Source organism: Salvia miltiorrhiza, chromosome 7 (assembly GCF_028751815.1).
Source record: "Salvia miltiorrhiza cultivar Shanhuang (shh) chromosome 7, IMPLAD_Smil_shh, whole genome shotgun sequence".
In the NCBI taxonomy this organism is placed as follows: domain Eukaryota; kingdom Viridiplantae; phylum Streptophyta; class Magnoliopsida; order Lamiales; family Lamiaceae; genus Salvia; species Salvia miltiorrhiza.
In genome coordinates, this window is record NC_080393.1 from 60,076,788 (window position 1) to 60,137,735 (window position 60,948).

Genomic DNA, 60,948 nt, shown 5'->3' on the forward strand with positions numbered 1-60,948 from the left:
TTAAAAAAAATAGCAGTATTATATTATATTATGTTATATGTGTAGCTCACGCAAGTCTAAAATCATAATCACCGCGCATCGCGCATCGCGCGGGAGATACACTAGTTGTATTAAATGCTTAATTTTATTTTTAAATTTGGGTTGGATCATTTAAAATGGGACAATCCAAAAAAAAAATTGGATCATTTGAAATGGGACGGAGGGAGTAAATACTAGTATAATATTATTGACTCTACCACTTCAAAAATTATGCAATGAAGATGGAATTGTTTAATCCGGAAGCATATAAATCATATGTAATTCACAATTTGGGGGGCTATATCTTATACTAATATAAAAAGAGCTTTAGTGCAACATATGAATTACCTATTTTATCTTATATTTTATTTTAAGGTTATTTTTTGTATATTATATATTGATGTTACCAATCATACGAAATCAGCCGCCAATGAATTTTTCATATATATCGAAATTAGGAGCCAATGATTTAGTTTGGCTTAGTTGTAATATATTTGATATATATCTAATTATTTTTATATTTGAGTTGAATTGGGAATCCCTTATAACTAATACAAATTTATATATAATATAAAAGATGAGTTTTTTTACCTTTAATTTTTCTCTCTCCTCATAATTTTTTCCTCCAAATTTTCTATCTTATTTTTTCTATTTTAATTCTTTTCTATAAAGTAATTAATTTCGATTCATGAAAAAAATACTGAATATGGATGTTAAATTAAAGATTATGAAAAGATATTTAATTTGATGTAAAAATTATAAAAAAAAATAATTTCAAAATGAATAAGTTATGATAATTTGAAGTGTCAAAATTAATTTTTATTCGTTCTCATTTATCTCTAATATTGAACATTATACTCTTTTTTCATTTTGTTTCTGTTTATTGGTGAAAAAATAAGTAAATGACATTTTTTTCATTTAAAAAAAATTTACACAATTGTTTAATTGTAATTATTTTAAATTTAAATATTTTTAAATAATAATAATTTTTAATGAAATTAAGGAGAAGAAAATTTGTATTAATTTTAATATAAATTTGTAAGTAAAAAATTGGTTATATATCTTAAACTTAGAATTTAATATATTATATAGATTTATTTAATTATGTGTACAATTTATTTATTTATTTATTTATTTATTTATATAAACATATTTTTGTTATATTTTATTTTTTATAGTTTTTAATTATTTTTTTTTCTTATGTTTTAGTAGTATAATATTTAGATAATTATAGTGGTTATAAAGTAGTTTATAGTGGTTATATTTAGATAATTAATTTTTTCTTACGTATATATATAGGGGGCGCTCCAATGATACCCCTTATTTTTAGTGAGACCTGAGACACGATCTCGTGCGTTTATTTCATCAATCATATGATTGATATTGTATCTAGTTCAATTTGTATCATCCCCTTTCCTAACTCACAAAAAATTAAAAATTTGTATGGTAACACTCATAAATCAGACGAGCGAAAATGCTTCCACGGGGAACCCTTAGCTTTTCTATTTTGTTGGATAAGGATAATTCTTATACAAAAATGAAGATGCGTTCAAACTATAGAAATATGTATTGTAAAATTTGCACGATAAAAGCACAAAATATGAAACCAAAAATAAAAGTTATGATCATAGAAATTTATTCAAACCAAGAAAACGAAAAGCCTAAAATGTATGAAATTGAACATTATTAAGTGTGAGGCCCTCTGCTTCCACCATTGCCATAAAGCACTCCAGTTCATCTGTGTCGACACTAATTTGGATTTGAAGGTCATCATTGCCCTGACACTCGAGTTGCTCCTCTTTTATTTTGATAGATGAAATCGCGACAGAGTTACTACAATCCATCACATGAATAAGTTTGAGTGTTGGTATGTCACCAATACCCCATGGGATCTCTTCCAACTGATATAGACGACAAAGAAGAAGCTTCTCCAGAATTGGGAAATGACAACTATCTGCATTCCAACTTGTCAGATTGCAGAGATAAATTTTCAAGAACTTGAGGCGTTGAAATTGCCCATCAACATGACTCCACGTGCTGCCATTCCAGTTACTTTCTACCTCGAGAACTTCCAGTATGGGCAGCGAACCAATCATTGTCAGATCATCCCATTCAAAATTGATGAATTCCAAAGCCAACTTGTTTAGAGATCTGGGAAACGAGAGCATCTCATTCAGCTGGCAAGACCTGACGCATCTCAGTTTGAGTGATTCAAGTTTATGCAAGCGATCAATATTACACAAACACTCAATCAAACTATCATCCCATCCTTGCAAGTCATGCCTATATTCAAGATTCAATTTCTTGATGTTGGGAATGATGTTGCACACATCCTCACTCAACCTCAAATTCACTGCTCTCCCAAGCGTCTGAAGATTATCCAAGATTAACAACTCATCATGCCCGTCGGGATGAGGAAGATAAATTCGATTACACTGGATATGCCTAAGTTGTCGCATCTTCCAAATTTCAATTGGTGCAACAACTTGAGCACCATAGAAGAAAGATATGTGAAAGATTAAAACATGCAGATTCCATACCAAGGATAATGAACTAGGAAGCTCCAACGCAGACAGGTAACTAAGTTTCCTCACAGCAAGGTAGCGCAAGTTAACATGCCCATTTAATGATTCTTCAATTGACCCGTAACTGTGTACATCCAAAACTCTCAGCAATCTATGTTTATGAAACTCTTGCTTCTGATATTTAGAGTTCATGATAGAGCGTGCAAGTTGGGGTCTGGAAATTTGCCTCCAGCAATCATTGTGATATACGAGGCGACGTTCTGTGCCTACTACATGACCTTGACCTTGAGGGATCACATGGAAAACTTGTGCTCTGATACCACTTGTAACGACCCAACTTCCCAAACAAAAGAAATAAGAAAATAATGTGATATAAGCAGATCAAATGTGAAGATTTACCCAAAACATTATGTATTTATGTTTCGAAGAGGTTAATAAAATAAAGATAAAATAAAATAAATGAATGGGCATTGAGCGACATAATCGATTAATAACATTCAACTTTCCAGGAGCGCATAAGTTTAGTTTCGTGACTCTGATCATAACCAACGATGGCTTCATTAATTGAAATACGAATTAAGGGTCTAAGCTCAACGAGACAATATTTTATCATATAATAGAAGTTCTTAGTTTAGGAGATTGAAAGACAAGATAGCAAGCTAGTCGTTTGGCGGAAGCAAAAGACATCGTGGAACCCTAACCTCAGCTCCGTCTGCACCAACCGATCAACCTGAAAATATTTGAAAATAATTTGGGCTGAGTACTAGTGTACTCAGTGAACAGGAGTTTACAAGATATTTTATGAAATAATTAAATAGAGCAGTTTATCCAATATCATAATCATAACTCAGAAGGTTTTAAAAATAGAAATCCACTTCTAAGCATGACAAAACATTTTTCTCATTAAGTGGCGCGCCATGTGACGTTCGATTGTTACTCGCTGCTTATGATCCCGGGACTTAACCACCGTCGAATCGCTTACCGCCGCTTAAGTGAACCCGGGACGTTGCCCAGACGGAACACATCATCATCTGTGCTTGGAACGTGTCCAGGAGCACCCTTATAACGCCTGCTTAGCTTCGTTAGTGCCCAAATGGCGATCAACCCATTGAGCAACTAACCTTGTGTATACAATCCTCATCTAACGTGTTAGGTCAAATGAGAATCTCGATCAATGCTTATGCGAGCATTAAACAATACAGAACGCACATAAAAACATTTATATTGGATAAACAAGTACTTTCATGAAATATCAGAGCTTATATAACTCAAAATACATTGTACCAAAATATAGCCCACCTCGAAAGTGGAAATTCATCACTCGCCTCGCTTGAAGTTCTATTGTCCTTGGTTACTCGGACCTACAAGAAATCTATTTTTAAATAGGTCTCGAGGTGTCATTCTAATTTCTAAATAAAGGGAATTGATAGCTATTGATACACTTTGCCCAGATTAATAATATCTTTGAATGAATCCATAATCTTTTAATACACAAATAATAACTTAATATAATTTAATAATAAATTTCAGACTTATAAAATAATTAATAATTATTAATAAAACATTTTCAGGCAAAATAATAGTTAAAGCCCAAGAAGATAAATGCAGCCCAAAAATATAATTCATAGTCCAAGTTATAAAAGTGCAGTCCACTAACAAATATATGCATGAAGCCCAACAATTAAAAGGCCCAAACTCTTTCTTCTTCTTTTTAAAACACATACTCACACACACACACAAAACACACAAACACACACACACGCAGCTGCTGTTGCCTCCCTCTCGCCCTCTTCTCTCCTCCGGCGGATGGCAGCAGCGCCGTCCTCCGGCCGCCGCCGCCGCCGCCACGGTACCACCCCTCTGTCTCCCTCGTATCTCCCTCTCAATTCGCGAAACCCCCAAAACCACAAATCACTCCCTCTAAATCCCTAAACCCTCTTTCTCCTACGATTTCCGGCGAGGTTACCGCCGGACTTGGCCCCCCCTCTGCTCCAGCCGACAGCAGCAGTCAGCCGGACCGCCTCCATCGCCGCCTACCTCCTCCTCTGATTCTTCAACTCATCGGCGCCCCGCCCCTCTCCTTGAGAGACAAACGGCAGCAGCCATCAGCTACCACCGATCGACCTCAAAGGCCGAGGCCGCGGTCTCTCCCTCCGCCGAACAGTCCCGCTGTCCAGCCGCCTCATCTTTCTCTCTCTATTTCTGGCAGACGGCCAGCAGGCCGCCGCCATCCATCGGCGCGGCCTTCACGCCGCTCCCGACAGCAGCACCGCCAAACCCCTATCCTTAACAGGCGAACAGCAGCAGCCATCGGCCACCACCGCCGTCGATCTTCCCCTGTTCTCTCTTGATCCCAACCTGCCCGACTCGCCACAACGACGATAATAGCTTCCACACACACAACAGCAGCACTCACACATACACACAAAAAGCTTCTTCTTTTTATTCCATCTCTTTAATGATCTCAATTATATAAAGCAAAATTTGCAGGTGTGTAAAATCAAACCTTTTCTCAAGGATTTTGCTATGGAATAGAGTTCTTCATCAAAGAGATGTGATTGAGTGGCAAAAAGAATATAACGAACTGTGGTTGGGAATAGACTTTCGATTTCTTGATGATGGTTGATTTTGTGGGTTGTTGTCTGTGGATGATAAGAATATGATGGGAATTTTCTTGTGGAATGATTGAGGAAGAGAAGAGCTCTACTGCTGATCCTCGGTGAAAAGCTCGAGTGAGAAATTTCATACTTTGATGGGGGATTTTGTAGAAGGAAATTGGCAACGTGGATGAACCCCCTTCCATTAATCCTCAAATAAAAAAAATGGCTTTTGATGGTATTCTGATAAGCTTGTGAAAATATCTGGCACAGTAAAATCTTGGAAATTAGGAACCGATTTAACTAATATGATCACACGTACATATTGTTCTCATCAATTGGGCCATCACCAAACTAAAAGGAAAATTTGGGCTTGAGGTCAAATAGAATGAAAAATCTTTGTAGTAATATATCTTTGATCAAACAAAATAATAGTAATGAACTTAAATACGTAAAATCTCTTTGAAATAATATCACCTTATTAATCCGGGCGTGTATCAATAATATACTAATTAAAGGTCTTCTACATTTCTTATGAGAAAAATGGAGATATCACAAATTGAGTTCTAAATAAAATATGCAATATGTCTATTAAATGAAAATTTATAAAAAGAGGTTTAATTTAATATATCATACAGTATGTATAAACTGAATTTAAAATGAATATGTTATAATAGTTTAAATTTTCAGCATATTGGTTGAATGAAACAACTTTTTATTTTTATTTTTTAGAATTTTCTTTTTATAGGGTTAGGATCATGTGAGAATTGATCTTTTTGTGAGAACGAAAAATCATGAACAAATATATAAAATACTTGAACAAATTATGAACATTGTTGTTCACATGATGACATGAACAACAATATTCATGTCTTACTGTTGAACAACAATTTGATCTGCCCAAATCAATGGCTGTGATGTTTTTTTCGTTCTCACAAAAATATGTGGTTCTCACAGGATGTTTTGAAAGTTGAGACTACTACAACACTTCACATTTTGTTGTTTTTCTCATTGTTATTTTTATTTATTTATGATATTCCAATTTTTCGTATTATGTAGTTTTATTTGTTTAAATTGAAAATTTGTTAATATAATACAATTTCACTATTATTAAAAAAAATAGCAGTATTATATTATATTATGTTATATGTGTAGCTCACGCAAGTCTAAAATCATAATCACCGCGCATCGCGCGGGAGATACACTAGTAGTATTAAATGCTTAATTTTATTTTTAAATTTAGATTGGATCATTTAAAATGGGGCAATCCAAAATAAAAATTGGATCATTTGAAATGTAACGGAGGGAGTGAATACTAGTATAATATTATTGACTCTACCACTTCAAAAATTATGCAATGAAGATGGAATTGTTTAATCCGGAAGCATATAAATTATATGTAATTCACAATTTGGGGGGCTATATCTTATACTAATATAAAAAGAGCTTTAGCACAACATATGAATTACCTATTTTATCTTATATGTTATTTTAAGGTTATTTTTTGTATATTATATATTGATTTTTCCAATCATACGAAATCAGCCGCCAATGAATTTTTCATATATATCGAAATTAGGAGCCAATGATTTAGTTTGGCTTAGTTGTAATATATATATCTAATTATTTTTATATTTGAGTTGAATTGGGAATCCCTTATAACTAATACAAATTTATATATAATATAAAAGAAGAGTTTTTTTACCTTTAATTTTTCTCTCTCCTCATAATTTTTTCCTCCAAATTTTCTATCTTATTTTTTCTATTTTAATTCTTTTCTATAAAGTAATTAATTTCGATTCATGAAAAAAATACTCAATATGGATGTTAAATTAAAGATTATGAAATGATATTTAATTTGATGTAAAAATTATAAAAAAATAATTTCGAAATGAATAAGTTATGATAATTTGAAGTGTCAAAATTAATTTTTATTCACTCTCATTTATCTCTAATATTGAACATCATACTCTTTTTTCATCTTGTTTCCGTTTATTGGTGAAAAAATAAGTAGATGACATTTTTTTTCTTTAAAAAAAATTTACACAATTGTTTAATTGTAATTATTTTTAATTTAAATATTTTTAAATAATAATATTTTTTAATTCAATTAAGGAGAAGAAAATTTGTATTAATTTTAATATAAATTTGTAAGTAAAAAATTAGTTATATATCTTAAACTTAGAATTTAATATATTATATAGATTTATTTAATTATGTGTACAATTTATTTATTTATTTATATAAACATATTTTGTTATATTTTATTTTTTATAGTTTTTAATTATTTTTTTTCTTATGTTTTAGTAGTATAATATTTAGATAATTATAGTGGTTATAAAGTAGGTTATAGTGGTTATATTTAGATAATTAATTTTTTCTTATATATAGATATATATATAGGGGAGCGCTCCAATGATACCCCTTATTTTTAATGAAACGTGAGACATGATCTCGTGCGTTTATTTCATCAATCATATGATTGATATTGTATCTAGTTCAATTTGTATCATCCCCTTTCCCAACTCACAAAAAATTAAAAATTTGTATGGTAACACTCATAAATCATACGAGCTAAAATGCTTCCACGGGGAAGCTTAGCTTTTCTATTTTGTTGGATAAGGATAATTCTCATACAAAAATGAAGATGCGTTCAAACGATAGAAATATGTATTGTAAAATTTGAAAGTGTATAACGATAAAAGCACAAAATATGAAACCAAAAATAAAAGTTATCATCGTGGAAATTTATTCAGACCAAGAAAACAAAATGCCTAAATTGTATGAAGTTGAACATTATTAAGTGTGAGGCCCTCTGCTTCCAGCATTGCCATGAAGCACTCCAGTTCATCTGTGTCGACACTAATTTGGATTTGAAGGTCATCATTGCCCTGACACTCGAGCTGCTCCTCTTTTATTTTGATAGCTGAAATCACGACAGAGTTACTACAATACATCACATGAATAAGTTTGAGTGTTGGTATGTCACCAATACCCCATAGGATCTCTTCCAACTTAGACAGACCAAAAAGAAGAAGCTTCTCCAGAATTGGGAAATGACAACTATCTGCATTCCAAAATCTCAGCCAACAGTTACGAATTTTCAAGAACTTGAGGCGTTGAAATTGCCCATCAACAGGACTCCACGTGCTCGGATTACACAAACACTCAATCAAACTATCATCCCATCCTTGAAAGCCATGATAATATTCAAGATTCAATTTCTTGATGTTGGGAATGATGTTGCACACATCCTCACTCAACCTCAAATTCACTGCTCTCCCAAGCGTCTGAAGATTATCCAAGATTAACAACTCGTCTTGCCCGTCAGGATGAGGAAGATAAATTCGATCACACTGGATATGCCTAAGTTGTCGCATCTTCCAAATTTCAATTGGTACAACAACTCGACAACGGTAGGATATATGAAAGATTAAAACATGCAGATTCCATACCAAGGATAATGAACTAGGAAGCTCCAACATACCAGGTTCCCTCGCAGCAAGGCAGCTCAAGTTAACGCACCCATTTAATGATTCTTCAACTGACCCGTCACTGTATACATCCAAAACTCTCAGCAATCTGTGTTTATGATACTCCTCCTTCTGAAATTTAGAGTTCATGATAGAGCGTGCAAGTTGGGGTCTGGAAGTTTGCCTCCACCAATCATTGTGATATACGAGGCGACGTTCTGTGCCTACTACATGACCTTGACCTTGAGGGATCACATGGAAAAACCCTTGTTGATCTGCTACTTTTAAGCATAGGTCTCTTAAAAGATCATGAATATCACAATGTTTCATCTTCCCATTTTTACTTCGCTTGCCGACCAATATCAGATTTCTATCAACAAGTTCCTTCAAGTAATCCTCTGCAATCTCTTCCAAAACTTGGCCTCCATTTGATTTCAAAAATCCCTCAGCAACCCAAAGTTGGATGATACTCAAGATATCGAGGTTTGCATAATTAATACTCTTAAGAACTCCAATATGAAGAAAGCAAGGCTTTAAACGAGGAGGCAAGTGGTTATGACTTGAAAACAATACATATCTAAGCTTTCTTCTTTCTCTTTTGAATTGGGACTTGATTCTATATCTTTGGCAACACTCTTCCAATATCCTACTGTCCTAGGAGACTTTAGAAGACTCCCACCAATCACAACAATGGACAATGCTAGTCCTTTGCATAATCTAACAATCTCCTTTCCAACCTCCTCAAGTTCACTTGGGCAATCTTCATTTTGGAATGCCTTCTTACAGAATAATTCCCAACTTTCATTCTCATCTAGAAGATTCTTTGAAAAACAAGAAGAGCCACAATCGTTAGCCACATCTGACAACCTAGTAGGTAGAAGAATCCGGCTTCCATTTCCGTTATCGGGAAAGAAACGCCTCACTTCATCCCAAGCTTCAACACTCCATATGTCATCTAATATGATCAAATATCTCCTACCAAATAAAGTTTTATGCAGCTGTTCTCCTAATTCATCTACACTTTTATCGGAGGATTTTCCTAGGCCAGAAAGAAGTTGCTCAAGAATTTGTTTAGCATTATATTGTTGTGATACGGTAGCCCAAGCACGAATATCAAAGCGTTCGATGATGAGTTGATGAGCATAAATATTTTTGGCAAGAGTAGTCTTACCCATGCCGCCCATACCCACGATTGAGATGGTATGCAGATTGGATCGTTGACCGGTGAGCTCGTGAAGAAGCTGAATCAACTCATCACGAAACCCCACCATAGCAGTTTCTTCTCCGGTCTGAGTATACTGAGGTGTTGAATGCGTGGGAGGTTGGTCCTCTCTCACTCTCAACTCATTGGCCTTTCCGATGATAGCATCCATGTCTTCAATTATCTGTCGCAGATACTCCAAGCATCCATCTCCAGCCACATGATCAATTGCTTGGTTGGATCCACCGTGAACTTGATCCACATCTACAACTGCAGCTGCATTTTTCTCTTCAATTGCCCTTTTTTTTCTGTAGATACAAGGAGAAACTCAAAGCTGCTTCGCGATCATCAGCTGAAAGAGGAAGGAGTTGATTGACGATGTGAGATTCAATCATATCTTCGGCTGTATGAGCAGCAGATGTGATTAGGCTTTCGAGATTTTGTGCTTCTTCGCTAACTCCACCATAATTAAAGGTCTCTATGAAATCGAGCAACAAATCAGCCTTCTCCTGAAGGGATTGGATCTGATTAATGTTGTGGAAAGAAGTGGAAAGGGTAGGATGGGTCATCATCTGCTGAATGGTATTCAAGAGAGAAGCAAGAGCTGCATAAGCTGCCATCTCAGATTAAACTGCAGATTGCAAAATGAAAATTGGTCAACGGAAGTGTTGTTGGAGACGAAAGAGTGTTTGGTTGGTAGCAATATTATTAGGAAGATAGATTTCTTTTAGATATGAACAACCATTTCTCGACCCATGATCTAAAGTGGTGGTGGGACACCTAAAAAATCTATACATACATAAAAAGAGAAGTAAATGTAAATAAATTCAATTGCAATTGGAAATTTTTAAAAACAAATCCTAATCACATGTCGGCATCTCCTACAAAACCGCCGACATTTTGTTTCCTACGAAATTAGAATTGTTGTTTGATCTTAATCTCTAAATCAAATTAACTCATTATTAATAATTAACCGTTTAAGAAAATATTGACTAATAACAATATTAATGATGGTTAAAAAAAACAATTAATGATTGCCATTTTTTCCAAACAATATTAAAAGCCGTTTCTTTTAAAATTATTATAGGGCAAATGGTTTTTAATACCCACTTTTATAATACATCTATCAAATCTACCCACCTATATAAAACATCTATGAAAAATACCCACTTCATGGTAAAATACCATTTCTACCCTTATACTTAATCCCTCTTTTGCCTAATTAAGCTTGAATGGTATATCGGTTGGAAACTTTCCTCGTGCCCGATAGGTTACTCTGTAATCTGGGTCTGGACTGTGAGACAACGCCACGTACTTTCGAGCAAAAAACCGGTTTAATTAATCCTTGTTCAAAATTGATCCCGCGCTTCTCAAAATGGTATCAGAACGGGTTTTTATAGAGGAATTATATTATTTTTAATTTATTTTATGAATAACCTATGTGGGAGGAGACTCCACTGAAATTTATGGATCCGGACGAGTGTCCGAGATGTGTACCATACAGGAATTCTCTACAACATGTAGAGAGTGAAACCACCCGTCTACTAGACGGCCTCAACTGGAACAATCGAGCCCTCGTTACCAACTTACGACGAGGAGAAGATGTCGAGATTATTCGTGATATTATCACGAGTATACAATTCTACCATGAGAACCTCATGGGACTCGCCGCAACCAGAACGACGATTGAACGAACCAGAGACGAGGCCCATCAGTCGCACGATTGATGGAACCAAAAAACAAGGCGGGAGTAGCTTATCCAAGCTACCACAAGATCGAGCCAGACTCTTCCGAGAATGCCAACCTTCGGGAGATTCAAAAGACGGTGGAGTATTACGGCAACAAGCTGTATGAGCTACCGATGGAGATGAGCAAAATATCACTCAAACAAGAGGAAATACTAACCCTCTTGCGTGATATCCAGAAAAGAATGGAGGAGATCGAAAGGCGAAAACCATGTTTCGGAAAAATTCGGAATCAATGGTCCAAAGACCCGACGAATCCATCTCTATTCGATGCAGCACCCAAGGAGTTGCAGCCGAAGGACATAATCCGAATCATGAAAGGCAAATATCATGAATAGCCTTGACAGAATCGGATTAGAAGATCTACAAGAGTTAGCAGAATCTTTTGCTAACCTCAATATGGTTGATCTAAAGATGAACCAAGGAGATGAGGTTCCCAAAACCGAGCCTCAAGAAGGAGAATCGTCAAGGAAGGGGTCAGCTCAAGATAATGCAGACCAGTTCCAACGAACCAGACGACGAAGGCCTCAAATGCAGGATACTCCTGTAGGAAAGGTCACACTGGAACCAGTCCATCCATATGGATTGATTCTCAACCTCGACGAAGCCAGTTTCAAAGAATGGGAGGGTCTCATCGACGAATGGGCTTCATCATTAAAAGTCGTGATTGCTACAATAGATTACGACAAAAAAGAATTTGCCAGAGTCTTCGAAGCCAGTTTGGCAGGCATGGCAAAACAATACTGGGACAAAATTGAGGTTCCAGCAAGGGAAGAAATGTTTAGTAGCACCTCAATGTATGATATCATTAAGGAAACTACTAAACAGATAAAAATCCATTTCTTGGGAATGGGTTTTTTCGAAGGATCCGCAGAGGAGAAGCGCAAGAAATATCAACAGGCACTTTACAATCTAAGATTGATGGTGCTAGAGCCAAAAGCTCTCGATGAATTTCTGCGCCTGTACACCCTATATGTCCATATGGGGGAGGTTGATGATCAGAAAGCCATTGACCTCTTTTTTCCAAAGTTTCCGAGTCCATGGAGGGAGATGCTCATCAATGAGTATGTTTCACCAGGAGGATATCCACTTGATAGCGCTTCAAGGAGGATGTCTTATTTCCACAAGAAGCTGTCCGAATGGTGCCAGAAGGCAGCGGACCAGAGGAATCTCAAGAGATTGAGGAGACTCAACAAGAAATCCCCATTGATGTGCGACAACATTGATCTTCCAACAGAGATTGGTGCTGAGTTGCTGTATCAAAAGAGGAGCCGAAAGAAGCATAGGTACCAACCCTATGAAAGAAAGTCCAGAAGAAGTTCTTGGAAGCCAAGAACTATGTGGACAAGACAGAAGGCACGCTCCTATAAATCAGGCCAGCGGAGCGGACCATCAAGAAACCGATTCTCAAATCAAAAGAGAATCCCGGCGAGAAAAACTTTCAGGCGTACTCAGGCCAAAGCAAATGAAAGTTTCAAGGATTGCAACTGCTGGTCGTGCGGTGCAAAGGGGCATATCTCTACCAATTGCCCCGACAACGAGAAGAAAGGGATAAAAAGATTCGAATCCACACAGGATATCGAAGATGCTATCTTTTACCAGAATCTGATACCCGTGTATCAGTTTGAAGATATATCCTCTGATGAGAGCATATATGAGCAAGAAGAAGTCTTTAGTTCTGAAGATTCGGAGATGACCGATGGATCAATCGGAGACGAGTCAGACTAAAGAAGAACACGAGGTCCACCACATCCAGAAGGAGGATCAGAATGGATTTACTAGCCATTTTCTGATTCCACAGGAAGAAGTGGTGAAGAAGCTCGTGAAGAAACTCAATAGGGAAACTGGAGAGGTACAGACCTACCAAGGGTTTTCCAATGGAAGATTGAATCTAGTTTTAAATAGCTTGATTCCATCCAAGAGGAAGCATCATGTCTATTTTGGTGTCACAAACCGAGAAATGGCGCTTCCAATGGAGATTACGAGTAATCAGGTGGAGATCCAACTGGTTCCTGCCGAAGATATTATGCAGGATCTTAAGAAAATGAAGCCAGAAGTCGCAAGCACGATGAAATTGATTCATATTGGAGCAGTTCAGTTGGTAATCAAATCGTCCCTCTCCCCAGGGACAGACCAACCAATTGACGTCGCACTTTGCGACAAAAGGATCAGAGATGCTAGAGCTTCAGTCCTTGGAGCATTCTCGGGAAATCTCTATGCCAAGAGGATTATAACCGAGTTCTACCCACAGATCGCTTATAATCTGCAGGACTCATCCTTCAGCCGAGCCCTGACCCTCTATCAGGACTACAAAAGGAATGAGTTTATGACGAGAGGAAATAGGCCATACTCACTGACTTATCAAGTCTCGTATGCCTTATCAAATTCCCATCACACAGAGTTATTTCTGGGAAAAGAATTTATTGAAATTCCAGAAATATTCAAGGAGGTTGCCAAGGCAGTCAATCCAAACCGAGTGGAGATTCCTCAGATCGGAGAAATCGACATCGATATTGGAGACAAGCCGGTGCTTAGCCATACCCAGAGTCTCAGACTAGGAGCACCAAGGCTATCATTCCAAGGAAATAGGCTAACTTCAGGGCCTATAACAAGGAGTTTATCTCATTCATATGAGAGAAGGGCGATCCAAGAAACACCAGTTCCGGACATGAGAATCAAGCTCAAATGTCCCGAAGGATGGAGACAAGTCTCCACAAGATTTGATGCAACAAGCAAGGAGAACAAATTTCCTTGTAGTTCGTTGTATTATTTGGCAAATCCAGGAGACAACCGATACATCGGAACTCTGGAGGTTGGAGGTTTTGAAATTCAGACCGAAGGCCAAGCCGGACAAGAAGCGGACATCCTGATCTTAGGACGAGATTTCCTTGACAAATATAAACCATGGTCATGGAAATCAGGAGGAATGGAGATCACAATTGGACGCCAAAGAGTGATGATCCAATGACAAGTCCATTCTCAATATACATCTCTGTGGGGATGTTATACGAGAAATTCAAAGTAGAATATTTTGCTGCTTACATAGATTCGGGAGCAGGAATCTGTACAGCAAAACGAGGAGTCTTTCCAATAGAAGTGGAAGAAGATCTACCTCGAATTGCAGGAAGAGATTTCTCCAAAAAGATCTTGCTTCTATCAAAAGGAGTAAAGCAAACGGAAATATTGATCGGCGGAGCAGGACAGACACCTTGGTACAAGGTCAAGACTCCACCAATTTATTTCCATGATACCGGAGCAGATATATTATTTGGAAATAATTTTCTGCAAAGCTTCAAGAGGTATATACAAGACAATGAAGCCAGGAGGCTAGTGTTCACAACCAATTGTGACCACAAAATCATTGTGCAAAGGCTCAATGGAGCTTTTCATCGATCGATGCCAATCAAATTCCGCAGTAAGCGTGGTGATGATGGCAGACTCCGAAGACCACAAATGAAGGATCAACGGAGATTCGGAGAAGTTTTGCTCAAATGCAGAACAGAGGGATTCCCAGATCTCTCCGAGGAAGAAATTCAAATCCTCAAAGTATCCCTGATATCACACAAAGATATCAAGGAAGAAGAACATGTGTCCATTGCCGACGTCAAAAGGAGAATCCAGAAGTGTTACCACGAGGATCCTTTGGCATGGTGGGACAAGAACCAGCTCAGAGCAACCTTGAAAGTTAAAACTGGAAAGGAGCATGAGTTCGTAAGGTTCAGACCTATCCTGATGAACCCTCGAGATCAACAGGATATGATGAGTATAATCAAGTAACACCTTGATTTAAAGCTGATCGAAGAAGGAAGATCACCCTACAGCAGTCCTGGATTTCTGGTAAGGAATCATGGGGAGATCAAGCGAGGAAAACCAAGACTGGTCATTAATTACAAAGGGATTAATGACATTCTTGAGTTTGACGGATATTTTATCCCAAGCAGAGAACACCTCATTAACTGCATCCGAAGTGCAAGGGTATTCTCAAATTTCGATTGCAAGTCAGGTTTTTACCAGATTCGCATGGAGGAAAGGAGTAAGAAGTTCACAGCCTTCTCAACTCCCCAAGGACATTATGTCTGGAATGTCATGCCAATGGGGTTAGCCAACGCGCCTCAGATATTCCAAAGGAAGATGGATAATCTCTTCAAAGATTATTCTTCGTTTATGTTTGTTTATATTGATGACATTCTCATTGCATCAAAAAACATTCATGAACATGTTAGGCATCTGGAGATCTTTGCAGATGTTTGCCAACAAGAAGGACTAGTGCTGTCGGAAAAGAAGGCAGTCATAGCCACCCAGAAGATGGAGTTTCTGGGAATTGAGATCGATGAATCTGGAATCATCCTACAAGATCATATCGTGGAAAAGGTCCAGAATTTTCCGGAAGATCTCAAGGAGAAGAAGCAGCTCCAAAGTTTTCTCGGAGTTGTTAATTTTGCAGGGATGTTTATCAAAAACCTTGCAAAACAGAGAAAAGTCTTCAGTCCACTACTGAAGAAAGATGTTCCATTCATATGGAAGGAAGAACATCGGGAGGGTATGAAGAAGTTGAAAGAGATTTGTAAAAATCTCCCAAAACTTTCAATACCACAAGACGAGGATGAATTGGTCCTCTACACCGACGCGAGTGATTTCTGGTGGGCAGCTGTGCTTACAAAGATCACCCCTTATGGAGAAGAACCTTGCAGATACTGTAGCGGTCTTTTCTCCGACGACGAAGCTGTGCGATGGCACATCAACGAGAAGGAATTCTTTGCAGTGCGAAAGGCGTTTAAAAAATGGCCGCTTTTCTTACTTGCTAAAAAATTCGTTTTGAAAGTAGATAACACTAACGTTAAAGCTTTCTTAACAAAAAAGATTGAATCTAAACCTGAAAAGGCTAGATTGCTTAGATGGCAAGCAGAATGCCAATATTATGATTATGATATTGTCATCTTGAAATCTGATCAGAATGTTCTTGCAGATTTCCTTACAAGGGATGGAGCTCCCTGAAGTGGAGGCCATCGAGGCAACACAAGCGCAGCTCTTTGAGAGTCTAGAGCTGCTACAACAAGAATGGCAAAAGTGTGTCCTACACACTAAACAAACAGGAAAGATACAAGCGGCTGATGAAGCCAAAGTATCTAGCCAAATCGATGACTGTTTCATGAAGATGTTCAATCTTCAGGAAGCAACCAACAAGCCGCTCTTGCGCGCTGTCCGGGAAAATCGGACTAAAGCAATGCTTTCCGTACAGGGCGGATTACCTGTAGCAGGGGATTCAAGTACCCCTAGCACAAGTCCTGAGGCAATGGTTTCACAGCCAGACCCTCGAGGAAAAGATGTTGTTAAGGGGTCACACCCTGAATCAACATGTCAACCCTCCACCTCTGGGGTAAAAGAGGAAGAGATCAATCTTAGGCCCATGACAGGCCAAGTTAAGGTTGATACTGACTTTATTGAAATTTCTCCTTCTTGGCAGATGTATCAAGACAGGTGGGAGAAACTTCTCACAAGGAAGGGCATTAATCCGGGAAATTGCCGGGTTGATGTTGCCGGAAAATATCCAAGGGTTTGGACGACTCCAGGAGCCAATCCAAACGATGTCAAGGAATGGTATGAATTTGGGGCTTTGGCTTCAGTTTATACCACCGCTCCAGCCTTCACCGAGATCAAGGGTCTACCCAAATGGATCCAGAAAACGGTGTTTGACACATGGGAGAACAACGAGTCCCTCAAAAGGGGAGATGTTCTGGAATTGTACTGTTTTAGTGCAGCGCCAGAACCAGTTGGAAAAGGAATCCGTGAAGCTTTCCACTTCATCAAGCTTCGGAGACCTGATACGGGAGCCCTTAATCGGATCAAAGTTCCCGACTTCCAGGCCGCAATCATCTCAACATTCACGGAGGATCAAATCTCCACTAGACGAGCATGGGGTCTATGGGTCTGTCTCACAGAGATGGACAAAATGAAGTCCAGATTCAAGTTCTACCAAAGCTCGGATCTGGGAATGTTCCTAGTTAATACCATGACAGGAACAACAACTCCTTTTGCCGAACAATCCTTCGAGAAGAAACGGCTAATGTTGTGGGAGAACAAGATTGCGGGAAGCCAGGAGACTCGTCGCAAGTTTTGCAATATGGCTCATCTGGGCCATTGGATCGAGAAAGTCTGCGATCAATGCTCATCGCAGAAGGAGCCGGAATTTGGCAAAGGATTCTTTCCAAAGCCGGACAAAAGGAGGTTCCGATCTGATGAACATGACAAGCATCAGACTCCAAAGGGAAGAACACCTCGGGCACCAAAAAAGTAAGGTGGCCGACAAAGCAAAGTGAATCATGTGATTCACAGCAAGGATCGCACCCACAAAAGAAACGACAAAAGTGGGTGGAATGACAGGAGGACCACTCACCAAACGCTCCAGGACAAACGTGAGTGGAAGGGAAAAGCAGCCGGCCCCTACCAGCATTCACAAAGCGATAAAACAAGGGCCCAGCACCATGTGATGACACTTACTAGTGTCGGCAATCATGGCCGACAAAGGAAGGTGGAGGTCACATTCAAGATAGCTGGCCACGAAGAGAGAATCCGAGGCCAACAACCGAGCAATAATAGAGGGATTCAAACCTCTATATAAACCCAAGTGCTGGAGAGATGAAGGCATCCGAAAATCACAATACATTTTCACACACCACTTCCTCTCTCTAGAATTATCTTTGTATTTTTTAAATTCTTGTTTTCAAAGTTTTTCTTTTTAGTTTTAGTTTCCTTTTTATTTTATGTACACAAGTATTAGCTACTATGAGTAGCTAAACAAGTTTGTCTCCTCCCTTTGGGGAAATTTATGAAATAAATTAATTATTATATAATTCCTCTATAAACGCTTAGTTTTTGTCCAACTATTCCGGTTTAGTAAAAATATTTTCTTTCTTTTTCCAACAAAGTATTTAGTCGGCACTTAGTGAAGGGGAATGGTTGCAACCATCTCTTGCGAGTGCGTGGTTGGTGCGTGCCGGGTGGGCAGACGAGCCGTAAAACGCAACAAGACCGACTCCTGAAGAAGACCAGTCGACAAATGTATAATGTTGGTTAAATTTAAGATTTATTTTGAAGTGTTTACGGAAGCATGTTGGGCCTGATAAGGTCTTTTTAGACTATATATATTTGAACATGGAATAATATGATGATGAATAGGTTGAGGATTGGTTGAAGGGTAGTTTTGTCATTAATTATGAGTTGGGTATGGTTGATATGTGTTTTGTGAAAGTGGGTATTTTTGATAGATAAGTTATGAAGGTGGGTATTTTAAATTTTGACCCATTATTATATTGTAAAATATTTATTGGTATTTTAAAAAAATGTAAATTATTTTATAACTTTTTTACCATTATTTTTAATTTATTATTTCCTCTCATTTATTCCATAATTTTTTCTTTCTTTCTGTAGTTGTGTAATTTTGTCTAGGAGACTAGGACAAAGTATACATTATGCATCTTATAAAACACGAGATCATATAGAGACCTTTAATTTGATACTTATATGATAAAAATAATGAATTTAAAATAACCAAGTTATGACAATTTAAATTTTATATATTTAATATTTTAATCTTTTATTGTATTTTTTATAGCTAAGACCATTGACATGCTTAACGTCTTTGTAATTTTTACTTTAGTTTCCCTTTCTCTATTTAATTAATGACATTTCGACTTTTAGATTATATAGTCCTATTTATTTTAAAAAGAAAATTACAAAATTGTCATGTTGCAAAATGATGTTTTTCAACATTAATAATTTATCCATATTTATTAAATTGATTAATGATTTCTTAAAATCAATTAATATATGTATAAATAAAAGAATATGTAAATAGATTTATTTTCTTAAGAAAACAAATTTATTTAGAAGGATATAATTGAAAGTTTACAATAAAATGTGTAATTAGACGTTTTCAATTAAATTATCTAATGCACAAATAGCCAACAATTTTATATCATCACACGTGTAATACAAATACTTCAACTATCTAATGCTCAAACTAAATTTACGTTTATTTCCAAAAAAAGAGATCACGTGAGAACTCATCTTTTTGTGAGAACCAAAAATCATGAACAAATACATAAAATACTTGAACAAATTATGAACATTGTTGTTCACATGACACATGAACAACAATATTCATGTCTTACTGTTGAACAACAATTTGATCTGCCCAAATCAATGGCTGTGATTTTTTTTTTTCGTTCTCACAAAAATATGTGGTTCTCACAGGATATTTTGAAAGTTGAGACTACTACAACACTTAACATTTTGTTGTTTTTCTCATTGTTATTTTTATTTATTTATGATATTCCAATTTTTCGTATTATGTAGTTTTATTTGTTTACATTGAAAATTTGTTAATATAATACAATTTCACTATTATTAAAAAAAATAGCAGTATTATATTATATTATATTATGTTATATGGGTAGCTCACGCAAGTCTAAAATCATAATCACTGCGCATCGCGCGGGAGATACACTAGTAGTATTAAATGCTTAATTTTATTTTTGAATTTGGGTTGGATCATTTAAAATGGGACAATCCAAAATAAAAATTGGATCATTTGAAATGGGACGGATGGAGTAAATACTAGTATGATATTATTGACTCTACCACCTCAAAAATTATGCAATGAAGATGGAATTGTTTAATCCGGAAGCATATAAATCATATGTAATTCACAATTTGGGGGCTATATCTTATACTAATATAAAAAGAGCTTTAGCACAACATATGAATTACCTATTTTATCTTATATTTTATTTTAAGGTTATTTTTTGTATATTATATATTGATGTTTCCAATCATACGAAATCAGCCGCCAATGAATTTTTCATATATATCGAAATTAGGAGCCAATGATTTAGTTTGGCTTAGTTGTAATATATTTGATATATATCTATTTTTTTTTTATCGAGAAAAATATTCAATTCATTAGAAGAGGTACCAGAGGTACCCAAAAAGATCTTACAAAACCGTTTTGATCAGCTCATTAGAGCACCAGGAAGAAAAATCCATCTCCATTCCAACTATCCCGAAGATCTTATTCCAACACCACGTTCTAATTTTGATCTCCATGACGATGTTCTTTGACTCCCATTCCAAACGTTCAAACTGTTTCTCATTCCTTTTCTTCCAAAGAATCCAAACGCAGCAAACCCAAATAGCAGACAAAAGCTTTGTAATCTTTTTTTCTTTCCCGAAGCAAGTAAACGTACCAAAGTGACTTTCAACCCTTTGGGGACGCACCATTTCCCTTGTAACTAATACAAATTTATATATAATATAAAAGAGGAGTTTTTTTACCTTTAATTTTTATCTCTCCTCATAATTTTTTCCTCTAAATTTTCTATCTTCTTTTTTCTGTTTTAATTATTTTCTATAAAATAATTAATTTCGATTCATGAAAAAAATACTCAATATGAATGTTAAATTAAAGATTATGAAAGGATATTTAATTTGATGTAAAAATTATAAAAAAATAATTTTGAAATGAATAAGTTATGATCGTTTGAAGTGTCAAAATTTAAAGTTGATGACAATGTTGATCTGCAACTTGGTAAATTCTGGAAATATTACTTAGAAAGTTGCAACTTTGCTTAAATTTCCTATGCTGGGTAAGGATATCATATTTGCCGTTCTGTTGGCAGATGATTTTATTCAACTTATACAAAGCCGCCATGGTCAGGATAGTGCTTATATTGGTTGCATGAAGTCTGGGGAAGTAATAGCTGAAGAGTAATTCATTTCTCTTAATTTTTTTTTGATGAAATTACATTATAAATAATACAAACCACACACACACCCCACCTAGTGATTATTGTGGTCGAGAGTACTCGAATCTGTGACCTCTTGGAGAACAGGCAACCACCCCAACCACTAGGCTATCCCAAGGGAACAAAGAATTAAGAAAAGTAGGGGCATTCCGTTGATTCTATTTGAGTTGTTATGTGCAATCTATATTTCAGACGAGGCTCTTGCTCATGCTGGTTTATCTAATGATCCAATTGTGTGCATTATAAGTCTATATTAGCGAATCTTAGTCATTTCTGGGGGGGGGGCTTATTTTGTATTATTGATAACGATTGAGCATTTTTATCCTTAAGATTATGATTTCTCCAATTCCACCATTTGAATGGGATATGAATCAAGCAAAACTAGTTCAATGGTATAAATTATTAAGGGCCTTGAAGTATCCCAAAGTTTCAATTCATCTTAGTAAACAAAGGATTAGACTTACTATTTTTGTCTATCTAGGCTTATCCTCAAAAGGAAATGTCACCTCAGTGTATGGACCAATCTGTATGTGTCTTATTTACTGTATTATTATAATTATGTTTTATCAATAAATTTTAGTTTCTTATTTAGAAGAAAGAACATGAAATGCAAATCACCTTTCTAAACTGGAAAACATTGTTCAATTTTCAGGGGAATGCAATGGTATGAGCCTGAATGGTGGAAATTTGGTGATCAGAAATCGTAAGCAAAGCACTATGATATCATGAGTAGCAGATATTCTTTGAAAGGCTATTTCTGAATATCAGTTCCAAATTGTGGGTAGATGATGTGAGCTTATGTTTCAGGTATTTCCGTCATGCAGCCGGTTCTATCTTCATACTCTCAAAAAATTTAGCTAAGTACATACATATCAATAGGTAAGCTTATCATAGCATGCATTGAACTGAAACTACGAGTTGATGTGAAAAAGTAGATATGACAATCTCATCCACTTCCATTCCACGCAGTGCATCCTTGAAGGTTTATGCTCACGAGGATGTATCCGTGGGGTCATGGATGATGGGTCTTCGCGCAACCTATATAGATGACAGCCGTATGTGCTGTAGTTACTCAAGCCAAGGTAGGTATGCATTGATAATATAATACTACATGGCTATGCTCACTCTTGTTGGTATGTCTCAAATGGTAACTCTGCAGACAAGATCTGCTCGTTGTCTTGAAGTTACAGTGAGACGAGCCTTTGCAGCAGCGCTACTGTTGGGATACATTTTGTGCAGAGAAACAGAGGAACTCATGGATCTTTAGTTAGTACCATTCTTATTTTTTGTTAGCTGCCGCAGCTGCCAAGAATGTCGGTTTTTATACCTCAAAAACTCGAAACTGCATAGAAGATATATCTGAATTAGGTGGATTGCTCTGGGAAAATTGCTCACCCAGAAGCATGTTCAGTATAGAACTATAGATACATACAATACATACATATTTGTCACAAAAGAGGCTGGCACACACAGTTTTCCAAAAGATATATATATTCCTTTTGTTTCTTAATTATGAGCGTTTTTCTTGTATGAAGGCTGCAAATACTATGGAAAGTTGAAAAATAAATAAGTCAAATGATGGAGTTGATTGACGAAATTGGATGCATAGTAATTTATTTAACTTGTTGTTATGACCGTTTTACTTGGATGAAGGCTGCAAATATTATAGAAAGTTTAAAAATAAATAAGCGAAATCGGATGCATAACATGAGTTGGGGATATATAATTCCTGGAGTTACAAAAATGAATCATTAATATCTTTATATAATATTTAATACATCAAACCAAACATAAACTATATTTTTATTAGGGGTTATTGCCATAAAATACATCAAGTTTGTTAATTTTCTAGTTTATATCATGACCTTTTTTTTTTGGCCAAAAAATACATGAATTTATGATTGACTCTTAAATATCCCACGGCGAGTATCTCCGGCGAAATCGAAACTTATGTATCATTTACGTGGCTTATGTGGCAGTGACATGGCATTTAATTTATTTGAGAATGATGATGTGTTGCCAGTTGCCACTCCCCCCACCCAGGGTTATTGCCATAAAATACATCAAGTTTGTTAATTTTCTAGTTTATATCATGACCTTTTTTTTTGGCCAAAAAATACATGAATTTATGATTGACTCTTAAATATCCCACGGCGAGTATCTCCGGCGAAATCGAAACTTATGTATCATTTACGTGGCTTATGTGGCAGTGACATGGCATTTAATTTATTTGAGAATGATGATGTGTTGCCAGTTGCCACTCCCCCCACCCACCCAACCCGCCCCCGCCCCCGCCCCCAACCCCAATCCCCCTCAAAAAGAAAGACGGAAGTTTAAGATTGTGTATCGATTACCGGGAATTAAACAAGGTGACCCTAAAGAATAAGTATCCTTTGCCACGTATAGACGATTTGTTTGATCAACTTCGAGGAGCACGCGCTTTCTCAAAGATAGATTTAAGGACAGGGTATCACCAATTGAGGATACGACCTGAGGATATTCCAAAGACAGCATTCCGCACGAGATACGGACACTATGAGTTCATAGTGATGCCTTTTGGATTAACAAATGCCCCCGCCGTATTCATGGATCTCATGAATCGAGTGTTTCACGAATATTTGGATCAATTCGTGTTGGTATTCATAGACGACATCTTGATTTACTCGAAGAATGAGAAGGATCATGAAGAACACCTTAGAACTGTGCTAGAGAAGCTAAGAGCTGAAAAGCTTTATGCTAAGTATAGAAAATGTGAGTTTTGGCTACGAGAAGTCAATTTCTTAGGCCACATCATTTCAGCTGCAGGAATCAAAGTGGACCCTGCCAAGGTTCAAGCAGTGCAAGAATGGAGATCACCAACGACGCCTCACGAGATTCGTAGCTTCCTAGGATTAGCAGGCTACTACCGTCGTTTTATACAAGATTTCTCCAAAATAGCCAAGCCTATAACTCATCTGCTCAAGAAAGAAGTCAAATTCTTGTGGACAGACGAATGCGAACAAAGCTTTCAAGAATTGAAGAAGAGGTTGACCACCGCCCCAGTACTAGCCGTTCCAGAAGCAAACAAGGAATACACTATCTATACGGACGCATCAAAGAAAGGACTAGGTTGTGTACTGATGCAAGAGGGAAAGGTAATAGCTTATGCCTCGCGACAGCTTAGGCCACACGAAGCAAATTACCCGACACATGACCTAGAGCTAGCAGCAGTAGTGCACGCATTGAAAATTTGGAGACATCACCTTTATGGAGTAAGGTGTGAAATTTACACCGACCATAAGAGTCTCAAATATTTCTTTGAACAGAAGGATCTGAATATGAGACAAAGAAGATGGCTAGAATTGGTCAAGGACTACGATTGTGGAATCAATTATCATCCAGGCAAAGCCAACGTCGTGGCAGATGCCTTGAGCAGAATGGAACGAGCCAAGTTAGGATGTATCCTAACCAAGGAGAATGACTTGGTTAGGGAATTCGAAAGGTTAAGGTTGGAAGTGGTATTTCCACCGCAAACCACAGATTTGATCATGGCGACACTCAGTGTTACCCCCGACCTAAGATCAAGGATTGTTAGTATGCAAAGAGAGGATGAGAAATTGGAAAGATTGCGAGTGAAAATCCGTACCGAGAAGCTTGAGTCATACCAAGAAGCAGCAGATAATGCATTGATGTTTGAGGGAAGAATCTGTGTACCCAATGATGAGAAATTAAGAAATGAAATCATGAGCGAAGCTCATGACACGCCTTACGCAGCACATCCGGGAGGTACGAAGATGTACCAAGATTTAAAAGCAAGATTTTGGTGGGAAGGCATGAAGCGAGACATAGCTTCGTTTGTAGAACGATGTTTAGCTTGTCAGCAAGTGAAGGCATTACACCAACGACCTTATGGCAAATTACAACCGTTAGAAATCCCAGAGTGGAAATGGGACCACATTGCCATGGACTTTGTCACTGCCTTGCCAAAGTCGAATAGAGGGAATACCGCCGTTTGGGTGATCATAGATAGATTGACGAAAAGTGCTCACTTCATACCGATTCCTGTCACAAGTGGTTCTGAAAAGTTAGCTCAAATATACATTCGTGAGATAGTACGTTTACACGGAGTTCCAATGACGATTACCTCCGATAGAGATACAAAATTCACCTCACGTTTTTGGATGAGCTTACACAGGGAATTGGGTACTAAGTTGAATTTTAGCACAGCTTTTCATCCACAGACGGATGGACAGTCTGAAAGAACTATACAAGTTTTGGAAGATATGATTCGGACTGTAGTGTTAGATAGAGGAGCTCAATGGGAACAAGTGTTACCCCTGATTGAATTTGCCTACAATAATAGTTTCCAAACGACTATTAACATGGCACCATATGAAGCCCTCTATGGAAGAAAATGTAGATCTCCGCTTTATTGGGATGAAGTAGGAGAAAGAAAAGTGTTAGGTCCTGACGCAGTGGAAGAAATGATCACAACTGTGAGACAAATTCGGCAACGAATTAAAGAAGCTCAAGATCGCCAAAAATCTTATGCCGACACTAGACGCACAGAGATTCAGTTTGAAGTGGGAAGTAAAGTCTTTTTGAAAGTTTCCCCTTCTCGAGGGATTCACCGATTTGGTATAAAAGGAAAGCTCAAGCCTAGATTTATAGGCCCATACGACATATTGGAAAAAGTAGGCCCTGTTGCCTATAGACTCGCGTTACCTCCAAATTTCGCGAATGTTCACAATGTCTTTCACGTGTCGCAGTTGAGAAAATACGTGTTTGACCCGAAGCATGTTATTCATCGAGAGGATATATCTCTTGAACCAGACCTGAAATATGAAGAAAGACCCGAAGCTGTGTTGGATAGAAAGATCCAACAATTGAGAAATAAGTCACTTGCCTTAGTCAAAATACAATGGAGACATCACGGGCAAGAAGAAGCAACTTGGGAATTGGAGGATAAAATGAAGGAAAAATATCCAGAATTGTTTCCCGAAGGTGAGATTTCAAATTTCGGGACGAAATTTTTTTTAAGGGGGTAAGGATGTAACACCCCGTGTTTTGAGAAGCTATTTGTGCCCTAGCTCGAATTTAAATTGAGTTTTAAATAGTAGCTAGAGGAATTATGCACGTGGGCGAATAAATGAGATAAGAAATTTTTAGAGTTTAATAGGAGGCGATATTATTTTCTCGAGTCTTATAAATTCTCTTATTGAGAAACCTATCTTCGCCCTATATTTTTATTAAAATGTCTATGTGATATAAATATTTTACTTGGTAGAATATTCACATATGATTTATTGATGCATTGTTATTATGATATTAGATATATCATAATAGAGATAATTTTTCCTCACATGAATAAATATATTTTCATGAGATATATTTTTCCCACATACTAAATAAGAGTTATAATTATTCAAGTATATATATATATATAGATATATATATATATATATATATACACACCTATCTCTCTTTCTCTCTCACTCTCTCTATCTCTCTCAATCTCTCTCACTCTTTCTCTCTCACTCTCTCACCCTTACGCAGCACTAGCTCCCTCCCCACTCTCCCACATTATTCTTCTCTTTCCCATCAATGGAAATCACATGCACCATTAAAGAGCCCCTAAAAAGCTAATCTAACTAGCCAACTCATTCCTCCACACTTTAAGCTCACAAGCACATGCACACCTCTCTCTCATCTCCCTCCCTCTCTTATTCTTCTTTATTTTCAGCAGCCCTCCTCCTCCTCCTCACTCCACCACACTTCTTTTTCTTGTTCCACCAAATATAGTAAGAACTAAGGTTTCTTAAAGTGTTCATCTTCAAGCTCAAGCTCCAAGCATACTACGCATCATCTTCTACTCCACCTCCATTGATCTTGTTGGTAGCAACCTCAATCCTCCTCTTATGTTATATATATATTTTCTTGTGGTATAAGCATGTATATTGATGCATAATTGAAGCATGATGAGTTATTAGTGTGAAAATGCATGAGAATGGTGATGAAAGTATAGATCTATGATGATATGTGTATATGTTGTTGTTTCAACCATTTTGAGAAGTTTTCTTACGTTCTGGACTGATCAGTCGACGAGGTTTCCCTCGTCCAAAACTCTTCAAAATTTTACAGTGTGTCGATATATGTGTCTTGAGGACGCTGGTAAAATTTCAAGTCATTTGGACTTCTTTTACTACCTTTTTAAAATGCAAAACTTTTACTGCGCATGTCCACCGGAAATTTAGAAAGGCAGTCCCTAGAGTCACACTTTTCAGTAACTTTCAAAAACATTCAGCCTCCCAAATTTTTATGGTAGAAAGATACATGTATTATACTGATTTACACCAAATTTCAAACCATTTGGCCAACGTTTACTATTTTTCAAAAATCATAGCTTCCAGTCGTGCAAAACTGCCGAATCTGGTAGACTGTGGGAAAACACCCATATCTCGTAAACCACTTGGAGTTTTTCACTCTACTTTTTTTTAAATAAAACTAGACGCAGAAAGGTTTTCAACAGTGTAAGTCTCGAATCTAGGAGATTTCTGAGTCAAAACAGTTTATTCGTTAAAGTTGAGGCAGAGCAGAATGATAAACTGTAGGAGTCTGAAAATTTCTACTTTGTAATTGTTTTGAGGATTTTAAAGTTTTGGTGGATTAATACACCATGTTATGTCATGAAAATACTACTAGAAAATTTTATATTTATTTCCAAGCTTACGTGAATATTTGGGAATTTACTTACAAGGAAAAAGATTTCGAGTTCATAGGATTATTTTTTTTAAGTCATTTGACTATTGTGATAAATCGTGAAAATGTATTATGTGGAAATTGATTATTGCAAAGTATGAATGACTATTTGATGTTTATGAATGCTATTTACCTAGGATTGAGAGTCTTTTAATTGGATAAGATATCTAATTAAATTGAGAGGTCCAATTGGGTAAATAGTAGATAGGTTATAAGATGAGATTAAGCATATGATGAAAGCATAAGTATTGAGATATTAGTTAGATGAAATTCTAACTAGAGTTTATTTTGTCACATGACAATCTAAACCACGTGCGCCACCAAAGGTTCGAGTGACGGCCGGCGTTAGTACGACTCTGAGCATTACGTCATCGACCCCTGAGACAGGTGGGCTTTATTCTAACTCTATTATGGCTAGCTACCATGATAATGAGTACAAATGCAAATTCTTATGAAAATGAAGCATGTTGAAGCATTATTGATGAATCTTATGAAAATGAAGCATGTTGAAGCATTATTGATAAGTATTATGAAAATTGTCAACTTGCCATATTTATTATTGATGAGAATGAGATATGGTATGTTGCCTCTATGAAAGACATGATTATGATCATGATGCAAGATATCGGCCTTTGACTGATTTATATGACAGTAAAGGTTTTGTGCGCAGAGGTGACCGTGAGCCGTCTCTAGTCGGCCGGTCACGGTGATTTGAAGGAGGCCTCCTTCTCTTCACCTTATATATATATTATATGAGTTCTCATAGTTGGCACATACCGTGAATATATAATGTCTGCAGACTAATGATATTATTATGATGATGCAAATGAGTTTATGACAGAAAAACATGAACAGGTATTTTTAATCTCAGTTAAATCCTGTTGATGCATTGAAAAGGGCAAGATTGACATATAGCTCTAAGAGCAACATTTCAATTATTTCCGGCATGAGTCCACTGAGTGCTTTTTGGTACTCAGCCCTGCATGTATTTCTAAATGTGCAGGTCTGGCTTGGCGCGAGGATGGGTGAAAGCTGTTGGAATTGTCAGTTGGCTGTGTCTTTCCTATGTCTCATATTTATCTTTATAAGCTTTGACTCTATAAGAATTTGAACTCCCTGCTATATGTCTTCACACATATAGTAACGCATCTCGCTGCATAACTCTGATGAAACTCTTTATTTAATTTGCTTATGTCTGTAATATCCCTTAAGGGAAATACTTCTCAGACCCTTGCTAAGTTTCAATGGCTTAATCATGTTTACCCAAGCTAGTAATTATTTTGGTCTTGAAATCCTTCTTTAAAATGAGTAAAGTTTGCAATTGCTTCCGCTAAAATAAGATGTATTCCTATTTCTTTCACTATTTCTTTTATTAGTCGTACGATACTTGGTATACGCTATCACTGGCTATATCGGGCTGCGACAGTGAGGGGCCTATCTGATACTTAACCCTATTAAAAATTATATACTTTTTGAATAGTTATATTGATTTTATTTCACCAAATATTAGAATTCCATGAATCAAATAATTACATGTATATAATATTTTCAAATACAATAAAAATTATATTGTGTAAAAAATGAGAGAAAAATATTTTATTTAAAACTTCTAGCTTGTACGAATTTCTTAGTTTAAATCTATTATTTACATATATATCAAATTAAAGCTCTTGCCACGATTTTTTATTTGATATGTATATTGAATATTTTTTTATTAATTAAAAAAATATTTTTATAGGAAAAAAAGAAAGATAAAAATGAGAATAAAAAGAAAAAAGTGAAAAGAAATTAAGAAAGTATGATAATAATTATAAAAAAAGTTTCTATGTTTAGTTTGAGATTTTCCATACAGAAGATATTTTCATGTTTAAATTTATACTACAAGCTCTAAAATTGCAGGGATTTAAAATAAAGATCTGCCATGATTAGGGATGGCAACGGGTCGGATCTGGACCGGGTCTGGTCAATACCAGATCCAGATCCGGATCCAAATCCGCGGATCTGAAAATTTTGGATCCAGATCCAGATCCGTCAGATCCGCGGGTCCACGGGTCCAGATCCATGGATCTAGTGTTTTCAAATTAAATTCACAAAATCAACAACATTTAATATCCACAAATATATAGCAAACACATTACAAGGAGGAAGTTCTTATTTAATCCTCCCCCAATTGTGGCGAAGAAAACAAACAATAAACACAATTTATTCAACTGGTTTTCTCATTTTCATATTGAGATATTTCTTAAATTGATATTAATACTTATCATTAATTGATGTATAAAAATGTAAATAATACAAATTTAAATTTCTTCAGTATACACAAATTCATTCACGAGTTGGTTTTTCTTTCTGAGGAATTCATTCACCAATTAAAGGATTTAATAACTAAATAAACTCGAATAAATTTTTAGCAATGAAAATTCGAATAGCTCGACTCATTTATATTCCTACAATTGGAGGATCATGTTTACAGGATAATGCTGTTAATAGTAAAATCTGAATCAAGATTTCAAATCCATCAAAATAACTCGGAACAATGAGAAGATTTTACACATGAATAATCACTTCAATATTTCGATCTAAACGCAACCTGAAGAGATTCGTTGGACACAAACTAATTTTACGGACATCGATATTTGAGTTTTGAGATATTACAAGAACAAAAACAAACACAAATAGAAGTAATTTCAAAATTATGTCGTGTAATGAAACTTGAAATCACCCCATATTTACATAAGGGAGATACATTAAGGAGAGAGATGAGTTCAACCTGGCCAGATCTGGTATGGCTGAACGACGGCGGCGGTGGAGTGCGGCGAGCCGGACTGGAGTGACAGAGGCGGCGACGGCGGTGGAGTGCGGCGAGCCGAACTGGAACGACGGCGGCTGGAGTTGCACGAACTGAAGTGTGCTGCACTGCCGCTGCTGCTGGCGGGCGAGCGAGCGCGGCGTGACTCCAGCGGCGGGCGATGGAGGGAGAGAAGCAAGGAGCGAGGCAGAGAGGCCGAGCGAAGCAGGGATCGAGCGGCGAGCGTGACTCCAGCGGCGGGCGGGCGAGCGAATCGGAGAAGACGACCGGCGATGGAGGTGAGGCACGCCGACTGAGGGAGATGGGAGATGGGAGTGAGTCTAGGGATGGCAGAGATGGAGGTGCGGCGCGGGGAGTGAGAAGACCGAGAGGGAGAGAAGAGATGAATTAGAAATTAGGTTTTCAAAGTTAATTTTTTTTTTTAATATATCTAATATTATTAAAAAAATAAATATAAAAAATAAATAATATATTTTTAATTAAATCGGATCCACGGGTCGGATCTGGGTCGGATCCGGATCTCAAATGTCAAGATCCAGATCCAGATCCGTAGGACCTAGGATTAAGGGGAGGCCTTGAATCCCAAACCGTATTATATAATGATTATGTTATATGTGTAGCTCACGCAAGTCTAAAATCATAATCACCGCGCATCGCGCATCGCGCGGGAGATACACTAGTAGTATTAAATGCTTAATTTTACTTTTAAATTTGGGTTGGATCATTTAAAATGGGACAATCCAAAATAAAAATTGGATCATTTGAAATGGGATGGAGGGAGTAAATACTAGTATAATATTATTGACTCTACCACTTCAAAAATTATGCAATGAAGATGGAATTGTTTAATCTGGAAGCATATAAATCATATGTAATTCACAATTTGGGGGCTATATCTTATACTAATATAAAAAGAGCTTTAACGCAACATATGAATTACCTATTTTATCTTATATTTTATTTTAAGGTTATTTTTTGTATATTATATATTGATGTTTTCAATCATACGAAATCAGCCGCCAATGAATTTTTCATATATATATATCGAAATTAGGAGCCAATGATTTAGTTTGGCTTAGTTGCAATATATTTGATATATATGTAATTATTTTTATATTTGAGTTGAATTGGGAATCCCTTATAACTAATACAAATTTATATATAATATAAAAGAAGAGTTTTTTTACCTTTAATTTTTCTCTCTCCTCATAATTTTTTCCTCCAAATTTTCTATCTTATTTTTTCTATTTTAATTCTTTTCTATAAAGTAATTAATTTCAATTCATGAAAAAAATACTCAATATGGATGTTAAATTAAAGATTATGAAAAGATATTTAATTTGATGTAAAAATTATAAAAAAAATAATTTCGAAATGAATAAGTTATGATAATTTGAAGTATCAAAATTAATTTTTATTCGCTCTCATTTATCTCTAATATTGAACATCATACTTTTTTTTCATTTTGTTTCCGTTTATTAGTGAAAAAATAAGTAGATGACATTTTTTTCCTTTAAAAAAAATTTACACAATTGTTTAATTGTAATTATTTTAAATTTAAATATTTTTAAATAATAATAATTTTTAATGCAATTAAGGAGAATAAAATTTGTATTAAATTTCATATAAATTTGTAAGTAAAAAATTAGTTATATATCTTAAACTTAGAATTTAATATATTATATAGATTTATTTAATTATGTGTACAATTTATTTATTTATTTATATAAACATATTTTTGTTATATTTTATTTTTTATATTATTCATATTTTTTTTTCTAAATTCTTAATTAATTATGGGCTATTTAAATGTGAACTTTAAATAATAATACAGTTTGGACTTTTTTTTTTGATTTGGGGGAGGGGGAGCGGTGAGGTTTGATCCCTAGACCTCACTGTTCGCAAACAGGAGGTCGCACCGCTTGGTGTCCCATTAGGGACATACAGTTTGGATTTTTAAGAATCCTACTAATTAAATGATGGTTATTAATTTAATTATCTTTATACATATTCAGTTAATATAAAATACTCATTGAATTTAATATTATACTCATTAAATTGATAATATTGTTATTATACTCTATTTTACAATAAATACTAATATTTAAATTAGCATAATTTTTTTATTAATAATTATTTAATTTATAAATAATAATATTTTCACATTTTACATAAATTAAATTTTTTAAAAATAAATAGATATATTGTTGTCCGTGCATCATCGCAGGAGTGCATACTTAGTGAGATCTGAGACACGATCTCGTGCATTTATTTCATCAATCATATGATTGATATTGTATTCAATTTGTATCATCCCCTTTCCTAATTCACAAAAAATTAAAAATTTGTATGGTAACACTAATAAATCATACGAGCTAAAATGCTTATACGGGGAACCTTAGCTTTTCTATTTTATTGGATAAGGATAATTCTCATACAGAGATGAAGATGCGTTCAAACGATAGAAATATGTATTGTAAAATTTGCACGATAAAAGCACAAAATATGAAACCAAAAATAAAAGTTATCATCGTGGAAATTTATTCAAACCAAGAAAACGAAATGCCTAAATTGTATGAAATTGAACATTATTAAGTGTGAGGCCCTCTGCTTCCACCATTGCCATGAAGCACTCCAGTTTACGTGTGTAGACACTAATTTGGATTTGAAGGTCATCATTGGCCTGACACTCGAGCTGCTCCTCTTTTATTTTGATAGCTGAAATCGCGACAGAGTTACTACAATCCATCACATGAATAAGTTTGAGTGTTGGTATGTCACCAATACCCCATGGGATCTCTTCCAACTCTTCTACACAAAAAAGAAAAAGCTTCTCCAGAATTGGGAAATGATAGCTATCTGCATTCCAACATCTCAGCTTACAGTTACCAATTTTCAAGAACTTGAGGCGTTGAAATTGCCCATCAACAGGACTCCACGTGCTGCCATTCCAGTTAAATTCTATCTGTAGAACTTCCAGTATGGGCAGCGAACCAATCATTGTCAGATCATCCCATTCAAAATTGATCATTTCCAAAGCCAACTTGTTTAGAGATCTGGGAAACGAGAGCATCTCATTCAGCTGGCAAGACCTGTCGCATCCCAGTTTGAGTGATTCAAGTTTATGCAAGCGATCAATATTACACAAACACTCAATCAAACTATCATCCCATCCTTGCAAGTGACGATCATATTGAAGATTCAATTTCTTGATGTTGGGAATGATGTTGCACACATCCTCACTCAACCTCAAATTCACTGCTCTCCCAAGCGTCTGAAGATTATCCAAGATTAACAACTCATCTTGCCCGTCGGGATGGGGAAGATAAATTTGATCACACTGGATATGCCTAAGTTGTCGCATCTTCCAAATTTCAATTGGTGCAACAACTCGACGAAAGATTAAAGTATGCAGATTCCATACCAAGGATAATGAACTAGGAAGCTCCAACACATACCGGTGACCAAGTTCCCTCATAGCAAGGTAGCGCAAGTTAACACGCCCATTTAATGATTCTTCAACTGACCCGTAACTGTGTACATCCAAAACTCTCAGCAATCTATGTTTATGAAACTCCTGCTTCCGATATTTAGAGTTCATGATAGAGCGTGCAAGTTGGGGTCTGGAAGTTTGCCTCCACCAATCATTGTGATATACGAGGCGACGTTCTGTGCCTACTACATGATCTTGAGAGATCACATGAAAAAACCCTTGTTGATCTGCTACTTTTAAGCATAGGTCTCTTAAAAGATCATGAATATCACAACGTTTCATCTTCCCATTTTTCCTTCGCCTGCCGACCAATATCATATTTCTATCAACAAGTTCCTTCAAGTAATCCTCTGCAATCTCTTCCAAAACTTGGCCTCCATTTGATTTCAAAAATCCCTCAGCAACCCAAAGTTGGATGATACTCAAGATATCGAGGTTTGCATAATTAATACTTTTAAGAACTCCAATATGAAGAAAGCAAGGCTTTAGATGAGGAGGCAAGTGGTTATAACTTGAAAACAATACATCTAAGCTTTCTTCTTTCTCTTTTGAATTGGGACTTGATTCTATATCTTTGGCAACACTCTTCCAATATCCAACTGTCCTAGGAGACTTTTGAAGACTCCCACCAATCACAACAATGGACAATGCTAGTCCTTTGCATAATCTAACAATCTCCTTTCCAACCTCCTCAAGTTCACTTGGGCAATCTTCATTTTGGAATGCCTTCTTACAGAATAATTCCCAACTTTCATTCTCATCTAGAAGATTCTTTGAAAAACAAGAAGAGCCACAATCGTTAGCCACATCTGACAACCTTGTAGTTAGAAGAATCCGGCTTCCACTTCCATTATCGGGAAAGAAATACTTCACTTCATCCCAAGCTTCGACACTCCATATGTCGTCTAAAATGATCAAATATCTCCTACCAGACAAAGTTCTATATAATTGTTCTCCTAATTCATCTACACTTTTATCGGAGGATTTTTCTTGGCTAGAAAGTAGTTGTTGAAGAATTTGTTTAGCATTGTATTGGTGAGATACGGTAGCCAAAGCACGAATATGAAAGTGTTCGATGATGAGTTGATGAGCATAAATATTTTTGGCAAGAGTAGTCTTACCCATGCCGCCCATACCGACGATTGAGATGGTATGCAGATTGGATCGTTGACCGGTGAGCTCGTCAAGAAGCTGAATCAACTCATCACGAAGCCCCACCATAGCAGTTTCTTCTTTGTTCTGAGTAAGAGGTGTTGAATGCGTGGGTTGGTCCTCTCTCACTCTCTGTTTCTCCTTCAACTCATTGGCCTTTCCGATGATAGCATCCATGTCTTCAATTATCTGCCGCAGATACTCCAAGCAGCTGAGGTCTGCTTGGTGCATTTTTCTCTCCAATTGCCCCTTTTTTCTCCCCAATTGATTCTTAATGAGCTGCATGAAATTGATCCAGCATCCATCTCCAGCTACAGGTGTAATTTTCTTTTCAATTTCCGTTTTATTCTGTAGATAGAGTGAGAAATTGAAAGTTGATTCCCTGTTATCAGCTGCATTTTTCTCTTCAATTGCCCTTTTTTTCTGTAGATACAAGGAGAAACTCAAAGCTGCATCGCGATCATCAGCTGAAAGAGGAAGGAGTTGATTGACGATGTGAGATTCAATCATATCTTGGGCTGTATGAGCAGCAGATGTGATTAGGCTTTCGAGATGTTGTGCTTCTTCGCTAACTCCACCATAATTAAAGGTCTCTATGAAATCGAGCAACAAATCAGCCTTCTCCTGAAGGGATTGGATCTGATTAATGTTGTGGAAAGAAGTGGAAAGGGTAGGATGGGTCATCATCTGCTGAATGGTATTCAAGAGAGAAGCGAGAGCTGCATAAGCTGCCATCTCAGATTAAACTGCAGATTGCAAAATGAAAATTGGTCAACGGAAGTGTTGTTGGAGACGAAAGAGTGTTTGGTTGGTAGCAATATTATTAGGAAGATAGATTTCTTTTAGATATGAACAACCATTTCTCGACCCAAGATCTAAAGTGGTGGTGGGACACCCAAAAAATCTATACATACGTAAAAAGAGAAGTAAATGTAAATAAATTCAATTGCAAAGATATAATTGAAAATTTTGAAAAACAAATCCTAATCACATCTCGGCATCTCCTACAAAACCGCCGACATTTTGTTTCCTACGAAATTAGAATTGTTGTTTGATCTTAATCTCTAAACCAAATTAACTCATTATTAATAATTAACCGTTTAAGAAAATATTGACTAATAACAATATTAATGATGGTTAAAAAAAAACAATTAATGATTGCCATTTTTTCCAAACAATATTAAAAGCCGTTTCTTTTAAAATTATTATATTGTAAAATATTTATTGATATTTTAAAAAAATGTAAATTATTTTATAACTTTTTTACCATTATTTTTAATTTATTATTTCCTCTCATTTATTGCCTAATTTTTTCTTTCTTTCTGCAGTTGTGTAATGTTGTCTAGGAGACTAGTACAAAGTATACATTATGCAACTTATAAAACACGAGATCATATAGAGACCTTTAATTTGATACTTGTATGATAAAAATAATGAATTTAAAATAACCAAGTTATGACAATTTAAATTTTATATATTTAATATTTTAATCTTTTATTGTATTTTTTATAGCTAAGACCATTGACATGCTTAACGTCTTTGTAAGTTTTACTTTAGCTTCCCTTTCTCTATTTAATTAATGACATTTCGACTTTTAGATTATATAGTCCTATTTATTTTAAAAAGAAAATTACAAAATTGTCATGTTGCAAAAGGATGTTTTTCAACATTAATAATTTATCCATATTTATTAAATTGATTAATGATTTCTTAAAATCAATTAATACTCCCTCCGTCCACGAAAGAACTTTCTATTTTTCTATTTCGGGACGTCCACGAAAGAACTTCCTACTTTTTCCTATTTTGGGACAATACCCCACCACTTAAAAAATACTCCCCTTTTAAGATAATTCCCACCACTCAAATAACATTAATTAAAACAACACAATAAATTATTAATACTTTTTCACAATTCCCAATACACTTTACAACTTTTTCTCCACTCTCAATACACTATACTCCCTCTGTCCCATTAAAGTTGGCAACATTTCCTTTTTAGTCTGTCCCACTATTGTTGGCTAGTTTCTAAAAAAGGAAAGTTTATTCTTAATTAAAGTAGATAATTAACATACTAATTAAATCCTAATGACTTAACCTATTAAAAACCTATTTTTTCTCCTTTCATTTTTTCTAACCCTAGCCGCCTCAAGCTTTCTCTCTCTCTCTTCTCTCGACTCATCAGTTCCACTAGGGTTCTTTCCCGGTGAATCGCCGTTCTAATCCTAGCCACCGTTGAATCTCCGTTGTCTCGCCGTTCATCTCCTCTCGCCGACTCTCTCTCCGTTCATCTCGTTTCAACCTTGAATCGCCGTTGATACGAAAGAAATTGGACCACCGCGATGAAGAACAACAAATCCTCGTCTGACGCCCCTCTCGCCGTTGAATCGCCGTCAATTCCGAGGTTATTTGGCAACGATTGGCCAGATTGGCCATATTGTGAGGAAGGAAGTCAGATCGAAGGCTCCCCCTCTCTGAGCGGCGTCCAGTTGCCGCGCTCACCTCTTGCCGTCAAGTCTCCGTCGAGTCGGCGTCGACTGGTGTTCGATTCGCCCTTTCTTGAGAAAAACTCTCAGATCGACGCCTCCACCGACCCTCCGACCTCTCCAGAACATCGGCCGCCTCCGTTGAGCTATCCATCTCCGCCTGGTTCGACGGAGAGCGTTGATGGTTTGTCTGGGCTTATTGCAGCCGACACTCTTTCCCCGTGGTCCGTTCGACCGTTTGGTGACGTCGATCCAGTAGATGATGCGGACTCCGGAGACTCCGGATGGTGGAAGCCTGTCCCTGAAACTGAGTTGCAACCTCTAATGAAGAAGAAACTCACCAGATTTCAAATATTGAAGGAGATGTTTCCTTATTCGGTGAGAAGTTTCCTTTTGAGTTTTTTTCTCTGATTTTCTATGTGTTTACAGTGGGGATCAAAGCATGTATTGTTGGTTTAGGGTATAATGTGCTGAAATGATGAATTGTGCCATTTCTGTGATGAAATTTTATTTTCCCTAATTTCTGAGAAATTAATTGAAATTAGACATTGGTCTTTGATTGCATTACGTGTACGGCTGCTTGGTGCCATCATTTGCGTTGTTGTATCGGGCTGTTTGATGCAGCCCGGTGCCTTCATTGATGTTGTTGTATCTGGCGTTTGATGGTTTGGGCCGCCTGGTGCCTTCTTTGATGTTGTTGTATCTGGCGTATGATGGTTTGGGCCGCCTGGTGCCTTCTTTGATGTTGTTGTATCTGGCGTATGATGGTTTGGGCCGCCTGGTGCCTTCTTTGTTGTTGTATCTGGTGTTTACATTCATTGAAACAGGCTGCATACATTCATTCAAAATAGGCTGCTTTTCATACATTTAAAAGAGTCAAAATGTTTCCTTTACAAAATGTACTGTTTTTCACACTAAAACACACATATGTTTTTAACAAAAACCACCTGCTAGGCCTATATTCCTTTACAAAATGTAGCCACTGTTTTTCACACTAAAACACACATCTATTTTTAACAAAAACCACCTGCTAGGCCTATATACCTAACTATAAGAGTTGGTTTAGTAGCCCTTCTTGTGGAAAGGGATATCCCAACTTCACCACAACCTCTTGCACCAAACCGCCTGGTGCATTTTCGTTCAAATAATTTATGCATTCTTCCACCAAGCCAATAGGCACTTCCAAATCTCTTGGCAGTTGGTTTGCTCTCATTAGTGCATCTTTCCCCATGTGTGGGATCTTGTATGCATTATGACCTCTTTGTTTCATTATCTCCATCATACACGACTGTAAACTAAGAAACACTTTGTTTAGTGTATGAGGAGATAGTTGTGCAAAAGATGCCTCAACTGCCTTCACAAGATCATCACAATTGTAACACGCAGATTCAGTTTGAATGCTCTGAACAGCTCTAAACCATCCCAAGTCGTTCACATTTGTGTCCGGACTGTTTGGTGATTGTTGAACTATTCTTATATCGAACCCATGAGCAGTGGCTGCAGCCCTAAAATCGGGGTCTGAGTCTTGAATATGTGGTTTGGCATTATCTTGCTGAATATAGATCACTTTACTTGCAAATGCAGGCCACTTTGCAAATATAGCTGGTAAGAGCTGCAGCACAATTTAAAAAAAAAGCAACAACAGTTTAAATTTCATTTCAAAATAAAATAGAGTACATAGCTCTTCCACATTGCATACATAACTTGGGTCCTTTGCATACCATATTTAAGAAGCACCCTTTCATGACCTCCTTGGTCACGGACTGAATAGGCTTAGTTTCCATAGTACCCGCTGGTCTGTTTTTGCTGTTTCTCTTGGCAAGAACTTGTTCTGTTAATGGGAAGATTCCAATCTTCCCATCGAATAAACATTCCCCTGAATCTGAAAAAATTGGCCTACAAACGGCACACACAAACATTACCTTCTTTATGAACGCCTTACTCTTGCATGTGCGGTGAGGATCTCCCTCTGCCGGTGTTAGGTAAAATCTGTGTGCTGCCTTTGTGATGTAGAACCACTTTTCATCTATGTGAATGGTGTTGTCCATAGCCTTAAACTTCAAAGCCAACATAATGCGATCAAATTCCAATGCTTCTAGTGAAAAACGCAGCCGCAACAATTTGTTTGGGGCCGTGAGATCGGGTTTTATAGCACTAGAATGCGCTCTGATCAGCCCCTTGTTTACCCACCTCCAAACAGTGCTTTTGCTTTGATTAATTCCCACTGCAAGTCGTCTAATTGTTGATCTTTTGTGTAGCTCTAGGCTTTGAATAAGCTCTATGTCGACGCTTATTCTTTTTCTTCGTGCAGCCCCTGGTTTTGCATTTGTTAAATATATTTCCTCACCATTTTCCCTTTGTTTCTTCGCAGCCGCCCAAAGACGAGCAACAGTGCGCTGGGAAGAGTTGAAGACGGATGCTGCCTCCTTCATGGAGCCGTATCTAGGCTTGCCATTCTTCAAGTTAGAGAGAAGAAACTGCACTATCTTATTCCTATCACTGTTAGAGAGATCTTTTTTCACCATAGTTGGTGTTTTTTTTGGTTTTTTGGAATTGCAGTAGATTTGTAAAAATGAATCATGTGTTAGGTGTTTTATAGAGATTTTTGGAGGCAAACTGAAAAGGTACAGCAGGTTGTGAAATGAAAATATTTGTGGGGCCAAAAATTTGGAACTGCCGCCTCTTTTATCTAAATTTGTGCATTCTTTAATTTTGTTTATTGAAAATTCCCCTACTGTTTAATTATTGAATCAGCAGCCGCCCATTTCTCAATTCAAGTGTTGAAGTTTAATCCCCATTAAAAATATTGACTTTCATAGATTGAATGTGTAGACTGAAAAGGTACAGTAGACGGAGATTAATTAAATTCATTGAGTAAATAAAATAAAATTGTAAATATTGATTTTAATTTAATGAATAAAATAAATTAAATTTATAAAAAGTGAAAAAGTTGGTTGTTAAGTTGGTTGAGATTAATAAATTAATTAAGTTTCACAAACTACATCAAATTGTAGGGACCACACTTAATCTCCACTAACTATCCATTTCTTAATCTCCGTGCCGAAAAGAAACTTGCCATCTTTAATGGGACGGAGGGAGTACAACATTTTATTAAAACCCGTGCCACTCCCTCCTAGGAAGTTCTTTCATGGACGGAGGGAGTATATGTATAAATAGAAGAATATGTAAATAGATTTATTTTCTTAAGAAAACAAATTTATTTAGAAGGATATAATTGAAAGTTTACAATTAAATGTGTATTTAGATAAGGATAATTCTCATACGAAAATGAAGATGCGTTCAAACGATAGAAATATGTATTGTAAAATTTGCACGATAAAAGCATAAAATATGAAACCAAAAATAAAAGTTATGATCGTGGAAATTTATTCAAACCAAGAAAACGAAATGCCTAACTTGTATGAAATTGAACATTATTAAGTGTGAGGCCCTCTGCTTCCACCATTGCCATGAAGCACTCCAGTTTACGTGTGTCGACACTAATTTGGATTTGAAGGTCATCATTGCCCTGACACTCGAGCTGCTCCTCTTTTATTTTGATAGCTGAAATCGCGACACAGTTACTACACTCCATCACATGAATAAGTTTGAGTGTTGGTATGTCACCAATACCCCATGGGATCTCTTCCAACTGATATAGATGACAAAGAAGAAGCTTCTCCAGAATTGGGAAATGACAACTATCTGCATTCCAACATCTCAGCTTACAACCATCAATTTTCAAGAACTTGAGGCGTTGAAATTGCCCATCAACAGGACTCCACGTGCTGCCATTCCAGTTACGTACTACCTCGAGAACTTCCAGTATGGGCAGCGAACCAATCATTGTCAGATCATCCCATTCAAAATTGATCGCTACCAAAGCCAACTTGTTTAGAGATCTGGGAAACGAGAGCATCTCATTCAGCTGGCAAGACCTGACGCATCTCAGTTTGAGTGATTCAAGTTTATGCAAGCCATCAATATTACACAAACACTCAATCAAACTATCATCCCATCCTGGCAAGTCATGCCTATATTCAAGATTCAATTTCTTGATGTTGGGAATGATGTTGCACACATCCTCACTCAACCTCAAATTCACTGCTCTCCCAAGCGTATGAAGATTATCCAAGATTAACAACTCATCTTGCCCATCGGGATGAGGAAGATAAATTCGATGACACTGGATATGCCTAAGTTGTCGCATCTTCCAAATTTCAATTGGTGCAACAACTCCACAACGGTAGAAGGAAGATATGTGAAAGATTAAAGCATGCAGATTCCATACCAAGGATAATGAACTAGGAAGCTTCAACACAGACGGGTAACCAAGTTCCCTCACAACAAGGTAGCGCAAGTTAACATGCTCATTTAATGATTCTTCAACTGACTCGTACCTGTATACATCCAAAACTCTCAGCAATCTATGTTTATGAAACTCCTCCTTCGGAAATTTAGAGTTCATGATAGAGCGTGCAAGTTGGGGTCTGGAAGTTTGCCTCCAGCAATCAGTGTGATATACGAGGCGACGTTCTGTGCCTACTGCATGACCTTGAGAGATCACATGAAAAAACCCTTGTTGATCTGCTACTTTTAAGCATAGGTCTCTTAAAAGATCATGAATATCACAACATTTCATCTTCCCATTTTTACTTCGCCTGCCGACCAATATCAGATTTCTATCAACAAGTTCCTTCAAGTAATCCTCTGCAATCTCTTCCAAAACTTGGCCTCCATTTGATTTCAAAAATCCCTCAGCAACCCAGAGTTGGATGATACTCAAGATATCGAGGTTTGCATAATCAATACTCTTAAGAACTCCAATATGAAGAAAGCAAGGCTTTAGATGAGGAGGCAAGTGGTTATAACTTGAAAACAATACATCTAAGCTTTCTTGCTTCTCTTTTGAATTGGGACTTGATTCTATATCTTCGGCAACACTCTTCCAATATCCTACTGACCTAGGAGACTTAAGAAGACTCCCACCAATCACAACAATGGACAATGCTAGTCCTATGCATAATCTAACAATCTCCTTTCCAACCTCCTCAAGTTCACTTGGGCAATCTTCATTTTGGAATGCCTTCTTACAGAATAATTCCCAACTTTCATTCTCATCTAGAAGATTCTTTGAAAAACAAGAAGAGCCGCAATCGTTAGCCACATCTGACAACCTAGTCGTTAGAAGAATCCGGCTTCCATTTCCGTTATCGGGAAAGAAACGCCTCACTTCATCCCAAGCTTCAACACTCCATATATCATCTAATATGATCAAATATCTCCTACCAAATAAAGTTTTATGTAACTGTTCTCCTAATTCATCTACATCTTTATCGGAGGAGTTGTCTTTGTAAGAAAGAAGTTGTTGAAGAATTTGTTTAGCATTGTAAAGCTGAGATACGGTAGCCCAAGCACGAATATCAAAGCGTTCGATGATGAGTTGATTAGCATAAATAGTTTTGGCAAGAGTAGTCTTACCCATGCCGCCCATACCCACGATTGAGATGGTATGCAGATTGGATCGTTGACCGGTGAGCTCGTCAAGAAGCTGAATCAACTCATCACGAAACCCCACCATAGCAGTTTCTTCTCCGGTCTGAGTATACTGAGGTGTTGAATGCGTGGGAGGTTGGTCCTCTCTCACTCTCTGTTTCTCCATCAACTCATTGGCCTTTCCGATGATAGCATCCATGTCTTCAATTATCTGTCGCAGATACTCCAAGCAACCATCTCCAGCCACATGATCAAATGCTTGGTTGGATCCACCGTGAACTTGATCCACATCTCCAACTGCAGCTGCATTTTTCTCTTCAATTGCCCTTTTTTTCTGTAGATACAAGGAGAAACTCAAAGCTGCTTCGCGATCATCAGCTGAAAGAGGAAGGAGTTGATTGACGATGTGAGATTCAATCATATCTTGGGCTGTATGAGCAGCAGATGTGATTAGGCTTTCGAGATCTTGTGCTTCTTCGCTAACTCCACCATAATTAAAGGTCTCTATGAAATCGAGCAACAAATCAGCCTTCTCCTTAAGAGATTGGATCTGATTGTTGTCGAAAGAAGTGGAAATAGGAGGATGGGTCATCATCTGCTCAATCGTATTCAAGAGAGAAGCGAGAGCTGCATAAGCTGCCATCTCAGATTAAATTGCAGATTGCAAAATGAAAATTGGTCAACGGAAGTGTTGTTGGAGACGAAAGAGTGTTTGGTTGGTAGCAATATTATTAGGAAGATATATTTCTTCTAGATATGAACAACCATTTCTCGACCCAAAATGTAAAAAAAATAGCGTTAAATGCTTAATATTATTTTTAAAATTTGGATTGGGTCGTTTAAAATGAGACAATCAAAAATAAAAATTGGATCATTTGAAATGAGACGAAGGGGGTAAATACTAATATGATATTATTGACTCTACCACTTCAAAAATTATGCAATGAAGATGGAATTATTTAATCCGGACGCATATAAATCACATATAATTCACAATTTGGGGGACTATATCTTATACTAATAGAAAAAGAGCTTTAGCACAACATATGAATTACTTATTTTACCTCTATTGCATATTTTATTTTAAGGTTATTTTTTGTATATTATATATTGATGTTTCCAATCATACGAAATCAGCCGCCAATGAATTTTTCATATATATCGAAATTAGGAGCCAATGATTTAGTTTGGCTTAGTTGTAATATATTTGATATATATCTAATTATTTTTATATTTGAGTTGAATTGGGAATCCCTTATAACTAATACAAATTTATATATAATATAAAAGAGGTGTTTTTTTACTTTCAATTTTTCTTTCTCCTCATAATTTTTTCCTCCAAATTTTCTATCTTCTTTTTTCTATTTTAATTCTTTACTATAAAATAATTAATTTCGATTCATGAAAAAAATACTCAATATGGATGTTAAATTAAAGATTATGAAAAGATTTTTAATTTGATGTAAAAATTATAAAAAAAATAATTTTGAAATGAATAAGTTATGATCATTTGAAGTGTCAAAATTAATTTTTATTCGCTCTCATTTATCTCTAATATTGAACATCATACTCTTTTTTCATTTTGTTTCCGTTTATTGGTGAAAAAATAAGTAGATGACATTTTTTTCCTTTAAAAAAATTTTACACAATTGTTTAATTGTAATTATTTTAAATTTAAATATTTTTAATGCAATTAAGGAGAAGAAAATTTGTATTAATTTTAATATAAATTTGTAAGTAAAAAATTAGTTATATATCTTAAACTTAGAATTTAATATATTATATAGATTTATTTAATTATGTGTACAATTTATTTATTTATTTATATAAACATATTTTTGTTATATTTTATTTTTTATATTATTCATATTTTTTTTCTAATTCTTAATTAATTATGGGCTATTTAAATATGAACTTTTAATAATAATACAGTTTGGACTTTTTTTTTATTTGGGGGAGGGGGAGCGGTGGGGTTTGATCCCTAGACCTCACTGTTCACAAACAGGAAGTCGCGCCGCTTGGTGTCCCATTAGGGACATACAGTTTGGATTTTTAAGAATCCTACTAATTAAATGACGGTTATTAATTTTGTTATATTGATGGTTTAGTGTTATTTGCTTAATCAATGTGATTGACTTAAATTATTTGCTTTAAATTCTATAAATTTAATTAGTGTTATACGTATTCAGTTAATATAAAATACTCTTTGAATTTAATATTATACTCATTAAATTGATAATATTGTTATTATACTCTATTTTACAATAAATACTAATATTTAAATTACCATAATTTTTTTTATTAATAATTATTTAATTTATAATTAATAATATTTTGACATTTTACATAAATTAAAATTTTTAAAAATAAATAGATATATTGTTGTCCATGCATCATCGCACGGGAGTGCATACTAGTTAACTATAAAAACGTAGATATATATATATCTAGATCCTAATATCGCCAAACAAGATTATCCATCGTAACTTAATTAAAGACTGAATATTAACATTCTCCCAAAAAACTTTTAATCTTTCCACCTTTGACAAGAGTCCTCCAATCACATTGACAGCTAGAGGAAGCCCACCGCAATCTCTCGCAATCTTCTCTCCTATCCCTTGTAATTCATGAGGGCAATCCTCTCCTCCAAACACAATTTGACCAAGTAGATTCCAACCCTCAGAGCACCTCCAGTGGAGGTGCGATAGAGGGAGATCAAAGCGGGTTGGAGGTCGCACCGCGCGTTGGCGACCAGCGGCGGTGCGACATCGGGTTGAAGGAGCGATCCGGGGTGATGGGGGGATATGTGTTGCACGATACTTAAAAAAAAAAAAAAATGAAAATTGCGGTTTGAATAGGAATTGGCCGTTGCCAAATTGAATTTGTGGCACTTGACCGTTGCCTTTTAGGTTATATTTAGATAATTATTTTTTTTCTTATGTTTATAGTTTTACATATATATATATATATATATATATATATATATATAGAAAGGTTAAACAGGGAATGACAAATATATAGAGAAAGGGGAATTAATATGGAGCCTCCAAATTTATCAATCCAATGGCCAATTTTTCGCTGAATTTTTTCCTTAATTATAGCCGAAAGGCTATATATGTAATTGAGCAATTTTATGCAGCCATTATTTTTAGTGAGACCTGAGACACGATCTCGTGCGTTTATTTCATCAATCATATGATTGATATTATATCTAGTTCAATTTGTATCATCCCCTTTCCTAACTCACAAAAAATTAAAAATTTGTATGGTAACACTCATAAATCATACGAGCTAAAATGCTTCCACGGGGAACCTTAGCTTTTCTATTTTGTTAGATAAGGATAATTCTCATACAAAAATGAAGATGCGTTCAAACGATAGAAATATGTATTGTAAAATTTGCAAGTGTATAACGATAAAAGCACAAAATATGAAACCAAAAATAAAAGTTATGATCGTTGAAATTTATTCAAACCATAAAAATGAGATGTATGAAATTGAACATTATTAAGTGTGAGGCCCTCTGCTTCCACCATTGCCATGAAGCACTCCAGTTCATCTGTGTCGACACTAATTTGGATTTGAAGGTCATCATTACCCTGACACTCGAGCTGCTCCTCTTTTATTTTGATAGCTGAAATCGCGACAGAGTTACTACTACATTTCCTCACATGAATAAGTTTGAGTGTTGGTATGTCACCAATACCCCATGGGATCTCTTCCAACTGATATAGATGACAAAGAAGAAGCTTCTCCAGAATTGGGAAATGACTACTATCTGCATTCCAACATCTCAGGTTACAGCCATCAATTTTCAAGAACTTGAGGCGTTGAAATTGCCCATCAACAGGACTCCACATGCTGCCATTCCAGTTACGTACTACCTCGAGAACTTCCAGTATGGGCAGCGAACCAATCATTGTCAGATCATCCCATTCAAAATTGATCTCATCCAAAGCCAACTTGTTTAGAGATCTGGGAAACGAGAGCATCTCATTCAGCTGGCAAGACCTGACGCATCTCAGTTTGAGTGATTCAAGTTTATGCAAGCCATCAATATTACACAAACACTCAATCAAACTATCATCCCATCCTGGCAAGTCATGCCTATATTCAAGATTCAATTTCTTGATGTTGGGAATGATGTTGCACACATCCTCACTCAACCTCAAATTCACTGCTCTCCCAAGCGTATGAAGATTATCCAAGATTAACAACTCATCTTGCCCATCGGGATGAGGAAGATAAATTCGATGACACTGGATATGCCTAAGTTGTCGCATCTTCCAAATTTCAATTGGTGCAACAACTCCACAACGGTAGAAGGAAGATATGTGAAAGATTAAAGCATGCAGATTCCATACCAAGGATAATGAACTAGGAAGCTTCAACACAGACGGGTAACCAAGTTCCCTCACAACAAGGTAGCGCAAGTTAACATGCTCATTTAATGATTCTTCAACTGACTCGTACCTGTATACATCCAAAACTCTCAGCAATCTATGTTTATGAAACTCCTCCTTCGGAAATTTAGAGTTCATGATAGAGCGTGCAAGTTGGGGTCTGGAAGTTTGCCTCCAGCAATCAGTGTGATATACGAGGCGACGTTCTGTGCCTACTGCATGACCTTGAGAGATCACATGAAAAAACCCTTGTTGATCTGCTACTTTTAAGCATAGGTCTCTTAAAAGATCATGAATATCACAACATTTCATCTTCCCATTTTTACTTCGCCTGCCGACCAATATCAGATTTCTATCAACAAGTTCCTTCAAGTAATCCTCTGCAATCTCTTCCAAAACTTGGCCTCCTTTTGATTTCAAAAATCCCTCAGCAACCCAAAGTTGGATGATTCTCGAGATGTGGAGATTTGCATAAACACGTTTAAGAACTCCAATATGAAGGAAGCAAGGCTTTAGATGAGGAGGCAAGTGGTTATAACTTGAAAACAATACATCTAAGCTTTCTTCTTTCTCTTTTGAATTGGGACTTGATTCTATATCTTCGGCAACACTCTTCCAATATCCTACTGTCCTAGGAGACTTTAGAAGACTCCCACCAATCACAACAATGGACAATGCTAGTCCTTTGCATAATCTAACAATCTCCTTTCCAACCTCCTCAAGTTCACTTGGGCAATCTTCATTTTGGAATGCCTTCTTACAGAATAATTCCCAACTTTCATTCTCATCTAGAAGATTCTTTGAAAAACAAGAAGAGCCACAATCGTTAGCCACATCTGACAACCTAGTAGTTAGAAGAATCCGGCTTCCATTTCCGTTATCGGGAAAGAAACGCCTCACTTCATCCCAAGCTTCGACACTCCATATGTTATCTAATATGATCAAATATCTTCTACCAAATAAAGTTTTATGCAACTGTTCTCCTAATTCATCTACACTTTTATCGGAGGATTTTCCTAGGCCAGAAAGAAGTTGTTGAAGAATTTGTTTAGCATTGTAATGCTGAGATACGGTAGCCCAAGCATGAATATCAAAGCGTTCGATGATGAGTTGATGAGCATAAATATTTTTGGCAAGAGTAGTCTTACCCATGCCGCCCATACCCACGATTGAGATGGTATGCAGATTGGATCGTTGACCGGTGAGCTCGTCAAGAAGCTGAATCAACTCATCACGAAACCCCACCATAGCAGTTTCTTCTCCGGTCTGAGTATACTGAGGTGTTGAATGCGTGGGAGGTTGGTCCTCTCTCACTCTCTGTTTCTCCATCAACTCATTGGCCTTTCCGATGATAGCATCCATGTCTTCAATTATCTGCCGCAGATACTCCAAGCAGCTGAGGTCTGCTTGGTGCATTTTTCTCTCCAATTGCCCCTTTTTTCTCTCCAATTGATTCTTAATGAGCTGCATGAAATTGATCCAGCATCCATCTCCAGCTACAGGTGTAATTTTCTTTTCAATTTCCCTTTTATTCTGTAGATAGAGTGAGAAATTGAAAGTTGATTCCCTGTTATCAGCTGCATTTTTCTCTTCAATTGCCCTTTTTTTCTGTAGATACAAGGAGAAACTCAAAGCTGCTTCGCGATCATGAGCTGAAAGAGGAAGGAGTTGATTGACGATGTGAGATTCAATCATATCTTGGGCTGTATGAGCAGCAGATGTGATTAGGCTTTCGAGATGTTGTGCTTCTTCGCTAACTCCACCATAATTAAAGGTCTCTATGAAATCGAGCAACAAATCAGCCTTCTCCTGAAGGGATTGGATCTGATTAATGTTGTGGAAAGAAGTGGAAAGGGTAGGATGGGTCATCATCTGCTGAATGGTATTCAAGAGAGAAGCGAGAGCTGCATAAGCTGCCATCTCAGATTAAACTGCAGATTGCAAAATGAAAATTGGTCAACGGAAGTGTTGTTGGAGACGAAAGAGTGTTTGGTTGGTAGCAATATTATTAGGAAGATATATTTCTTCTAGATATGAACAACCATTTCTCGACCCAAGATGTAAAAAAAATAGTGTTAAATGCCTAATTTTATTTTTAAAATGTGAGTTGGGTCATTTAAAATTAGACAATCCAAAATAAAAATTGGATCATTTGAAATGGGTCGGAGGAGTAAATATTAGTATGATATTATTGACTCTACCACTTCAAAAATTATGCAATGAAGATGGAATTGTTTAATCCGGAAGCATATAAATCATGCGTAATTCACAATTTGGGGGGCTATATGATGTCGCTAGTGATGATGAAGTCATGGCTGAAGCTGTTGCTTTTATGGATAAATTTGATCGTTTATTTCAGCCTAAGTCTTAGGCATTTCTATTTTGTTTTGTCAGTATGTGTTGGACATAATTTTTGTTGGGCTTGGGTCTTTGCTGACTTTGGGCCCTTGCATGGGCTTTAGGGTTTAGATTTGTGTATATATTTGGGTTTTTTCGTCACTTTCAGGAGCTAATTTGGGAATGAAAATTCAGAAATTGAGTGGCCTCTCAATTCGCCAGCAATTCTCCATATTCTAAGCTTTCGCTACGTCACTATATCTTATACTAATATAAAAAGAGCTTTAGCACAACATATGAATTACCTATTTTATCTTATATTTTATTTTAAGATTATTTTTTGTATGTTATATATTGATGTTTCCAATCATACGAAATCAGCCGCCAATGAATTTTTCATATATATCGAAATTAGGAGCCAATGATTTAGTTTGGCTTAGTTGTAATATATTTGATATATATCTAATTATTTTTATATTTGAGTTGAATTGGGAATCCCTTATAACTAATACAAATTTATATATAATATAAAAGAGGAGTTTTTTTACCTTTAATTTTTCTCTCTCCTCATAATTTTTTCCTCCAAATTTTCTATCTTATTTTTTCTATTTTAATTCTTTTCTATAAAGTAATTAATTTCGATTCATGAAAAAAATACTCAATATGGATGTTAAATTAAAGATTATGAAAAGATATTTAATTTGATGTAAAAATTATAAAAAAATAATTTTAAAATGAATAAGTTATGATCATTTGAAGTGTCAAAATTTAAAGTTGATGACAATGTTGATCTGCAACTTGGTAAATTCTGGAAATATTACTTAGAAAGTTGCAACTTAGCTTAAATTTCCTATGCTCGGTAAGGATATCATATTTGCCGTTCTATTTGTTGGGAAAAGTGGTGAATAAATATTCACGAGTGTCCAAAAATGACACTTGCACAGCGGAACCAGGATAATTCTTTTCCCTCTTGCTGGATTACAAAATGGGATCCAAACCAAGAAAAGTATTTGGTGCAAAATATAAGAAAATATGAGACAAGAATTTTTACGTGGAAAACCCAAATTGGGAAAAACCACGAGACCGTAGTCTAGAAATCTTCCACTATGTATATAGTAGGCTTACAAAAAATTCTCCCTACACAAAATAGGGGAAACACAAATCTCAAGTTTAATAACTTGGAAAACACAAGAGGACTGAGCTACTATTTTAAGAGAGATGAAAAATCCTATAATTTTTCCTCACAATTTTCTTCTCTCAAAATGCACTCACCAAACTCTCTCTTGTTTTGCCTCACTTTTCTCTCGCACTCTGCACTTCTACATTTGCCGAATACATAGCTCTATTTATAGGAAAGTTGAGCTGTTGTTTGTTGAAGTTTGCTGCTTTGCTCTTCCAATTTGGTGGGCTGCAGCAAATTGTTGAAGAAGACTGCAAATGTCAAAAGTTGATTCACATTTGTCAAAAGTGGGGTCCACATGATGTGGAAAGCTCAACAATTCTCCCCCTCCACGTCATGTGGAGATTCAACTAGACCTGCTTCACGTTTGCAGATCTCAAACTTATCTCGGGGTAAGGACTTGGTAAACATATCTGCACCATTCTCATCGGTGTGGATCTTCTCGAGCTGCATTAGTTTTCTTTCAAGTACATCTCGAATCCAGTGATATCTCACATCAATATGTTTCGTTCTTGAGTGAAAACTCGAATTCTTACTCAAGTGAATTGCGCTTTGACTGTCGCAGTAAAGCACATACTTCTCTTGCTTCAAGCCCAACTCTTGTAGAAACTTCTTCAACCACAACACCTCTTTGCAAGCTTCCGTCACAGCAATGTACTCAGCTTCCGTTGTGGATAATGCCACGCATTTTTGAAGTTTCGATTGCCACGAGATAGCTCCCCTTGCAAGTCTCATCAGGTATCCAGATGTGGATTTCCTGGAATCTATGTCACCAGCCATGTCTGCATCCACATATCCTTCAAGTAGAATATGGTTATCACCAAACTTCAGACAAAGTTTAGAAGTACCTCTCAAGTACCGAAATATCCATTTCACTGCTGTCCAATGCTCTTTTCCTGGGTTTGAGAGAAATCGACTTACCACACCAACTGCGTGAGCGACGTCAGGTCTAGTGCATATCATAGCATACATTAGACTCCCCACCGCAGAAGCATATGGAATCTTTTGCAGTTCTTTCTTTTCTGTCTCACTTGTCGGGCATTGTGCTGAGCTTAGCTTCATATGACCCGCAAGTGGAGTGGCGACTGGCTTCGACTTGCTCATTCTAAATCTTTCAAGAACTTTCTCAATATATTGTTCTTGAGATAACCAGAGCTTCTTGCTCTTCCTGTCCCTGAAGATCTTCATTCCAAGGATCTGCTTAGCTGCGCCTAAGTCTTTCATCGCAAAAGACTTGCTTAGCTCTTTCTTCAGCTTATCAATTTTGCTGGCATCATGGCCTACAATTAGCATGTCGTCAACGTAGACTGACAATATGATAAAATCACCTCCTGTGAACTTCTTGAAGAAAACACAGTGATCTGAGGTGGTCTTGTTGTAGCCATGGGTTGACATGAAGGACTCAAACTTCATGTACCATAGTCTGGGAGCTTGTTTCAGGCCGTACAAGCTCTTCTTCAACCTGCATACAAGGTTCTCTTTTCCTTTGACTTTGAAACCTTCAGGCTGGTCCATGTAGATTTCTTTGTCTAAATCTCCATGTAGAAATGCAGTCTTCACATCAAGTTGCTCGATCTCCAGGTCCAAACTGGCAGCAATCGCGAGCACCACTCTGATTGAAGACATCTTCACCACTGGTGAGAAAATCTCTTCAAAATCAACACCCTTTTTCTGACTGAAACCCTTCACAACCAGTCTCGCCTTGTACCTTGGTTGTGAGCTATTCTCCTCAGCCTTTAATCTGTAGACCCACTTGTTTTTCAGCGATCTCTTGCCGGCTGGCAACTTCACTAAGTCATAGGTGTGATTTTCAACTAAGGAGTTCATCTCCTCCTTCATGGCTTCTAACCACTTCTCCTTTTGGTCATGCGCCATGGCTTCTACAAAACTCTGTGGCTCTCCTCCATCAGTGAGCATTACATACTCATGTGGGCTATATCTGGTAGAAGGTTGTCTTTCTCTGGTAGACCTTCTGACTGGAGGGACATCATCTTGTACAGGTGGAGTCTGATCGTCACCTGCTTCATCATCAACCGGATCACCATGCTCCGATTGGGTATCTCCCCCGTAATTCTGGAGTGTCGGTGAAGGAACTGGATCTAAGTTGACAGGAACTTCTGAATTAGATTCAGGCTTTTCCTTCGCATCATCAGGAACTTGATCTTCAAGGAATACAACATCCCTGCTTCTGATGACTTTCCTGTTAACTGGGTCCCATAATCTATAACCAAACTCTTCATGAGCGTATCCCAAGAAGATACATGGTTTGGTTTTATCATCAAGCTTGGATCTCTCATCTTTTGGAATGTGAACAAAAGCCCTGCAGCCAAACACTCTCAAGTGTTTGTAAGACACGTCTTTCCCGGACCAAACTCTATCTGGAATGTCACCACCCAGAGGAGTTGATGGAGAAAGGTTGATCAAGTCAACTGCGGTCCTCATAGCTTCACCCCAAAAGGATTTTGGCAGTTTGGAGTGCGACAGCATGCATTTGATTCTCTCACAAATTGTTCTGTTCATCCTTTCTGCCACGCCATTGTGTTGAGGGGTCTTTGGGACGCTTTTCTCAAGCTTGATACCATGGTTCCTGCAGTGTTGCTCAAACGGGCCTTGGTACTCACCGCCGTTGTCTGCACGAACACACTTCAGTTTCCTTCCCGTTTGTCTCTCGACTTTTGCTTGAAAATTCTTAAAGACCTCCAACGTTTGGTCTTTGGTTTTCAAAGCAAAACACCAGACTTTCCTCGAAAAATCGTCAATGAAAGTGACGAAATATAGTGCGCCACCAAGAGTTCTGTCTTTCATGTAGCACAAATCTGTGTGCACCAAATCAAGAGGTTGAGCTCTTCTTGAGGGAGAGAAGCTCTTGAATGCAACTCTGTGTTGTTTTCCGGCCAAACAATCAACACAGGTTTCCAAGTGCATTCCTTTAACCTCAGGGATGAGGCTTCTTCTAGCCAAGATCTCCAGACCTTTCTGGCTCAGATGCCCTAGCCTCTTATGCCATATCTCAATGGAGGAATTTTTGACGACTGCATTCACCTCTCCATTGGACAACGTTGCATGCATCATGTAGAGAGAATTTTGCTTTCTACCCTTTGCTGCAATTAGAGAGCCTTTGATTAGCTTCCATTTTCCTCCGCCGAAATGGTTGATGTAACCATCATCGTCGAGCTTGCCAGTGGAAATAATATTGAGTCTGATATCAGGAACATGTCGGACATCTTTTAAGATAAGCTTACATCCAGTGTCAGTAAGCAGGACAATGTCTCCTATACCAGCAACTTCTGTCACACCATGATTGGCCATTCTGACTTTGCCAAAGCTGCCACCGGTGTAGGATGCAAACATATCACGATGTGGTGAAATGTGATATGATGCACCCGAATCAACGATCCAGTCTGTTTGTTGGCATGACGAACTCACAAGAGCATCATCGCAAACTACGACAACATCGCCATCAGTTGCAACTGCTGTTGTGTCTTTCTCAGCATTTTCATTATTTCCACGCGCTTGATCTCTTTTCTTCTTTCTGCAGTCTCTCTCATAGTGGTTTGGACCACCGCAATAATGGCATTTGAAGTCTTTTCTGGGTTTAGACTTCCCCCTGGATTTATCTCTCGAGTATTGAGAGCCTTTACTTTTACTTCTCCCTCGATCTCCGTTTTCAGCAATCATCGCCTTTGTCTCAGAAGAACGTTCTTGATCTTTTCTTCTGGATTCTTCATTAAGAAGACAATCTTTGACCATCTGCAAGGTCAGTGCTCCACCTGGAGCCGAGTTGCTGATTGACACTACAAGAGTGTCCCAACTGTCCGGCAACGAACTAAGTAGCAATAAAGCTACGACTTCATCATCAAGAGAAATCTTCATGTTGGTGGATTGGTTGATAAGACCCTGGTATGCATTGAGGTGCTCCGTCATGTTGGCACCCTCCGCATATCGCAAGCGAACGATTTTTCTGATGATGGAAGCTTTGTTTAAAGCATTTTTCCTTTCAAACATAGCTTCCATTTTCTTCCAAAGAACGTCAGCTTTTTCCTCATTAGCAAAATGATGAAAAATACTGTGTTCAATGAAGCGCCGGACGTAACCAACTGTTTTTCTGTGCATGATGACCCATTCATCATCACTCATATCCTTTGGTTTGGCATCATCTCCATGTAAGGGCAAATAGAGATCCTTACAATAGAGAAGATCCAACATGCTTGGCTTCCAAATTGAGTAATTTGATCCGTTCAATTTGAACATACCACCAAGCGACGACGATTCCTCCATTTTTAATCCGCCTCAGAACCAAGGTGGCTCTGATACCACTTGTTGGGAAAAGTGGTGAATAAATATTCACGAGTGTCCAAAAATGACACTTGCACAGCGGAACCAGGATAATTCTTTTCCCTCTTGCTGGATTACAAAATGGGATCCAAACCAAGAAAAGTATTTGGTGCAAAATATAAGAAAATATGAGACAAGAATTTTTACGTGGAAAACCCAAATTGGGAAAAACCACGAGACCGTAGTCTAGAAATCTTCCACTATGTATATAGTAGGCTTACAAAAAATTCTCCCTACACAAAATAGGGGAAACACAAATCTCAAGTTTAATAACTTGGAAAACACAAGAGGACTGAGCTACTATTTTAAGAGAGATGAAAAATCCTATAATTTTTCCTCACAATTTTCTTCTCTCAAAATGCACTCACCAAACTCTCTCTTGTTTTGCCTCACTTTTCTCTCGCACTCTGCACTTCTACATTTGCCGAATACATAGCTCTATTTATAGGAAAGTTGAGCTGTTGTTTGTTGAAGTTTGCTGCTTTGCTCTTCCAATTTGGTGGGCTGCAGCAAATTGTTGAAGAAGACTGCAAATGTCAAAAGTTGATTCACATTTGTCAAAAGTGGGGTCCACATGATGTGGAAAGCTCAACACTATTGGCAGATGATTTGATTCAACTTATACAAAGCCGCCATGGTCAGGATAGTGCTTATATTGGTTGCATGAAGTCTGGGGAAGTAGTAGCTGAAGAGTAATTCATTTCTCTTAATTTGATTCTATTTGAGTTGTTATGTGCAATCTATATTTCAGACGAGGCTCTTGCTCATGCTGGTTTATCTAATGATCCAATTGTGTGCATTATAAGTCTATATTAGCGAATCTTAGTCATTTCTGGGGGGCGCTTATTTGGTATTATTGATAACGATTGAGCATTTTTATCCTTAAGATTATGATTTCTCCAATTCCACCATTTGAATGGGATATGAATCAAGCAAAACTAGTTCAATGGTAGAAATTATTAAGGGCCTTGAAGTATCCCAAAGTTTCAATTCATCTTAGTAAACAAGGGATTAGCCTTACTATTTTTGTCTATCTAGGCTTATCCTCAAAAGGAAATGTCACCTCAGTGTATGGACCAATCTGTATGTGTCTTATTTACTGTATTATTATAATTATGTTTTATCAATAAATTTTAGTTTCTTATTTAAAAGAAAGAACATGAAATGCAAATCACCTTTCTAAACTGGAAAACATTGTTCAATTTTCAGGGGAATGCAATGGTATGAGCCTGAATGGTGGAAATTTGGTGATCAGAAATCGTAAGTAAAGCACTATGATATCATGAGTAGCAGATATTCTTTGAAAGGCTATTTCTGAATATCAGTTCCAAATTGTCGGTAGATGATCTGAGCTTATGTTTCAGGTATTTCCGTCATGCAGCTGGTTCTATCTTCATACTCTCAAAAAATTTAGCTAAGTACATACATATCAATAGGTAAGCTTATCATAGCATGCATTGAACTTAAACTACGAGTTGATGTGAAAAAGTAGATATGACAATCTCATCCACTTCCATTCCACGCAGTGCATCCTTGAAGGTTTATGCTCACGAGGATGTATCCGTGGGGTCATGGATGATGCGTCTTCGCGCAACGTAACCTATATAGATGACAGCCGTATGTGCTGTAGTTACTCAAGCCAAGGTAGGTATGCATTGATAATATAATACTACATGGCTATGCTCACTCTTATTGGTATGTCTCAAATGGTAGCTCTGCAGACAAGATCTGCTCGTTGGCTTGAAGTTACAGTGAGACGAGCCTTTGCAGCAGCGCTACTGTTGGGATACATTTTGTGCAGAGAAACAGAGGAACTCATGGATCTTTAGTTAGTACCATTCTTATTTTTTGTTAGCTGCCGCAGCTGCCAAGAATGTCGGTTTTTATACTGTGAATGGGGGTGCCTACACAAATATGCAAAGTCGAAGGTCTCACATGCAATTTGATTAAATGCATGCATGCAGCTGTTGTGTACGTTCAGTTGGATCCGTTATGATTCAGTTGAGAGCAGCATCTGTGCAGCGTAGCAGATTTTTCCCTTTTGTCATATTTGATGTGTATTTCTTTCCTCTTCACATATTCCAGTAGATAGAGTGAGAGCACGTTGTGTGCATGACTTGAGAGGAAAGAAAAGGAGAGTTACAAAAGAAGAGAGTTAGGGCTTGAAGCTTGGTTGTTGCTTCTTTGATTGATTCTCGTTTTTGTACTTGTATTCTTGATCTCGAGTTGAATAATATACATCGCCGTTAACCCTCCGTGATGTAAGCCGTAAGGCTGAACCACGTAATTCTCCGTGTCTACTTTTCTTGGTTTCATTCTTGTGTGTTGATCGCGTTTGTCTTTGAGGATCGAGAAGCTGCGATTGCATCTTGTTCCTAACAAAGTGGCGCCGTCTGTGGGAATCGATTTTGCGATCGGTGCGAAGAATTGAAAGATGGCGACGGCGAAGTTCGAGGCGGAGAAGTTTACCGGAAAAAATGATTTTGGGCTTTGGCGATTAAAGATGAAGGCCATGCTGATCCAGCAAGGCCTCTTTGAAGCACTCAGTGGAGATGAAGGATTACCTGATGATATGAAAAAGGCAGATCGCATAAATCTGATGCAGAGAGCACACAGTGCTCTGATTCTTTGCTTGGGCGATAAGGTGTTGAGGGAGGTGTCCAAGGAGACAACCGCTGCCGGCGTTTGGAAGAAACTTCAAGATACATATATGCAGAAATCTCTCACCAATCGCCTATATATCAAGCAAAAGTTGTATTCATTCAAGGTCTCAGACACAAAGAGCCTTGAAGATCAAATGGAGGTTTTCAACAAGATTTTGGATGATCTTGAAAACATCGATGTTAAATTGGATGATGAAGATAAGGCAATCATCCTTTTGAATTCATTGCCCAAGTCTTTTGAGAATTTTAAGGATGCCATGTTGTTTGGCAGGGAGAAATCAATTTCTTTGGAGGAGGTTGAATCGGCTCTTAGAACTAAAGAGCTACAGAGATGCAACTCATCAAAAGCTGAAGGTTCCACTGCAGAGAGTCTATCAGTGAAATCGAAATACTCAAAGCAAAAGGGCAAGAAATCTGAAGGAGATTCCAAGAAATCATCACAGGAAAAGGGCAAGGATGGAGCTGAAAAGGAGACAAGGACTTGTCACTACTGCAAGAAACCTGGTCATCTGAAGAAGAATTGTTTCTCATGGAAGAAGAAACAATCAACTCAGGGACAGAAAACAGATGAAGCAGCTGTTGTAGAGCAGGAGCAACCAGCAGAGGTGCTAAATATCATGAGCTGTGGAGTTTCAAATGAGTGGATTTTGGATTCAGGCTGTAGTTTCCACATGACTCCACACAAGAGCTGGTTCATGCATATGCAAGAAGGTGACCATGGGCAAGTGCTATTGGGGAATGATCATTCTTGCACAGTGAAAGGGATTGGAGATATCAAAGTTAAGCTCAATGATGGATCAGTCAAAATTCTCTCCCAAGTAAGGTACATCCCAGAACTTAAGAGAAATTTAATATCTCTTGGAATCTTGGAGTCAAAAGGCTGTCACTTCATATCAAAAGATGGAGTTATACTTGTTAAAAGAGAAGAGAAAATTATCCTGAAAGGAATCAGGAAGCACAGCCTATATTACCTTGATGGATACACTGTTATAGGAAATTGTGAGGCTAATAGTGCAGATAACTCGAGGCTGTGGCACATGAGATTGGGTCATGTAGGGGAGAAGGGAATGAATGAGATGCTGAAACAAGGAATAATTGATAATCCCTCCAGTTTCAAAGCGAAAGAGTGTGAAGAATGCATCATGAGTAAAAGCAAGAAGCATCCATTTGGGAAGGGCAAGCATATCTCAAAGGCTCCTCTTGATTATGTGTATTCTGACTTATGGGGTCCTGCAAGAACAACCAGCAAGGGAGATGGAAAGTTTTTTATGAGTATAATGGATGATTATACAAGAAAACTATGGATCTACATACTAAAAAGCAAGGATGAGGCATTTCAAAGGTTTAGAGATTGGTGGAGTGAAGTAGTAAATGAGAAAGGAACTGGGGTCAAGTATTTGAGAACAGATAATGGTCTAGAGTTCTTGTCAAAAGAATTTCAAGTTTTTTGTGCTGAAAAGGGTATCAAAAGGCACAGAACCGTTCCAGGAAATCCACAGCAAAACGGTGTGGTGGAAAGGATGAATAGGACAATATTGGAAAGAGTGAGATGTATGCTTTTGAGTTCTGGAATGCCAAAGCATTTTTGGGCAGAGGCTATGGATACTGCATGCTATCTCATCAATAAATGTCCATCATCAGCTATAAACTTTAAATCCCCAGATGAACTTTGGAATGGACATCCACCAAACTGCTCATTCTTAAAGCCTTTTGGCTGCAGAGCTTACTGTCATGTTAAGCAAGATAAACTTGAACCCAGGGCTTTGAGATGTGTATTCCTTGGGTATCCTAAGGGAGTGAAGGGCTTCAGATTATGGTGTACAGAACCAGGGATGAACAAGCTGATAATTAGCAGAGATGTTACATTCAAGGAGGAGGTTATGCCTTATCTTGAAGCAAAAGATGCTGATCAGAATTCAGAAAGGAATATTTCAGATAATGCTATATTTGAGGTGGAGTTACTGCATGAGAAGAAATACTCAGACAATCAACCACCAGAAAGTACTGATGATCAGCATGATGATGGAGAACCAGATCTGTCTGATTACATGTTGGCAAGAGATAGGCAAAGAAGAGTCATCCATCCTCCTACAAGATATGGAGATGCTGATCTTCTAGCCTATGCTCTAAATGTAGCAGAAGAGGTGGAGTATCAAGAGCCTAGCAGTTATTCAGAAGCTATGAAGAGCAAGGAGAAAGATAAGTGGCTGGCAGCTATGCAGGAAGAGATTAAATCACTCCTCAAGAATAGTACTTGGGTTCTGGTGAAAAGGCCTAAGTCTCAGAAACTGGTGAGCTGTAAGTGGATTTTCAAGAGGAAAATCGAGATTGTATCTAATAAGGAATATGTTAGATACAAGGCAAGGCTGGTTGCTAGAGGTTTTACACAGAGGGAAGGAGTGGATTTTAATGAGGTGTTCAGTCCAGTGGTCAAGCACTGTTCAATCAGAATCTTGCTAGCATTAGTAAATCACTACAACCTTGAGCTCCATCAGTT

General features: G+C 37.1%; 4 protein-coding genes and 3 long non-coding RNA genes across 8 annotated transcripts; 4 read left to right on the forward strand and 3 right to left on the reverse strand.

The window, feature by feature from the left end:
• Positions 1–8,631: 8,631 nt before the first annotated feature.
• On the reverse strand, positions 8,632–10,561 carry LOC130995285 (disease resistance protein RPP13-like). Its single transcript, XM_057920522.1, has one exon. The coding sequence runs from the start codon at positions 9,984–9,986 to the stop codon at positions 9,147–9,149; it is 840 nt and encodes a 279-aa protein (XP_057776505.1). The 5' UTR covers positions 9,987–10,561; the 3' UTR covers positions 8,632–9,146.
• An 11,278-nt stretch (positions 10,562–21,839) lies between these two features.
• On the forward strand, positions 21,840–22,872 carry LOC130995286 (hydroxyproline O-galactosyltransferase HPGT3-like). Of its 2 annotated transcripts, none has more exons than XM_057920523.1 (4): positions 21,840–22,065; positions 22,170–22,241; positions 22,332–22,444; positions 22,602–22,872. In XM_057920523.1, exons 1-4 carry the CDS (start codon positions 22,019–22,021, stop codon positions 22,631–22,633), a joined length of 264 nt encoding a protein of 87 aa, XP_057776506.1. In that variant the 5' UTR covers positions 21,840–22,018; the 3' UTR covers positions 22,634–22,872. The 2 variants fall into 2 exon arrangements, with proteins under 2 accessions (XP_057776506.1, XP_057776507.1); XM_057920524.1 differs by having other exon boundaries at positions 21,850–22,065; positions 22,522–22,872.
• A 3,978-nt stretch (positions 22,873–26,850) lies between these two features.
• On the forward strand, positions 26,851–29,367 carry LOC130995287 (uncharacterized). The gene is made up of 3 exons (XR_009092107.1): positions 26,851–27,236; positions 28,427–28,487; positions 29,104–29,367. It is a non-coding gene; the product is annotated as an uncharacterized LOC130995287 (long non-coding RNA).
• Positions 29,368–33,415: 4,048 nt separating this feature from the next.
• Positions 33,416–44,264, reverse strand: LOC130995289 (putative late blight resistance protein homolog R1A-3). Its single transcript, XM_057920525.1, has 2 exons — positions 42,438–44,264; positions 33,416–34,442 (listed from the first exon to the last, which is right to left on the reverse strand). Exons 1-2 carry the CDS (start codon positions 44,174–44,176, stop codon positions 33,476–33,478), a joined length of 2,706 nt encoding a protein of 901 aa, XP_057776508.1. The 5' UTR covers positions 44,177–44,264; the 3' UTR covers positions 33,416–33,475.
• On the forward strand, positions 35,703–36,311 carry LOC130995290 (uncharacterized). The gene is made up of 2 exons (XR_009092108.1): positions 35,703–35,871; positions 35,947–36,311. It is a non-coding gene; the product is annotated as an uncharacterized LOC130995290 (long non-coding RNA).
• A 2,718-nt stretch (positions 44,265–46,982) lies between the features above and the next one.
• On the reverse strand, positions 46,983–49,856 carry LOC130994549 (putative late blight resistance protein homolog R1A-3). The gene has a single exon (XM_057919591.1). It carries the CDS (start codon positions 49,854–49,856, stop codon positions 46,983–46,985), a length of 2,874 nt encoding a protein of 957 aa, XP_057775574.1.
• A 1,185-nt stretch (positions 49,857–51,041) lies between these two features.
• On the forward strand, positions 51,042–57,671 carry LOC130995291 (uncharacterized). The gene is made up of 6 exons (XR_009092109.1): positions 51,042–51,074; positions 56,393–56,480; positions 56,998–57,048; positions 57,153–57,224; positions 57,315–57,432; positions 57,510–57,671. It is a non-coding gene; the product is annotated as an uncharacterized LOC130995291 (long non-coding RNA).
• Positions 57,672–60,948: the final 3,277 nt, after the last annotated feature.

Coding starts and splice junctions, on each gene's coding strand:
- LOC130995285 (XM_057920522.1), bottom strand. CDS start 9,986: ATGGATGCTATCATCGGAAAGGCCAATGAGTTGAGAGTGAGAGAGGAC.
- LOC130995286 (XM_057920523.1), top strand. CDS start 22,019: ATGCAATGGTATGAGCCTGAATGGTGGAAATTTGGTGATCAGAAATC. Junction 22,242..22,331: donor AAGTACATACATATCAATAG/GTAAGCTTATCA, acceptor CATTCCACGCAG/TGCATCCTTGAAGGTTTATG. Junction 22,445..22,601: donor CTGTAGTTACTCAAGCCAAG/GTAGGTATGCAT, acceptor CATTTTGTGCAG/AGAAACAGAGGAACTCATGG.
- LOC130995289 (XM_057920525.1), bottom strand. CDS start 44,176: ATGGCAGCTTATGCAGCTCTCGCTTCTCTCTTGAATACGATTGAGCAG. Junction 34,443..42,437: donor AGAGTTTTGGATGTATACAG/GTACGAGTCAGT, acceptor GGATGTACACAG/TTACGGGTCAGTTGAAGAAT.
- LOC130994549 (XM_057919591.1), bottom strand. CDS start 49,856: ATGGCAGCTTATGCAGCTCTCGCTTCTCTCTTGAATACCATTCAGCAG.